The sequence below is a fragment of the Capsicum annuum genome, chromosome 12 (assembly GCF_002878395.1).
Source record: "Capsicum annuum cultivar UCD-10X-F1 chromosome 12, UCD10Xv1.1, whole genome shotgun sequence".
Classification (NCBI taxonomy): domain Eukaryota; kingdom Viridiplantae; phylum Streptophyta; class Magnoliopsida; order Solanales; family Solanaceae; genus Capsicum; species Capsicum annuum.
Window position 1 is genome coordinate 87373205 of NC_061122.1, and position 72089 is coordinate 87445293.

At 35.0% G+C, this 72089-nt stretch overlaps 2 protein-coding genes across 7 annotated transcripts; one reads left to right on the plus strand and one right to left on the minus strand.

The window, feature by feature from the left end:
* The first annotated feature begins 1973 nt into the window (after positions 1-1973).
* On the plus strand, positions 1974-31182 carry LOC107851350 (cation/H(+) antiporter 18). 4 transcript variants are annotated; one of them, XM_016696331.2, is made up of 4 exons: positions 1974-2135; positions 27666-27892; positions 28749-29750; positions 29835-31182. In XM_016696331.2, the coding sequence occupies exons 2-4, from the start codon at positions 27710-27712 to the stop codon at positions 31032-31034; spliced, it is 2385 nt and encodes a 794-aa protein (XP_016551817.2). In that variant the 5' UTR covers positions 1974-2135; positions 27666-27709; the 3' UTR covers positions 31035-31182. The 4 variants fall into 4 exon arrangements, with proteins under 4 accessions (XP_016551817.2, XP_016551818.2, XP_016551815.2 ...); XM_016696332.2 differs by having other exon boundaries at positions 27680-27892; XM_016696329.2 differs by lacking the exon at positions 1974-2135 and adding an exon at positions 25836-26079.
* Positions 31183-34006: 2824 nt separating this feature from the next.
* LOC107850763 lies at positions 34007-46957 on the minus strand. 3 transcript variants are annotated; one of them, XM_016695506.2, is made up of 6 exons: positions 46274-46952; positions 44304-44603; positions 38969-39109; positions 36286-36614; positions 35432-35945; positions 34007-34850 (listed from the first exon to the last, which is right to left on the minus strand). In XM_016695506.2, exons 1-6 carry the CDS (start codon positions 46446-46448, stop codon positions 34396-34398), a joined length of 1914 nt encoding a protein of 637 aa, XP_016550992.1. In that variant the 5' UTR covers positions 46449-46952; the 3' UTR covers positions 34007-34395. The 3 variants fall into 3 exon arrangements, with proteins under 3 accessions (XP_016550992.1, XP_016550991.1, XP_047257840.1); XM_016695505.2 differs by having other exon boundaries at positions 35432-35951; positions 46274-46951; XM_047401884.1 differs by lacking the exon at positions 44304-44603 and having other exon boundaries at positions 35432-35951; positions 46274-46957.
* Between the last annotated feature and the right edge of the window lie 25132 nt (positions 46958-72089).

A 72089-nucleotide genomic window follows, 5' to 3' on the forward strand; every position in this document is an offset into this window, starting at 1 on the left:
AGTGTCACTTAAATTGAAATAGAAGAAAAAGTATTATAAATTTCAGTAATTAAAAACTTAAATTATTCTAAAAATATAAAAGACTATCAATGCTACAAAATTTTGGACAAGAAGAGTATTATAAATTATAATGGCTAATAACTTAAAATAGTAGTAAATTATAATGTCAAAAAATTATATATCTAAAAAATATTTAAATATAATTAATTATCAAAATTTTATTTGTATCATATAAATTAAGACTAAAAAATAATATATATTGGACCCGTGCTAGCACAGCCTTCGATATCTAGTTTAAATAGAAAATGCAATATATTTAAAGAGAGCAATTGTATCTTGGACTTACGTCGCAGCTACTCCCTCCCTCCATTTATTTGTCAAAGTATTGACTTTGACATTTCTTTTAAAACTAGACATTGAAGGGCCGATATAATATATGTTTTTTTTTTATATTAGTTCATGTGACACAAATATAATTTAGATAATTAATTATTAAAGTAATTTTAATTTTTAATTATTGTAATTTATAATGTTTTTTCTCCTATTCCAATTTAAGTGACACTGATATAATTTCGAAAGTTAACCTATGTGACACTAATATAATTTTGATAGTCAATCAAATATTTTATTATGATTTATAATACTTTTTCTTCTATTCCAATTTAAGTGACACTGGTATAATTTCGAAAGTCAACCTATATGGCACTCTATAATTTCGATAATCAATCAATTTTCTATTGTGATTATACTTTTTCTTCTATTCCAATTTAAGTTACACTGATATAATTTCGAAAGTCGGCATATATCATTTTGTGTCCATTTATGAAATATTATTAATTTTCTAATGTGACCATAATAATTAATTAGGGGGCATATAATAAAATCACGATTAAAGAAGTGAAGAAGACATGTCTTAAATGACTTATAACAACTGATTAGAACTGATATAATAAAATTACTATAAAAAATATTTGTGGGAAAAAGCATAAATGAGCCTCATGTAAGACATCAAGTTAATTTAAGAATTTAAATATTAATTTATTATTTTATGTCTATTTTATATTTTTTATTAACTATTATAAAATTTTAATACTTAAATAACCTGTAGTAATTAATTAGGGTTGATATAATAAAATTACGATTGAGGCAACGAAGAAGACATGTCTTAAATGACTTATAACAACTATTTAGAAGTGATATAATAAAATTACTATAAAAATACTTGTGAAAAAAGCATAAATAGGTCTCATATAAGACATCAAGTTAATTTAAAAAATCAAATATTAATTTATTATTTTATGTCTATCCTATATTTTTTATTAAATATTATAAATTTTAATCCTTAAATAATCTATACTAATTAATTAGGGATAATATAGTAAAATTACGATTGAAGCAGCTAAAGCAGGCAGCTTCGACGTGCCTGCTTATCCCCACTTATTATAGATAGTAAATAATAAATAGAATGATAATTATATTACATCACTTTTTGAACTATTATAATTTAATATTTAGGAAATTTATTAAAAATAATTATAAATTAATAATAAAAATAAATTAAAAATTAAGTTAATAATTATCTTCTTAATTTTCTAAAGTAAATAAGAAAAATAGATATCCGCTTTATCTCAATTAATGATTCACTTTCTTTTTTCGGCAGTTTTTTTTTAAAAATATATTTCTATATTAAGTAACAGTATAATTTTAAAATATTATTTTATTTTTAATGAAATGATCTATAGTTACGCAAACATTAATGACTTATTACATATCATAAATTTCAAAAATATTTTTTTCTTTCTTAAACTTTATATCAAATCAAATTATATCATATAAATTGAGAAATAAATAAAAAAATTAAACATTGAACAAGTATAAGTCAACGGTAGGAGTAATTAATAATTTTATTTAGATATAGTATAGTGGGATAAAAATTTAAAACTTGTCTCCAAGTTGGAAGAAATCAGCAATTTTACTTTCACTCAACTAACCCTTCCCATTCTCTCTATTTGTCATCATATACATCTTAAAATTTTCCTCTCCCATGTCCTTCAAAAACCAAATTAAAACCATTCTCATCCATGATTTTTTTTGTTGGGTTTTTCTGAAGCAACCAATTAAACATAGTTCACAAGGTATGATCTTTTTATTTATTTATTTTTGTACACATGCATGTTCCAGTAGTGCTACTTATTACAAAGTTAATAGACTTTTTTTTTCTTTCTTTAATGATCCTGATATTCGGATAAGTTTGTATGTATCTTTACTAATTTCACAGGCAAACTTCTGTACACCTTTAATAATTTTACGGGATACCTTTCACCCTTCCTGAATTTGTCATTATTGATTATTGATCATCTGAATTTTTTTGGAAAAAAGGAGTAAATTTGGAATTTTGAATATACCCTTTTCCTGATATGCATTCTTTTGTATGATTATAACTGGCCGATGTTGTTAGTTGCCCTGGTTGTTCATCTGAATTGTGCATAGATGTTTATATATATTTTTTAAACATTGCACAAGTATAAGTCAACGATAGGAGTAATAATATTTAGAACATAGTAATGGAATAAAAATTTATTTTTTAAAACTTGAACAAGTATAAATAAGTAATGATATTTTTTTTCTTCTTTCATGTCAGTTCACAAAGTAACTATTTTTAAACATTAAAAAGTTAAGTTTTAACTTCAAAATAAGGGGGAGGGGGGGGGGGGGGGGGCGGAGGGAAAAAAAAAAGTGCAAGTTTTTTTTGGTTAAAAGGGTGGGTATTAGATAGATAATATAAAGAGTTTTACAGATGTTCAGCGTATTAGACCCTAAATTAGAATGTAGGTTTACACGACTTGAGTTAACAGAATTACATGCCGCAACTTTCCTAGGGAAAGTAGTTCCTAATATGTCTGCTTCTACATCTTTGTCCACATACATAGAGGAACTAACAAAATTTGCGGCCTGTCCAAAACTTCATTCCTGACTCCTTCTTTAGCGAACAAGTCTGCAACTCTATTCTGTTCCCTGCAAATATGATTAAGTGTTGGAGCTCCCAGCACTTGTATCAGCCACCTGCACTCCAATATAATGTCAGTAAATTGTGGATGGTTTTGCTTGATGCAAATAATGGATTGCAATGAATCAGTGTCAATTTGTAAGGGTGTTAAGTTTCTTTCTGAAGCTAATTTTAACCCTTCTAGAATGGCCATCAATTCAGCTTGTAGGGTAGAGACATGATGATAGGCTTTGGTGAAACCTATGACTTAATCCCCTCTAGAGTTTCGCAAAACCCCCCATCCCTTCCTTACCAGATTGATTTTTGACAGACCCATCAGTATTTAGCTTAAAGGTGCCCGGGTCTGGAGGGTGCCATTTGACATGAATCGTGGTGTTGTTTTTCCTTTTGATGGGGTTGTTATCAATGAGGAGATGATATTCCATGGCAGCAGCAATGGTATTTGCAATGGAGACAATAGAGTTATTGTTGTTGAAACAATTATCATTCCGGTTCAACCATAAGTTCCATAAACAGAAAGGATAATTTGGTCCCAATTAAGCCCTGTTCCCTATGGCTTTTCGGGTGGCTCTCCAATTTTCAGTGGTGATGTCTCTAGAGTCAAAGCTATCAATGGAATTACTGGCTGTGGCAGCCCCAATCTAGAAGTCAATTGCTTTGGGGGCATTTAAAGAAAATACGATTTATGTCTTCTTCTTATGTGTTGCAACTTTTGCATAACTTGTTGATGGGTAGACCTATGTTATGAAGGTAGCATGCAGTAAGGAGCCTATTATGGTGCATTAGCCAAAGGAAGGTCTTTATCTTGTTAGGAGCTTTAACGTACCAAACCCAGTTGAAATATTTACCCATAGGTCCATGCAGCTCTTTGGTATCTTTGATGGAATGATAGGCTAATTTCATGGAGAATCTGCCATCCTTTGTGGCATTCCAGAAGAGGATGTCTTCCTTGATGGTTTGGGTAGGGATGAAACGATTTTGAATTATGGAGGATAGGTCAGTTGGGAGGTCAAAGGAGATGTGACTAGGCTCACATTTGCCATTGTGATAGATGGAGCAAGAGTGTCAACCGGTTGGGCCGGTTCAAACCGGCACCGACCCACTTCTTTTTATCGGTTCCTAGGCTGGTCCGTTACCGGGTCATTCTTAACGGGCCGGTTCGGTCCGGGACCAAATAGTAAAATATGTTGAAATTGATCGGGACAGACCCACTTAGCGTGAATCCAGTTTTGACCGGTCAAAATGTTAAAAAAATAAATTAAAATTCGAATTTACATGTTTTTTCAATATATACTATATATATACACATCTATATACATTTTAAATACGTTAAACAATATACATACAATACATATACACTAAATATATATTACTTTAGAAAACATATACACATGTATACATTAAATATATACTACTTTAGAAAACATATATACATTAAATATATACTACTTTAGAGTCTATAGAAAATATATACACATATATACGTACAATATAATATATATACTACTTAAAATATTACTTGAAATAATAAACATCCAACATACATACACTAAATACATACTACTTTAGAAAACATATACACATGTACACATTAAATATATACTAATTTAGAGTCTATAGAAAATATATACACATATATGCATACCATATAATATATATTACTTAAAATACTACTTGAAGTAATATACATACGACATATATACACTAAATACATACTACTTTTGAAGTAATATACATACGACATATATACACTAAATACATACTACTTTAGAAAACATATACACATGTATACATTAAATATATACTAGTTTAGAGTCTATAGAAAATATACACACATATATACGTACAATATAATATATATAGATACTGCTTAAAATATGCTTGAAATAATATACATACAACATAAATACACTAAATACATACTGCTTTAGAAAACATATACACATGCATACATTAAATATATACTAGTTTAGAGTCTATATAAAATATATGCACATATATACGTACAATATAATATATATACTACTTGAAACAATATACATACTACATATATACACTTTACATACAACTTTAGAAAACATATACACATGTATACATTAAATATATACTAATTTAGAGTTTATAGAAAATATATACACATATATACGTACAATATAATATATATATATACTACTTAAAATACTACTTGAAACAATATACATATAACATATATACACTTTATGTATACAACTTTAGAAAATATATACACATGTATACGTTAAATATATATGACTTTAAAGTATAGAGAAAATATATACACATATATACGTATAATATAATATATATATATACTACTTATTATACTACTTCAAACAATATACATACAACATATATACACTTTATATATACAACTTTAGAAAACATATACACACCCAGTCTCTCCTGACTAGCACCTCTTACCTATCGACACAGTCCTACAATTACTATACTCATACTAACCTTCTACCCTTATCTGCGACCTCTACACCTTCCTATCTAGGGTCATGTCCTCGGTAAGCTGAAGCTGCTCTATGTCATTTCTAATCACTCCCCTTCAGTATTTCTTTGGCCTCCCTCTACTCCTCCTGAAGTCATCCTAGGCTAGCCTTTCACACCTGTGAACTGGGGCATCCGCGCCCCTCCTCACACATGCCCAAACCATCTCAGCCTTCCTTCTCGCATCTTGTCCTCCACCGAAGCGACTCCCACCTTCTCCCGAACAATCTCATTCCTAATTCTATCCTCTCTTGTAAGCCCACACATCCAGTGCAACATTCTCATTTCCGCCGCCTTCAGTTTTTGAATATGGGAGTTCTTGACAGGCTAACACTCCGATCCATATAACATAGCTGGACGGACTGCCACTCTATAGAATTTTTCTTTAAGCCTAAGGGGCACCTTCCTATCACACAACACTTCAGAGGCGAGCCTCTACTTCATCCAACCAGCTCCAATACGATTACAGACATCCTCGTAAATCTCACCATTCCCTTGAATCATAGACCCAAGATACTTAAAACTATCCTTCTTACATATAACTTGGGAATCCAACCTCACCACCACTTCGTCTTCCTGCCTTAATCACTAAACTTGCACTCCAAATACTTCTTCTTGGACCTACTCAACCTGAATCCCTTAGATTCTAGGGTTTGCCTCCATACCTCTAATTTTTTATTCACACCCCCCCCCCCCCCCCCCCCCCCCCCGCATTTCATCAATCAGCACTACACTATCTGCAAATAACATACACCAAGGCACTTCACCTTGAATACTTCGTGTCAACACATCCATCACCAGCGCAAATAGGAACAGACTAAGAGTCGAACCCTGATGCAACCCTTTCTCGACCAAAAAGTGCATTGAGTCTCCTCCCGCCGTTCTCACTCGAGTCTTTCCTCCATCGTACATGTCCTTAATAGCTCTGGTGTACGCCACCGGAACCTTTTTCACCTCCAAGCATCTCCAAAGAACCTCCCTAGGGACTTTGTCATAAGCCTTCTCCAAGTCAATGAACACCATATATAAATCCCTCTTTCTTTCTCTATACTGCTCCACTAATCTCCTCACCAGGTGGATTGCCTCTATCATCGAACGACTAGGCATAAAACCAAACTAATTCTCTAAAATGAACATGATCCTCCTAAATCTCCGCTCAACCACCCTCTCCCAAATCTTCATAGTATGACTCAACAACTTAATACCCCTATAGTTGTTGCAACTTTGAATGTTCCTTTTATTTTTATATAACGGAATCATCGTACTCCATCTCCAAGCCTCAGACATTCTTGCAGTCTTAAAAATATCGTTAAACAAATCATCAACCACCTTAAGCCTGCCCCACCTTCAAACTTCCAAAAATCTACTGGAATCTCGTTGGGCCCCATCGCCCTACCCTTCCTCATCCTACGAATAGCCTACCTGACCTCATCCACCTTAAAACATCTACAGTAACTGAAATCACGGCTCTCCTCCGAATGCTCCAGCTCCCCTAACTCAATGCCTCTCTCCCCTTCCTCATTCAAAAGTCTATGAAAATACTTCTGCCATCTCTTCTTAATATGAACATCCTTCACCAAAACTCAACCATCCTCCTCCTTAATGCACTTCACTTGGTCGAGGTCAAGACCCTTCCGCTCTCTAACCTTAGCAAGCCTATACAACCTCTTTTCCTCGCCTTTCTCCTCTAACCCCGCATACAAGCTCTCAAAAACTACTGTCTTAGCAGCCGTAACTGCTAACTTAGCCTCCTTCTTTGCCACTTTATAAACCTCCCTATTCACCCATTTCTCCTCTTCATCTTTACTCTCAATCAACTTAACATACGCCCCCTTCTTAATCTCCATTTTCTTCTTAACTTCTCTATTCCACCACCAGTCCCCCTATGCCTTCCTGCCCGCCCCCTCGAAACACCCAACACTTCTCTAGCAATCTCCATGATGTAGCTGGCAGCCTTATCCCATCTAACATCCATATCCTTCTTACACTCCCATACCCCCAAGCAGCATAAAGTCAATATGAGTCTTGGCTATCGCGCTTCTGAAAGTAATCAGGTGATCTTCCTTCTTCAGAAAGCTCGAATTCACCACCACCAGCCCAAAAGCCCTCGCAAACTCCAACAGAGCAACTCTCTCTCCATTTCTATCACCAAAACCAAAACCTCCATGCACATCGTCACATATAATATAATATATTTACTACTAAAAATACTACTTGAAACAATATACATACAACATATATACACTTTATATATACAACTTTTGAAAACATCTACACATGTATATGTTAAATATATACTACTTTAGAGTATATAGAAAATATATACACATATATACATACAATGTAATATATATACTACTTAAAATACTATTTGAAACAATATACATACAACATATATACACTTTATGTATACAACTTTAGAAAACATATACATATGTATACGTTAAATATATACTACTTTAGAGTATAGAGAAAATATATACACATATATACGTACAGTATAATATATATACTACTTAAAATACTACTTGAAACAATATACATACAACATATATAAACTTTATATATACAACTTTAGAAAACATATACACGTGTATACGTTAAATATATACTACTTTAGAGTATAGAGAAAATATATACACACATAGCATATATATACATTACATATTATACTACCTTAAAAACATATACACATGTGTATATTAAATATATACTATTTTAGTCAATAGAAAATATATACACATATATGTAGAATATATACTACTTAAAATACCACTTCAAATAATATTCATACAACATATATACACACTATATATATATATATACTACTTTAGAAAACATATACACATGTATACGTTAAATATGTACTACTTTAGATTCTATAAAAAATGTATACACGTATATGTAGAATATATACTACTTCAAATAACACTTGAAAGTTGAAAGATATATACATTACATGTTATAGTACTTTAGAAAATATATGCACATATATACATACAAGATTACAATGTATATAGTATACTACTTAATATAATAATACTTGAAGTTTTGAACATATACTCATTAGATGTTTTCACTATATTTCAACTTAAAAGATATTTATTTTTTTCATTATATGTATAATTAAAAGTATTTAATTCAAACTAGAAATTCAATTTAAATGAAAAAATAATGAAGGAGTGAATGAATGTTGTATTTTATTGATTGCAAAATGATCCAAAACTTATAATTTACATGAATGAAAAATCTACAAATTTTGTATCATTTTTTCCAACTCGTGCATGTTAATATTAACGGGAACTGCCATAGAAAAGTCAAAATCAATTGGGGCAAAACCATCTATTGGACTTGATTGTGTTGAGTTCTCCATTGAAGTCATAATTTCTTCAAGATTCGGTTCGTCTTTTGGCTCCTCCTCTATTCCTTGATTTTTTTGTTCCGCTCTAATGTAATGTCTAAGGCAAACTAGAACATTCATAGCATTGCTTCCCAATGAATGTCGGTTGTCTCCAAGCTGTTGTCGTCCTTGACTAAAAGCGCTCTCCGATGCAACGGTTAACATTGGAACATTCAATATATCTCTAGCTAATCTTGAAAGCACAGAATATTGTCTTTCATTATTCTTCCTCCAATCCAACGTGTTGATTTTGCTCTACGATTCTCTATCTACTGTCGAAGATAATACTTAAGCTCTTTTCGAGAACTTGATATGTGTGTTGAAGTCGCAACCCTGTCCCAAACATTTAAATCAAAAAAGTAATCAGGAAAACTATTATGTGTCTGCCTTTTAGAAGATGATGGCTTCTCGGGAGCTTGAGAGCGATAGTTGGAGTGATGTTTGTCGGTACGACTTCATCAAGTAAATCGGCATAATGGTTATATAATGCTTCCATATAACTGTTCGCATCACTCATAGCCGTAAACAAAGAAGGTTTTCTTCAGGCCCTATCTCTAAAGCATTATAAATAATACTACTAAATTTGGACATGGTATTATATTTCATATATGGATTTAGTATAACACCAATCAAGTAAATTAGGGGAAGCGGATAAAATATTTTTAAAATTTAGCAAACGTAGCACTAACAGCTTCTTCGTAACCTTCTTTATTATTATATTCTTTAAGCAAACAAGAAATGTTGACTAACTAAGTTAAAATACTACAAACAGTAGGATAATAAGCACTAGAAAATTCAACCGTAGCTATATAAATTTTTTTAAAAAACTTAACAAGATCAGCAATTGCAGCCCAATCAAAATCATGTAGCATACACTCAGAAAAAAAACCAGAATATTGATTAAAAGTCATTGTAATAGGAACTTCATAAGCAAGACAAGTTTTTTAAATAAGTATAAGTAGCATTCCATCTAGTATTACATTCTTCAGGCATAAATATCCATCTAAGTCCATTTTGTTCACATTTGATTTTAAAAATTTTCACTCTAGATTTTTGATTATTTTCTTGAATAAAGCCAACAGCAAGCCGAACCTTTTCAATATAAAGCTCAAAATTCAAGTCCATCTCTTACAATTAAATTATATATATGACAAGCACACTTAACATGAAATATTTCAGGTAATGGCGGAATAAGGTTAACTTTTAACTTGTTAATAGAAGTTTTGTTGTTAGATACATTATCAAAGAAATACATAAAATTTTTCTTTAAATACCGTAATAATCTGCAACTTTAGTAATAGATTCAGAAATAAATTTTTCAGTATGTCTACGATCTTCATCATACAAAAAGCTAGAATACATTTTTGCATAAAAAAATTATTATCTATCCAGTGATAAGTAATTGTTAAATAATCATTTTTATTAACAGCACAATCAAGATCAGAAGTTAGAGCAATTCTACATGGAATATTTTTTAATAATGTAGATAAATAATAAATATATTATGCATGGAGTCTAAAAATATCGGCACGACAAGTACTTCTAGGAATACCATTAAACATAGAATTGTAAATTGCTTGAATATAACGAATAAAAGCATTCGAAGAAGCAAAAGTGAAAGACAAACAACTCACAACTATCATTTTTGCTATTTCTTTTCGGTCCTTCATTTTATTATAATTCTTAATTAATTGACCGGTTGTTAGGTTCAATCTAGTTTGTGCTGGCCCACCAACAACCTCACCACCCTGTGCAATACTTAATTCTCTTGCATGCTTTTCCTCTTAAATGTCTCATCAACGAACCCGTACCCCCTTTATTGCCTTCGATTTTATGCGCATATACAAGCTCACAAATATTGAATTGCACCTTAGTTTCTCCTTCTATTTTCAAAAAAAATTTCCATGCAATATTAGTTCTTCTACAAGTTTTTGTAGGGGCACAGGGAGGACGGGGAGGAAGATTAACCGATTCAGATCTAACATTAGTATTTCCTACTCCAGATGTTTCATCAATATTTTCATCATCTACATCTAAATTAATCGCATCTACTTCATCTTATTCTTCTATATCATAATTTTTTTGAGCTTCTACATAATCAATATTGTGAGCACCTATACCTATTTCTTCCTCAAAAGATTGAATAACCGATACCAAAGGCACACGGGTATATCTATTACTTGAACTATCTCTATCAAAATTGTCACCAATTCATTTTTACTACCACTATCACTTTTGGAATAAAATTTTTTAACACTTTTATCGAGGTTTCTTATTTTATCCATATTATAAAATAAATTAAAAAATATTTAAAATATATAAAAATAAGAAAAATAAATATTTAATAATTAATACACTAATTAAAAATTAAAAGTAAGAGATGAAATGATAATACCAAATTTTAAAAGTATCTGAAAGTTGCGACTTTAGAAAACTTCCACTTGATATTTGTAATCGCAAAATTTAAAAATAAAATTAAGCCCTTTAGAAGATAATTAGAATATTTGAGAGAGATTGAGATTTGAGAGAATGAGAGAATTTATTTGTGTGAAAAATGATTTGAGATTGTAGGGTATTTATAGAAATTTTTTTGAATTATTGTGAATGTTGGATGCCATGTGGCAACAAGCGATACCATATGGCATGATATCAATATGGCTAAGTGACAACTAATCCCCCAACCCCTCTATGTAAATTTATAGTATTTAGGCTATACATAGCCTTATATTGAAAGAAGTGATGGTGGAGAGATGATCTTTACTATTTTGCATACAACTTTATATTATTTTTTTTAGGCTTTTGTTACTTTTATATATAAATTTTATATCATGTTATCAGCACGAGTCTCTACCATTCCGAACAAATATAGGTAATAAAGGTAAGTATTTTTTTTTTCTTAAATAATGTCAAATATATCCAAACTCGAATTTGTTGCCTTAGATATATCGGAATAAACTTACATGTCCTAGGCATTGGATGCCGAAATATATTTAGATGCGATGGGTTTGGCAAACACCATCAAAAATGAAAATCAGGCGTCAAATCAAGACAGGGCTAAAGTCATGATATTTCTCCATCATCATCTTGATGAAGGTTTGAAATGAAATACCTCACAATTAAGGATCCACTTATATTATGAAATAATTTAAAAAAAAGATATGACCACCTGAAGATGGTCATCCTTCCACACGCATATTATGAGTAGACTCATTTGAAGTTATAGAACTTTAAAAATATAACTGATTATAATTCTGCGATGTTTAAAATTAAATCGTAATTGAATTTATTTGGAGAAAATATAACTGATCACGACATGTTAGAGAAAACATTCTTTACTTTTCCCGCCTCGAGTATGCTGTTGCAGCAATATTGAGAAATAGGTTTAAGAAATTTTCTGAATTAATTTCTCATCTTCTTGTTGTTGAACAACATAATGATCTTTTAATGAGAAATCATGAAAGTCGACCTCCTGGTACTGTTCCATTTCCTGAAGTGAATGTTGCACATTTTCATCAAACCAAGCGTGAAAAAAGCCCTAACCCCAGTCGTGGCCATGGTCGTGGTCGTGATAGATATTTTAATCAGAGTGATCACCTTGCACTAAACAATGACCCTCAACACCAGCAGTGTAAAAAGAAGGGTGAAGCTCCTGAAGCAACGCCAAGGAAGAACACTGAAAATAATATTATCGATGTTGAGGAAAGGGGCACTAGTTGCGTATCTGTCGTATGCCAAAACATCTGGTAAAACTCTATCAGGGGTCCCTTAACGAAACAGATAATGATATTGAGGCAAACTTTATCTCTGAAGATAATGTTGAGCCCATGAATTTAGATGCCTCAGATTTCTTTACAACCCCTGAAGGATATGTTAATCATCCTGTAGATGATGAATATGAAATAGTTTGATTGTTTTACTTTCCTGTTAAGTTGTATTAGTTTACATTTATGTTAATAGTATCTCACTAATCTTGTAAATAAATAAAGTTTATGTAATACGTTATGTGCTAGTAATACGTTAATGTTTACTTTGTTTATATTTTCATCTTGAAGAATAAATGAATACTCTTGAAGTAGAAAATAAAAAATTTACTCCTAAAGAAGTAAATCTGAAATTAAAGATATGATAAAGAAAATTCTCTACAGCTATATGTATACCTCGATTTGCTTTTGAAGTAGGAAAATATTAATAGAAGTCTTAAGGTATCATAGTTTGATATGCTTAGGGCACGTTGTAATAACTATATTTCATTCTCAAAGAATGAAAAGTTTTGATTAATTGTTAGTTATCCTTCATTCTCAAGGAATGAGAATTTTTAATAAATGTTACAATTACAAATTCATTCCCTGAGGTGAATGTGATATTTAGTAAGATATATAAATGTGCATTTGACTGTGAAAATCACATTCAGAAGGAGTAGAATGAATTATTTTGAAATTTACTCCCGAAGTAGTAGTTTGAAATTTATCTTAAATCTACTCCTAAAATAATAGAACCTTGAAATTTACTTCTGGAGTAGTAAATTTGATATTTACTCCTGAAATAGTAAATATGATATTTACTCTCTAAGTAGTAAGATTGTGCAATAGCAAAATCTTGCAAACTACTCTCGAAGTAGTAGACCTTTTACTCTAGTAAATAACCCATGCCATAATAAATTTGGAGTTTACTAGTTTAAATAATTCTATTTGTTGTGTGAATGATTTTGTCATCCTGAAGATGAGTATATTGAGTTTTAGACATATAAAGAAGAACTAGAAGATTCCTCAAGAACTATTACTTGTTCTCATGATAAGTTAATTGAACCAGCAAATGTTGGGAGCAAATTTCCTAAATTCTGAAAACGTAAAAGGTGAATAAGGGTCCATTCACCCATCATTTGATATGATGCATCCATAAGATGGTTACATGTACATTTATTGTCAACCTGCAGTTTGACATTTATATAGTTGCCTTCTCAATTAAATTGAGTAAAGAGCATACTTTTCAGATAATGTAGTCAGGACAATTGATCTTGATAATTATGGTTATATTCAAGTTGATTTAGCATAGAATACCTCATATAAATAGTTAAATCATTACTTGTGAGAAAAAATACAAAGATAAAAAGTATTGGTCTGAAATATATATTGCCTACAATAACACTTGTATGCATTAGGCCAAAATTATGATCAATTCTTCCCTCTCAATAGGTTTAGGGTCAGGAACCATATATTTTCCATTTAATAGCTTTTTGATGTGCGGTATGTCATTAATAGATATACCATGATTTACAAATATGGATTCTCCAAAGTAGATTGGAGTATATGTTAGTTTTCCTAACATAAGGAGGAGATAATAAGCAACTAAGAAATATGTTGAGAATTATCGTTAGTATGATCCTCATTTAAAAGATAATGCTAGTCAAATGCCAAAAGCATTTGGTGACCCAAAATTAATTTTATATTTAGCTACAGATGCTCTTACTATTTATTCGTGAAGGACAAAGTCTATAGCATGCACGAAGCATGGTAGATCAATCGGTTCCAAATAAAGCAATTCTTGAAAAGTAAATAGAGCAAATGATTATAATAAAGAGGCAATATACTCTTGAAAAACGATGACATAAAGCTTCGTGAAGCCTCAAGAAGAGGATCAGGTACCTAAAAATAATAAGTGATAAGATATCAATAAGTTATGTCATAATGTGAACCAATACAAATGATATCTCATCGATGATATCTTTAGTACACTAGCGCGCAATATTATATAATATTATGAGAATCTGTATTCTACATCTATTTAAGCATGTTGTCGTAGAAATAGTATCAAGTGGAATATGCTTCTTGGTAAGCATAAGGTTTATTTGACCTGCAGTCCTGACACTAGAAGATGTCATGTATTTAATATTGAATGTCTCACTTGATAATGAAATTTATATGAAAATCCCAGAAGGATTAAAGATGCATGAAGCATATAGTTCGAAGCTTCGGAAATTATATTCAATTAGATTACAAAGATCATTATACGATCTAAAATAATCTGGACGTATGCAGTGTAATCGCCTTAGTGAGTACTTGATAAATGAAGGTTACATAGATGATGTCATTTGTCCTTATATTATCATTAAGAAAACGACATCAGTTTTTGTTATACTCGCTGTTTATGTGGATGACATAAATCTCATTGGAACTCCAGAAGAGGTCCAAAAGGCAATTGAATATCTAAAGAAAGAATTTGAAATGAAAGATCTTGGAAAGACAAAGTTTTATCTTGGTCTGTAGATTGAATATTTAGCAGATAGGATCTCCATCCACCAATCTACCTATACTGAGAATGTCTTGAAATAATTTTACACGGACAAAGCATATTCATTAAATAATCTAATGATTGTTCGATCATTTGAAGTGAGTAAAGATTCATTTATACCTCTAAAAGTAGGTGAAGATATTCTTGGTCCTGAAGTACTATATCTCAATGCTATTGGTACACCTATGTATCTTGCTAATAGCGCAAGGCTTCATATAGCTCATTCTGTTAATTTGCTAGCTAGATAAAGTTCTTTTCTTTTATGTAGACATTGAAATAAAGGTAAGTATATATTGCAATATCTAAAGGGACCTATTGATATGAGTTTATTTTATATTAACAAAGATAGTTTATATCTTATTAGTCATGCAGCTGTAGGTTATTTATTTGACACACATAAAACAAGATCTCAAACAGGTTATGTGTTTACATATGGAGGTACTGCAATATCATGGCGATCTACAAAGCAGTTTATTGTTGCTACTTCTTCAAATCATGTTGAGATAATAGCTATTCATGAGCCAAGTAGAGAATACATATGACCGATATCACTGATACATTCCATCAAAGAGAAATGTAGCTTGAAGTTTGATATCAAGATACCCACAGTCATATTTGAAGATAATGCAGCATGCATAACTCAATTAAAAGGAGGCTTTATAAAGGGAGATAAAACAAAGTACATCTCACCAAAGTTCTTCTTCACACATGATCTCCAGAAGAATGACAATATTGATGTACAAAAAAATCCGTTCAAGTAACAATCTAGCAGATTTGTTCACTAAGTCGTTACCAACTTCAACTCTCAAGAAATTGGTACATAAGATTGGAATGTAACGACTGAACTAGTTAAATCGGGGTCTTCACGGGGAGAGTAAGAATACACGTTGCTCTTTTTTTCTTAACCAAGGTTTTTATCCCACTAGATTTTCCCTGGTAAGATTTTTAATGAGGCAACACTCAAATGCGTATTCAAAATTTTTTATTTTACATGGACATCCAAGTGAGAGTGTTGTGAATGTTGGATGCCATGTGGCAACAAGTGATGCCATATGGCATGATATTAATATGGCTAAGTGACAACTAATCCCCCACCCCTTTTATGTAAATTTATATTATTTAGGCTATAAATAGCCTTGTATTGAAAGAAGTGATGGTGGAGAGATGATCTTCACTATTTTGCATACAACTTTCTATTATTTTCCTTACGCTTTTGTTACTTTTATATATAAATTTTATATCATGAGTTAATTTTTTTTAAAAAAAGATAATGAAAAATTGGACAAATGTCCGTTGGGCCAACGACTTATTTGACCATTGGAAATAGCCTAGCAGCAAGCAACAATAATTTTTTTTTAATTTTTTTATTAAATCCGATTCGAGTCGATCCGGGTAACCGATGGGCCTGGTCTAATTTTAATACTAGGTTGGTCCATCTGGCCTATCAATTGAGATGGCCCAGCCTGGGACTGGTGGCCCAGTAACCCGAATACCCACTGGGGTGGATCAGATCGGGTCGGACCATCTACTTGGGCCGAGCTAAATAGGTCAGAACGGGCCAGCTCGACCCAGTTGACAGGTTTAAGATGGAGTTAACCCTAAGTTGGTATTTTCTTTTGTTGAGGGGACCCTGAATTTAAGACCTGATAGTTTCGAAGTTGGGGATCTATCTGTCTTCAAATAATCTAACTCTATTTCCTCTATTAATGGTTCATCTCTAGTTCTTTTGGCAAGTTTTCCAACCATGTTGGATATACTTCCAAATGTGGGAGAAGGCTTTCCTAATATGGTTGCTACCATTAGGTTTGTAGTATTTGTTGTAGAGAAGCTTAGCCCAAGGTTACTGGGTGTTTTGGTACATTCTCCAGGCTAGACTTGCATGGTAAGCTTGGTTTTGGAGCTTACTCTTCTTGATACCTAAGCCACCTTTATCTTTGGGGAGGGTAACAGTGCTCCAACTCAGAAGATAAATTTTTTTCTTTTCAGCTGTGGTACCTCATAAGAAGTTCCTCTGAATTCTATCAATGGCTTTAATTGTTTTACTAAGCAAAGTGATGAATTGCATAGAGTGGGAAGGGATGCTGCTTAGAATTTCTTTAACCAAGGTGGTCCTACAAGCCATGTTGATCATTTTAGTTTTCCACCCTTGTCATCCTACTTTGTATCCCATCAATAATGTATTGAAAGTCAGTATTAGTGAGTTTAGATTAGAACATGGGAAATCCAAGAAATTTACCAAATGTGTTGCAAGCTGGTATACTGAGTAGTCTAGAGCAAGTATTAGCATTATCCAGTTTGCAATTCTAGAGAAGATGACCTTGGACTTAGTAAGGTTAAGTTTTTGTCTAGATCGCTCACAAAAGGTAGTTAAGACCAAATTAATAGTATGACAGTTCTCAGGGGTGGCTCTAGAGAACAGGGTCAGGTCATCTATAAAGAAAAGGTGGAAGAAAGTAGAGCCTCTAGGGGAGACAGAAATGGGGCTCTATTTCTTCTCCAGGACCATTAGATCAATGGTTCTAGACAATCTTTCTATATATAAAATAAAAATGTATGGGGAGAGAAAGTCCCCCTACCTGATTCCCCTGTTGGGGTTGAAGGGTGTGGTTTTTTTCTACCATTGATAAAGATGGAGATAGATGAGGTAGTAATGTAGGACATGATGAGGTTCACCAAGTTGACAGGAAAGCCAAAATAGTCTAGTGAGTTCTTTATGAAAGACCACTCTAGTCTATCAAAAACTTTCTCAAAGTCAATCTTGAGTATCATGTTTCTTTTTTCCCCCTTTATTTTGTGAAAATGGGTTAGGAATTCCTAGAGTACTATAGCATTATCCGACGCCCTCCTATTGGATAAAAAGCTAGCTTGATAGGGAAAATTATAGCAGGAAGAACAAGTTTGATCCTATTCACAATAATTTTGGTGACAAACTTGTAGGAGGTTTTACATAGACTAATGGGTCCATAGTTCCTGATGAAGGTGGCATTTATGCATTTTGGATCAGGCATAAGAGACTTTCATTTTAATTATTAGATTCATAGTATTGGTATCAAAGAATTCTATGCAGAAGGCTATGATTTTCTCCTTAACTATGTTTCAATATTTCTAGTAAAAGATGAGGTGGATGCCATCAAGTCCAGGGACTTTGATGAGCTTGAAAGCCATGATAGCCTTGTGAATTTCCTCAGGGGTTAGGGGGTATTACGATGGGTAATATCTTCCTAGGGGAGTTGGTTTCTGATTGTGTTGAATTGAGAACCTCTCCACTTAGAGGAAGTGTGCTTTGAGGTATGGAGGATAGAGTAGTAGACAGTGGTGTAGTTTTGGATATTCTCAGCTTCAGTGATGAGGTTACCATTAGGGTCTTGGAGACTGAGGATCCTATTTCATTTCCTTCTATTTAGAGTAGAGGTGTTGAAGAATCTAGTGTTTGAGTCTTCTTGTTGGAGCCAAGTAATTCTACATTTTATTTTCCAAAACTCTTCTTCAAACTTAAGGAGGTTATAAGGGTAGGGACTATAAGGGTAGTGGATGGAGGTTTGGATGCCCTTTATCCTTGCAAAGGTTCTTTTCATTTTTTGGAAGATATTTCCAAAAGTGTGAGAGTTCCAATTGGAGGCTTTATCCTTGAGGGATTGATTTGCCTCCACGATATTATTAGGAGAGTCAAAGAAGGATAGGACAATATTGAAGAAGGAGGGATGACCACACCACATGAGTTCCATCCTAAAGGGTTTCCTTTCTATGTTGTTTGGTTGGTTGGTCAGAATGACAATAAGAGGACAGTGGTCAAAGTAGGCCTTGGGTAGATGGTTGACACAAGTGTCAAGGTAGTTGATTATCCAAGAGTCATTTGTCAGGCACCTGTCTAATCTCTCAAGAATATGGTCTTTTCTATTTTTATATCATTTGTTAGTCTAAGTAAACTTTCTACCTTTAAAGCCTAGGTCAACCATGTTGCACTGATTGAGGCATTGCCAAAACAGCTCTGCCCTTTTTGCTATTAATATTGTTACCTCTATATTTCTCCCTGGCTTGGAGGACTTTATTGAAGTCTCCTTCAATAAACCAGTCTCCTTTATAGGTTTAGGAGATTCTAATCAAATTTTCCCAAAGGTTGTTTCTAACACTAAAGTCATTACTGACATAGATAACAGAGAATAACCAAAGTGGGAGGATGAAAGTACCTTCACCATGACATGAATGTCTTGGTTAGAGATGGAAATGTCCTCAACCTTAAAAGTGTTTTCCTTCTGCATAATGACAATTTCCCCTGAAAGGCCTCTAGTTTCAGACTGAATCTGATCATCAAACCCTAGATCCTCAATGAGTTTCTTATGGTCTTTCATCTTGGTCTCTAACAGGACAAGCATGATAAGTTTGTGCATTTGAAAAAAAGAGGTGTAGTGTTTTTTGAAGCTGGAACTATTAGCTCCCCTACTATTCCAAATCAAGAAACTAGTCATGGTGGATTGGTTGGGTTGAGTTCTCTCAGGTTATTTACCCTTTCCTGAGATGTCCTGAAGGATTTTCATCTGTTTTGCTTTCAGAGTGGCAGTTGGAGAGGAAGAAACCACTTGGCTCTTCACTATCAGAAGGCACTTCGTCAGGTTCTCTGGACAATATACTAAAGTAGCTTCTTTGTAGGGCTCTTTGAACTTTTTATGGAAGATGTTTTCTAGAGAGAAGGCCTCTGTGCTTTGTTTCCTAAGGAAGTCCAACATCTTTTGGAGTTCCTAGTTGCATTGTATTAGTGTCTCCAGTGTGCTGTTGTTTTCTCCTTCTAGGTTTTCTCTCCGAGGATAAGGAGGTGACTTGTGAAAGAGGTTCTCTTAGGATGTCCAGGGGATGAAGAATGGACTCGCTACAGTGGAGAGAGTATTGTTGGGGAAAAAAGTTAGATTCTGGAAGGTCTGACTTATGAGAAAGTTATATTCTGCTGAGGAAAGGTGGTTCACATTGCCCATGAGTTGGGCTTGGAGGAGAGATTGCATCCACACCTGGTTCCCTAGTCTTTGGACTGCATGGTCTATGTTGTTCCTGTCAGGTTTGCCAGGTAGTGGGGATCTTGGACCAGTAGCACCACTGGTTGATTGTTGATTGTGGCATTCAAGGTGGAACTCATATCCTGAAGTGTCAGTTCCAACCAAGATTGTGGGATGTGGTCCTGGGGTAGTGGATCTGACACTAGGAATACTGGGATGTTTGTATGAAAGTTTGTGTTTGTGTTGAAACTTTCTATTTTAGGGTATGTTAGCAGCAGTAGGTTCTTTTGGGGCTACTTAAACCTATTTTGTAAGTTCACAGGGGTGTTAGTTGTGGAGGATTTAATTGACGCGACCCTCATAGTATTGTCATTATCTTTCAAGTGATGAATAATAATATCTTTTAATGGGAGAATTTGGATTGAGGAATTAATATTGAAATTGAATTCATTTTGATAGTGGAGAACAGAGTTCTCAGGACTTCCAGGGGTAGTATGTGGGGTCCTTATATTGACAAAGCTTGGGGACGAAGGAGGGGGGGAGGGTTTACCCTGTAGGCGTTAACCTTCCTTAGCTGGCACTAAGAGGTTAACTTTACCTGAGGTTGAGTGAGGCTCGCCATTCTCAGCTTTATAGACAAATTTATTTACCAGGGCCTCATTAGTTAGAATCTTCAAGGAAGGGTTTTTCGATCTTATCTTTCTTTTCTCTTTGCGATTATCGATTTTTGGGGAGGTGCCAGTATTAAGAAACTTACCTGCCGATGCATCGTATGATTTTACCTGAGTTTGGATCTGGATCGCTCTAGTGCTTTTATCGTTAATCTTGGTTGTCTCTTGAAAAATTTCATCATTTTCCATGGTTCCTCTGTGTTATTTTGATTAAGATCTGCCTTCGAGGAGGACACTATGAAGGTGAGGTCTTCCTTTGCATAGATTTTTGAGAAGCAATAGCGTTAGGTATGTCCTAGATGTCCGCAACCTGTGCATAAAGTTCTGTCACCTTCGTATAAAACTTCTTGTAAGTGATTTCCAATTGTGACAGTTTTCTTGACCGGTGCATTTAAAGGGACTTGGATGCAAATCTTCGTGTATTGTCCTCTGAGCGTGGCTAAGGTACATGAATCAATTTTCAGCAAAACCCCCAATCTTTTTCCAATTTTCTCTAGGATCCCTCGATTGTAGAACTCTGTCGGTAGTTGGGGTAAACGAATCCAAATCGCCGTATGGGTTGGAGTGGAGAGTTGTGGCATAAAATTTAGTTCCCATCTTTTAACTGATAAAAATTTGCCAGAGACGAACCATGGTCCCTCTGGGAGAGCTTTATGCATGTTCTTGCTCTTGTTGAATTTTGTGATATAGAAATCGTAACCTAGATCTATGAGTACCAGATTTTTCGAGGGTTTCCATAGCTCTTTCAATTTGGTTCTTAGGTGCTGGTGGTTAATTCGCATTCCTATTAGCTTTACAATAACGGAGTATTGCCAGGGAAGATAGATTCTGGCCTTGTCCTCTGCAGATAGGATGATGGGTTCCTCTCCATTATCAGTTTCGTTTGCCCTAGATTGCAAAAGGTGTGTGTAGGATTGGTTGAGTTCGACTTGTTTGTCCTTCAATATGTCTTTGAAGGATTGTTTGCCTTGTGGGTTTTCCTCCATTATGTCCACCAGACATTTTGGTGGTGGATCTGATAGTTTTGCCGGTGGTTGAAACGTTGGGTTCTGTAATTGATTGGGGTGGTCGGTCATGTCTTAGGGGGTCTTCTAGAGAGAGAAAAAGTAAATTGAAATTTAAAAATTTTTCTTAGTTTATGTCAATAAGTGTAAGTTAACTATAGGAGTAGTATAATACTCCATTTATTTAGATCATAGATTCATAGTAGTGGCCTAGTGGGATAAAACCTTACTCTCACTATTTAATTTTTTTTCTTCTTATTATATATATTGATGGATATCAAGATTATTTATAAAATATATATGAGAAAAACATCAAAATTTATATCTATCTATACTATGTTAAAAGTGTAAGGGTATTATGGGCATTATAAATATTGTTTTAACTTTTTATTCTTCCTTAGAAGTCTCTGTTCTAGACAAAATTATTTTTTCATTATTTTTCTAATATTTACGAGTTAAAAATTAATTAAATATATAGAGTAAAACCTTTCCTTATTAGAAGTAATCAAAATTAATAACAGTTAATATTTTTTTCATTAGTTAGAATTCTAAATCAAGCAATTTGATTTTCAGAAGATTTAAAAATTTTAAAAATAAATATAAAAGTGTTAGAATAAGAAAAATTTAGGAAATAATAAATTTTAAAAGTTTTTAAGTACATAAGAAGTATGTAATGAATGATTTTGTTAAGATTTGACCTTAAAATTAAGGAAAGAATTTAAATATAGACAAATAAAAAAATAATTGTACCACAAATATGATTCAAAATTGAAGTGTCTCTCTTACCCTCTAGCAGCAAAGGAAAAAGGTATTGCGTGATAGATGCAAAAGTGATGATTCATCAACCACTTGGAATTCTGATGGTCATATATATGTGCTTACACTAAATATATGTTTATATTTACATTATTATATTAAAGTATGAAGGATCTTTGAGAAGTGATTTAAACTTTTTGCATTTTATTAAAAATCTCCGCAATAAATAAAAAATATTTAATTTTAAATAATAAAAAATTATACGTGCGAGGCATGTGCAGTTAAACTAATATACATAATTGCAAGTTATAGCAATATTTCTTCGATTGCAATTAACAACAACTTTAAAAGAATGATTTTTTAAAAAGAATAAAAAACCATCCTTAAAAAGAAAGTTTTCTCTCCCCTCCAAATTCTTCTTTCTTTTATTTTCTCCGGTTATACAATTCCACAATTTTCTCTCTTCTTCTATATATAATTCTCTCTCTCTTTTCAATCCATTTTATTCTATACTTTTTTCACATTTCTTAATCAATTTCTTCATCATACAAATTATAGTGACCTTATTTTCTCATTAGGTTTAAAAATCACGATTAATTTTTTTCATAGATATAGAATCTTGATTCAAAGAAATAAGAAATGAGTATATATAAACTGGTATCATCTAAATAGATGTATAACAATTCATAGTTTATATATTTATTTCATACAACTGTGACATTTTGTATGATGTTGGTATATAACATGATTTAAACTTGGTTGGAAAGCTAAATGAAGATATTGGCATATAACATGGTTTAAACTTGATTGGAAAACTAAATGAAATGTAATATACATAAATAGTTTGTGTATGTAATGAGTATAAACATTGTTTTCAAATAAATTCACATAAAAAAACATAAATATTTTTTATTGTAGTTTTAGTACGAATAGATACATTGAGACCCTGATAAGAAATACCTTTTAGTAAATGAGATTGATGTATAAACTGATTTTAATATGATTTGTTAAATCATTTCTCATTAGCAGATTTTGTATCATTTTCATACACTAAACTTTATAAAAATTTATATTATTTTCATAAGCTAAAATCAAAGAGCCCAGTGACGAGATGAAAGTGAAAATAAATAAATTAAGAAAGAGAATATATTAATGAAAGAAATTTTCAATCAATAAAGAAAATAGAGAAGATGCGTTTACTTAAAAAGTAAATTTTAATGTGACTTTTACGGAAAAAGCAAGAAATGTGTATAAAATGAAGATAATTTGTTATTTAGATTTTACTCATCTAATAATTATTAACACGGTAATTGAATGAGTAAGAAAGGATAAATACAAAATTTAGGAGTGATTTAATTAATATATTACAATTAAACAATTTAACCAAAAACGTTTTTAATAACAAATTATAAAAACTACTCAACTCATAATTAAAAAAAAACAATTCAATAAGTACAAAAAATAATGTTACAAGTTGCAATAAATAATCTAATAAATACATTAAATAATTTCACAAATTATATTTACATTAATCAAATAGCATAGACATATGAATAGATTTCAAATTTATAAATTTATTTAGGCTTTCAAAGATTATTAGTTGTAAGGATAAAATCAAAAACTTAATAGTTAATTTTGTCTTGATTTAATAGGTGAACAAATAATTTGAGATACATATTTATAGAAAATTGACCAACTAAAATAAATCGGATGGACTAAACATCAATTAACATAAGGTAATGTGATAAAAGTCATATTAATTATTATTTTCGTAATGAGCGTGTCAAAATCAAATGTGAGAAGTAAAAGTGATTGAAACATAATAGGACCCGTTTGGCCATAGAGTATTCAATATATTCCAGAATATGTTTTCATTTAATTCCAGAATATTTGTTTGACTATAAATAAATCAAATACAACTTCAAGTTATATTTAGAAATTCGAAAACACCTCAAGAGGTGTTATCATTGTTTTTTATTTCACTTTTGCACTTTTTAATTAATTAATTTTTCTTATTTTCATAAAATTCTAAATTGTTTAAATTTATTTTCACTTTTTATATTTTTTAAAAATACATTGCATTCTAAATATTAACTTCAATCTTGTCAAGCCCAACTTCAACTCTATTTTCAACTTCAAAAATTTCAAATAAAGAGCCTGTTTGGAAAGCCACCATGAAAATTGAATTTGGTATAATTAGGTATAATTACACAGTTTGACATGTTTGATTGGCCAAATGATTACTTGGTCAACAGATAATTGAGTGTAATTGATGGGGTAATTACACTCTCTAATTCACAGTGAGAGTTGTGAATTGCTCGTAATTACATGATATAATTATAAGTTAGTTATTTTTTATTATCTTCCTTTTGTTTCTTTTTTTTTTTAATTTATTTTTAATTTATGTTATTTTAAATTATTTTTATTTTTATTATTCTAATATTTAAAAATATATTTTATGTTATATTATTTATATGTCATTTCTCAACTTTCACTTCTTGTGATTCCATACAATTGTTCATATTATCTATTTATTATTTATTTTATAATTTTTTTATTTAACATAATTTTATTAGTATTCTACTTTTTAAACTAAAGTAGAATTCATATTGAACAAATTTATAGACTTATAATTTTTTTTTCTTTTGAATTATATTTATTTACGTTATTTCTAAATTTAATGTAAAGGTATTATGTGAACTTTTTTGTGTTGAATTTTGAACTTATCTTATATTTTCAGTTTCCATTTATTTTTTTTAGTAGTATTGACTTATATTTTACATTGCACGCCTTTAATTTTTTAGTTAGAATTGATAGATTATTTTTTTATCAAATGTTCTAATAATTTTATAATATTATATTAATAATATTAATCTTTTAACAAATATACATTTCATGATGTTCTTAAAAATCATGTAATTTTAGTTTTATAAGTAATTCAATTAGATATACTAATTTGAATAGTATAAATTAATTATTTTTTATAATATATTAGTTAAGAACATATATTTATTAGTTAATATATTCTCAAAAAATAATATTTATTTTAAATATTTTATTTAATATAATTTATGAAGATCCTTATTTATCTAATATAATTTTTAAATTTTTAGATAATTAGCTTTTATTTTAAAAGTTTAATATATGATTGCACTTGTGCAACGTAATTAGTCATTGTAATTAATATAGGCTGATAACTACTATTTTAATAATTCTATCAATTTCAATTGTCTTGGTGGCCTTTCAAACACATCCAAAATAATAGTGTGTTTTTGATTTTCAGCAAATGTACTTGCACTCAACTACACCCCACCCCCACTCCCCAACCCCCGTTTCTCTTCTCTATTTATCACCATATACGTCTTCAAGTCTTCCTCCTGAGTCTCCTCGATTTTTGTGTTGGGTTTTCATTCTTTATCTGACGCAACCAATTCAGCATATAGTTGTTCACAAGGTATGATTGTTTCTTTTTTTTTTTTTTTAGTATGCATGCATATTGTTACTGTACTTTTTAGTGCTACACATTACAAAGTGTCTAGACTATTTTGATTTGTCATAATTCATAATCTGAAATTTTGTGGAAAAAAAGGTGTAAATTTGGGAATCTTGAATCGACCCTTTTCTTGATATGCATTCTTTTATATAATTCTGAGGCTTTCTGCTTAATTAACTGGCTGACGGTGTATGTTACACTGGTTCTTGATCTGAAGGGTGTGGCCAATGATCAACAAAGTGGAATAAGAACTGTGTCGTCTTAGGTTCAAATCCAATAGAAACAAAAGCCAGTAGGTGGTTTCTTCACATCTGTCATAATCTCCGTAGGGTGGCAAGTTGTTCCGGACACCATGGTTATCAAAAATAGAAAATAGACTTCTCTTGCATCCAAGGGTATGGCCTAGTGGTCAGTAACGTGGGTTGAGAACCACGATGTCTTAGGGATGGAAACACTAGATGAGTTTTTCTCATTTGTTCTAGCCTTGAGGTGGACAAAGTTATCTATACTTGTTGCTGGTAGGAGGTGGCGGGTATCCCGTGGAAGGAGGTGGCGGGTATCCCGTGGAATTAGTCAAGGTGCACGAAAGCTAGCCTAAACACAACAATTATTGAGAAAAGAACAAAAAGAAAATAGACTTCTCTTCTAAGTGAAGAAATAATAGTTCAAACTAATGAAATTTCTTAGGGACAACGATGATTGTTTTCTGATGGAAAGGTAAATGAATTCAAAAATTTGTTTACTTTATCTTGGTAGTTTGCAAGGATTACTAGTAACCCTGTGGAGCTATTCCTTTTCTCCATATGCCACACTGCCCTAATCTTTCTGTTTCATTTGCTATAATAATAGTAAAGGGACAGCCCAGTCACTAAAGCTCCCGCTATGAGCAGGGTCGGGGGAAGGGCCGGACGATAAGGGTACCTTGTATGAGTTTTTTGCATTTTTCAAGAGGCTATTTTCACTGGGATAATAATAGTAGTAATAATAATAACAATAAAAGTCAATATGGCTGCCATAAGTGTCATGAACTAATAACTATAGATCCTTTGATCTGCATATTCTTTTTCCGATGAGTGTTATTTTTTGTGCAAAATTATAATCTTTTAAATAGCTTCAATAATTTGTTATTCCGTGACATCCCAATTAGCATAACTTGTTCCATTTTTTGGAGGGATTAGTACTGATTGAATTTGTAGATCCTTTCTCTAATTCTAAAATACGTATATGCAAAATTTTTAGCGATGGTATCCGTGCCAATTTCTGCATATCTCGACTCATTTATACTTACTAACTATTGCAGCCCAAAAGTACATGTGTTAGGTAAAATCTGTCTACCAAGTTTAGGATAGATAGGCTCACATAAGTGTTGTAGGGGTCGAACCTTGGGAGATCTTTTCTCACGCCTTAACTACTCAATCATCCCCTTGGGAACACTGGATCTTCTTTACCTCATCATTCTACAAAAGATTATCCTGTTGGTCATTTTGTTAAGATATGTTTCCTTTGAGTTGAAATTGGAGGTGTAATATAGCCATCTTGTTTTACAGTATTGTTTTTGCAGGACTAGTTTGGAGTGCCATCCAGTAAAACTATGGAACATCCTTGTCCATCTCCGATGAAGGCCACGTCTAATGGCCTTTTTCAAGGGGATAATCCACTGAATTTTGCACTTCCGCTGGCCATTTTACAGATATGTTTAGTTCTTGTTGTCACAAGAGGTCTTGCCTATTTGCTGCGGCCGCTACGACAACCACGTGTAGTTGCTGAGATTATTGTAAGTTGTTTTTCCTTCCATCTTAAAGAAAATTTGGTTCATTGACTGAATTGTGTATCGGAAGACAGTATTTCCTTCTATTGATACCCTATTGTCTTCATTTTGTTACTGGTTTATTCTTTTCCATTTTATTTCTCTCCTAGATGAAAATAAATTGTCATATTTTGTCCTTTTCAATTTTCTTTGTCTCCAAACTTGAGTAACTTACTTGTCCTATTTCTTCTTTTTCTTCCTGCTCCCCTTTCGTAGTGGTTTGGACTCCAAAATGCTGCTGTCAGTGTCCCGTAACTACCAAAGGAAAGCCGATTTGGTTGGACCATCAGTTATAAGTCATCAAAGGGCCCCCTTTATTTATTGTTTTCTTGAATCACATGATTTTCTCGTCGTTACAGTATACTAGATTTCGTTGAACAATTTCTGTGATGATCATTTAGTCTTCCTTTTATTCTTCATCATGACACGTTTGTTAGAAGATCAAAGAACAATTCCACCTTTTCTATTGAATTACAGTACTATTACAAAGTCATGGATGGTGTAGTGTTATAGACAGAAATTTGTGAATGGCTGTATTGCTGCTGCACATGAATCTTCCTCACTGCAAGAAAATTTAGAAGTTAAATGAACTTCATTAAAAAAAGGGGCAGCCCGGTGCACTAAAACTCCCATTTTCATGGGGTCCCGGAAGGGCTGGACCACAAGGCCAGGGTCTATCGTACACAACCTTACCCTGCATTTCTGCAAGAGGCTGTTTTCATGGCTTGAACTTGTGATCTGCTGGTCACATGGAAGCAACTTTACCAGTTACTCCTAGGCTCCCTTCTGTTTAGAAGACTAACGTTCTGTTCCTGATATACAGGGAGGAATACTGCTGGGACCATCAGCCCTTGGTCGAAATAAAGGCTATTTGAATGCAGTATTCCCGCCAAAGAGCATCACTGTCTTAGACACTTTGGCAAACATTGGTCTCCTGTTCTTTTTATTTCTAGCTGGCCTAGAACTAGATGTCAAGTCATTGCGTCAGAGTGGAAACAAAGTCCTTGCCATTGCTTTTGCAGGAATTAGTCTTCCGTTTGCTCTGGGGATTGGCTCTTCATTTACTCTTCGTGGAACCATAAATAAAGGTGTAAATGCTACTTCTTTTCTTGTGTTCATGGGTGTAGCGCTTTCTATAACTGCATTTCCTGTTCTGGCACGGATTTTGGCTGAGCTGAAACTTTTAACTACTAATGTTGGGAGAATGGCCATGTCCGCGGCAGCAATTAATGATGTGGCAGCTTGGATTTTACTTGCTCTTGCCATTGCTTTATCTGGTGATCATTTATCCCCTACTGTGTCACTTTGGGTTTTCCTCTGTGGTTGTGGCTTCATCATTGGCGCCAGTATGATTGTGCCACCAATTTTTAAGTGGATGTCTTGGCATTGCCATGAAGGTGAACCTGTGGATGAGATGTATATATGTGGTACTTTAGCTGCTGTACTTGCAGCTGGATTGGTCACTGATATTATTGGAATTCACGCAATGTTTGGGGCTTTTGTGATTGGAGTTCTAGTTCCAAAGGAGGGGCCATTTGCAGGTGCACTGGTTGAAAAAGTTGAGGACCTTGTATCTGGTCTTTTCCTCCCGTTATACTTCGTCTCAAGTGGTCTAAAAACGAACGTTGCTACAATCCAAGGTTTACAATCATGGGGTTTGCTAGTTCTGGTCATATTTACAGCTTGCTTCGGGAAGATTGTTGGCACTTTTATAGTTTCCCTTCTCTGGAAGATTCCCAAAAATGAGGCTGTTGCTCTTGGATTTCTTATGAACAGTAAGGGACTAGTGGAGCTGATTGTCCTTAATATTGGTAAAGATAGAAAGGTAATGCTCATGTAGAGTCTTATTGTTTTGTGAAATCAGGTAATCTATGTAAGCTTTAAATTATTTATGCTATGTCTCATGCAGGTATTGAATGATCAAACTTTTGCTATCATGGTTCTGATGGCTCTCTTCACGACCTTTATTACCACACCGTTGGTTCTGGCTGTTTACAAGCCAGCAAAAATGCTAAGCAAAAGCGACTATAAGCATAGAAGAATAGAAAGGAAAAGTCCAAATACTCAACTGCGAATACTGTCCTGCTTCCGTAATTCCAGAAATATCCCATCGATCATTAATCTCCTTGAGGCCTCACGTGGGACCGAGAGGGGAGAAAGGCTTTGTGTATATGCAATGCATCTCATGGAGTTCTCGGAGAGACCATCAGCTATCTTAATGGTACACAAGGCTAGAGATAATGGCTTGCCCTTCTGGAATAAGGGTCAGCGGTCATCTAACCACGTTGTTGTGGCGTTCGAGGCTTTCCAACAATTAAGTCAGGTCTCTGTGCGTCCAATGACATCAATCTCATCACTCACTGACATGCATGAAGATATATGCATTACTGCTGAGAGGAAAAAGATAGCAATCATTATTTTACCATACCACAAGAATCTGAGGCTCGACGGCTCATTTGAGTTGACTCGACCTGATTTTCACTTGGTTAACAAAAAGGTTCTTGAACACGCTTCATGTTCAGTAGGTATATTTGTTGATCGTGGACTTGGTGGTACTGCACAGATATCTGCAAGTAACGTTTCCTTTTCGATTACCGTTCTCTTTTTTGGGGGCCATGATGATCGTGAAGCACTTGCTTATGGGGCTCGTATGGCTGAGCACCCAGGAGTCGAGTTAACAGTCATTCGCTTCCGTGATGTGGAGGTAGATACCTCAGAAGGGATAGTAAGCATAGATGCAGAAGGCACCCCTGCTGCAACATTAGTTTCTTCTGATGAGGAATTTCTTGCTGATTTCAGAAGGAGTATAGCAGACGACAGTTCCATTAAATATGAAGAGAAGAACATCCAAAGTGTGTCGGAAACAATTACTATCCTACGTGATTACTGTCGATGCAGTTTGTTTCTGGTTGGTCGAATGCCTAATGGTGTAGTCGCTCTTGCATTGAGCCAGAGGAGTGATTGTCCTGAACTCGGGCCAATCGGGAGCTTGTTGACTTCACCAGATTTCTCCACAACAGCGTCAGTCCTGGTGGTGCAACAGTATTATGATAAGTCATATGCAAAAAGTTCACAGCAGATGGTTGAAGATTTAGTGCCAGAAAAATAGGGGCCCTCCATTGATCTTTGAATTAAACTGACTATTTCATTCTTGACATTTTGCTCTATTCATTTCTTTGAGTCTAATTATTACATTTTAATAAGAATTCAATGTATGAAGAAGACTTGACTATTTTATTGGTTGCTGTTTTTCTTAATAGTAAGTGGAGATTCCAAGTCGATTGTCCCCTTTCACCCCAAGAATTCAAGGATTAAACATTTGATTAAGGAGTTTAATTCTTGAAAAAAATTTCCCACATCAACTAGCTATGGTTACAAGAAGACAGTGCCATCCATATAAAATTGCTTGATGGTTCAAATATAAATTCTTTACACAAACATATAGGCATGGTACATTGCTCTCATCTTGTTGGTTGGGGAAATTGGCGTAATCCATGTAAAGGCAAAAGGCATAACATAACCGAAAATTCGGGCAATATTTTTACGGAACCAAGAAAAAAAGTGATGCACAAGTCTTGTTTTATCTCTGTTTCCAATTCCAAGTGTGACACCATTACCTTGTGATATATGGACAAGTTACAACGAAAACAACATACCGGTGAAATTTGATTAGTAAAGTTTGAGCAAAGTAGTTATATGCAGATTTTATTCTACTCAAGTTGTGTGAAATTTGAACAAGTTTTAAAATGGTCACTACTCTCTACTATATGTGTAGACTAGTTCAATGAGAAACTTTATTTTGTGTTTCATTTAACTGACGCAAGTTATCTAACACTTCTATTTATTATGCAAATCGATGATCCAAATGTTACAGTTTCGAATCTACAGAAGATCCACCAATTTATAAAACAAAAAGAAACATTATGCCATATTTTTTCCATTATGGACTTTTTGTAATCTTGCAACATGCAGCACTTGAAAAGCAACAAGCGTTTATAGTCCAACGGTTAGGATAAGCTAACACACGGATTTTTAATTATTTTTAGAACTCTTTTAAGTGATTTACGGTCATTTCGCCTTTTCTTTTATGTTGTTATTCGGCGTGTTTTTAGAACTCTTTTAAGTGATTTACGGTCATTTCGCCTTTTCTTTTATGTTGTTATTAGGGGTGTGCATCGGTCCGTTCGGTTCGATTTTATATATTATCGATTTTTAGTTTTTAAATATGCTAAACCAATAGTCAAACTAATAAGATATTTTTATCGGCTTTTAGTCCTTAACGGTTCGATTTTCAATTTAACCGATAAGAAAATACTTATAAAATAGAAATAGTAGTAAATAACATGAAAAAAATCGACTCCTAGTTGCAACCAAAAATCTTACATGATGTATTTTAATTTACAAGAATCGTCAGTTTGGACTAAATGTTATTAGGAGAAATTAAGAGTTTGTATACTGAAATAATAAGTTTGTTAATTTGTAGAAATTAAAGAGAAATATATAATAAGTCATATATATATATGTTCTTATTGGGTTATCGGTTAAACCGATAATCCTTAACCGATAACCCAATAAGAAAAAAATTGAACTGAACCAATAACCCAATAACTTTTTTTATAAAATCATTAAAAAGCCGTTAACCCAATAACCCAATAAAAATAAATTAATAACATTTTTATCGGTTTGATTTATCGGTTGGTTCAGTTTTTGCACACCCCTAATTGTTATTTTTATTCTTGGATGATTTCAGAGTATTTCTTTGTACCACCCATGAACACTAATAAGTCATGTAGCGTCTTTCTAGTTTCTACAATGTAACTTGAAATTTTCATAGAAACTCATAAATTTCAAATTTTGAATCTACATGTATCAACAACCCTCGGTACTACAAAATTGCATTTGTTTAACATCCGGATGCCTTTTCTTTTATGTTGTTATTTCTATTCTTGGATGATTTCAGAGTATTTCTTAGTACCACTCCTTGAACACTAATAAGTCATGTAGCGTCTTTCTAGTTTCTACAATTTAACTTGAAGTTTTCGTAGAAACTCATAAATTTCAAATTTTGAATTTGCATATATCAAGAATCCTCGTTACTACAAAATTGCATTTGTTTAACATCCGGAGATGTCATGAAGCTCTGCACCGGGGTCATTGCCTGCACGTCAGTGGATGGTTTACAATGACAGTAGCATTGCAGGTCCGAACCTCGCTTGTGAGATCACACTAGGTATGTTTTTAGATATTTATACACTGAAACTGTTGCAAAAAAGTAATGAATGCAGTGGTGTTCTATACCAACAGAGTTAAAATCCTGAAAGTACATCTTCAAGGCTCATTACAAGCAGCAGGCTGATGTAGCCTGTAGGAACAGAATAAATCATTTAAAAATACATAGTTGAATCTGGAAGTTTGCTGCCGCTCAAATACAACGACCATTAGAAGGTAAAACTAACGGTTTGTTTGCTATGAGGGATGAGAGATGAATGTTGAAAAAGATTACTACAACGTATTCTTGAATATGCCCATATCTATCATTGTTTCAATTGATTTGATTCTTTCAGTAATTTTTGAATATGCCCATATCTATCGCTTTTTCTTCACTGGTTTGATTAAAAAATAAAGTTACGCAAACTATAAGACATAAGAGTTATTCGAATTGATCAGAACAAACAGCAAATAAATGAAATTAGATGCTATGTCAATCCCATATAGAAAAGTGATACTCACATATATCGAGATAATATTGCAGATAGATCTATAGATCCATACCAAATGCAGCCTCTATCTTTATTATATTCCATGGACTAGTCCCAAGATAAGACACGGTTATTTTACCCAGCATTTGCTTAGGAGTATTAGTTTGCCTTCGAATTATTTATCCCACCATTTACACTATAAAGGGATATCCAATCCATTGTTGTCCCGTCCCATGTACTAACCAACCCTAAGGTGCAGCCTGCAGCAGATTGATTGAAGTCCCTTGGGCAAACCATTGCCAGTATCAACCATTACAAAAACAGAACAAAAGAGAAAGGAGATGCAAAAGAGGAAGCTATGAGAATCTACAGCACGCACAACTTCGAGTATGAAAATGTTCCTGAGCGTCATCATAAACATTACATAATGAATACATTTGCACACGCAAGGAATGTCCGGAATACCAGAGGTTACATAGAGAATCTCTACTATTTTGCCTCATTAATGATGTACACTGAGGCAATGCCGAAAGCGTCTCTGATGCATCATCTGGCATCCATATTACAGATAATGGAACAAGCACAACGATCCACCGCCTAAACCCTAAACCCAACCCAGCATAAGATTACAACAATCATTTCTTCCATGTGACAGGCTATACAAATCCTACCATATTTTGCATGTCTAACAGCAGTTAGAAGGAATAGACAGATGCAACAGTAAGGGTTCTTGTCTGATCCACTACATAATGAGCTCAGTCCAACATTCTGTCATCTCCTTGGCTCCACTCCATTGGCAGCTACCTTCCTGAGCTTTTGGTCACTACTACTACAAGCCTTATCGATCACCCTTGCATATGGGGACATCATACATGGTTTATTTACAGAGCTGTTACTGAAACCTTCCGACTCCCTAAAAGATTTAACAGGAGTTGATCTTATTGATTCGGCTGAATAAGGTATTGGTCCTTTCCTATCAGGTTTTCTGAAGTTGACCGAAAGACGCAGCTTCTTCGATGGAAGTATCCCATCAGCAATTTCAACCAGATTATTTGATTCCATCACTGGTTTTGGTGCTATAAATTGATTTTCAGATTTTTCAGTCAACTTGCATGCTCTTGTACCCTTCTGAGAAGGTTTCTTCAGCAATTTGGTTGTTACTTCAGTGTTCTGCTTCAACGAATGTGCAGCAATCTTGCATAGTGTCTCAGCAGCAACCAATATCCCTGGTGATTCAGTTGCTAACATCAGTTAAATTATGAGCTTTGCAAGGATAAAAATGTCCAGCACAACACACATGAAATATAGTTTTGTCAAAGATCCAACAATTCTTGGAAGCTAAATGGAGAATGTGCATCAAACCATGTACTGTTCTGTAGTGTATATTTCTTGCTATCTACAGTACCGTTTGTTCAAAATACAATACTCTTCCAACATGATGCTCGGCAACCTAAATAAACTAGGAACAATAGAGCAACTTAAAGAATGTAACATGATGGATACTCCATAGAAACTCAAAAGTACAGATTGATAATATGAAGTCTCTGTCCACAATAGTGGCAGATAAACAATAAATCATTCTAGGAAGTAGTGATGGATCGATTTCAAAATAAAATAACTCTTTGGTTTCCACATGTAAGCACAACCTTAGGGAAATACAAAAACATTTGACCAATCAGAAAGCAAGAGAACATGCAACACCGGAAATTGACACTGTTTATCCCTAGTGGAATGCTGAAATCAGTAAACCAAATAATTCATTCAAAAAATAAGGCAATTCCTGTACTCAAGCCCCTAAAAAATTTACCTGGTGGAACTTCTGAAGTGTTGCTGGCTGCAACTGATGATGAAATCCTTTCACATGTAGCAAAGCCATCACGGTTTGATGAAGCATTTTCTTTTTTTGAAGGCCCAGACACTTGAACTCCTTTTGAAACTAGTTTGTGATTATCAGTGAGTGATTGCAATTCCACAAGGAAACTAGTAGAACCTTTCAGAGGAGTCGAAGTGTTCTCCACTCTTACCCATCTACCTTGGCAAATCATCTTACTTGTAGATAATTTCGCTGAATCGGGAACAGGTTTAGGATGCCCAGAACAATTATGCGACCAAGGAAAAGGAGGCAAGCCATTTCGCTGAGATGGTGGCTTGCTTAGACGAAGATCACCGCTATTTCTTGAAGATGCAGTCTTGACTGTGTCCATAAGTAAAAAATCCAAATCCTTGGATGGAGTGAGTGCAAGGCGCTCCAACACATCCTTTGGTGTATATGATGGAGAATGACACATTGTAGCAACTGTTTGAACCTTGCCACTGTACTCCTGTACCTTTGAGAAGAAAAAAGAAAAAATAACATAGATTATGAGCTTTTTGCAGATACTGACATTATCTTATTTTACCTCGTGAACCTAAAGACACTACCCCGTATTATATGGAATTAGTATTCGAAGAGTAGGTTTTTTCTTTGGCTTCAATTTTCTTGAATATTATATTGGTTGCAATTTATTGCGCGTTGTACTTTTGAAGTTTCTAATATGTAAATTTCACTCAACAATTCCTTTTAGGACAAAGAGAGTAACCTTTTTGGACACGACATGGACTTGCTTGACCAAGTCGACTGTTGAGATTCAGTTTCAGTGAAAAATAACCTTAAACACTCACCTGATCAGAAGAAGACAGATTATCCGTCCTGGTCTCTCCCTTGTCTCCATCAATTTGACTTGCTGAAGATGAGCTGGTATAAGAATTGACGCAAGAGAGCTTGCTATCAACATTAGAACAATTCTGCATCTGTGCAGACTTTTGCAGTCGAAGAATGGAGTTGGTATCTTTAACCAACTGCATGAGCTTGTCATTAGAATTTGAAGCTTTGTGTCTCTTATCTTCAGGAAGAGGTGCACACTTATAACTGCCATCAAGTAGTTCCCTCAAAGGCAGATCATCTACATCTTTTATGACATCCATGACATCAGATTTCAAGCCATACATTCCTGAATAAGATATCCCTTGTCATTTTCTCAGAACATTTATGGTATCACACATCGGTAACCGCTTAGTGTCAAGTATAACAGAGGAATGTATTGACCAAGCAAATAAGTTCCAGGGTAAAGCAAAAGCTAGAGAAACAACATACTTTATGAATATATATGTGGAAATCAAGAAATAAATATCAGGGTACAATAACTATTAGTGTGGACATACTTTTTATGAGTAACTATACTGAATGCAGGTCAATTCTATGGACATGTACAGATGGATTGCTATGTCTTACCCAGATAATTCTGAGTCCAAAAGCTGCATAGTATCACACGATGTGCAAGTGTGAAAGTGCAATCTTTCAGTTGGCTAGGTAGTCACAGTATCTTCTATAAAATTACATCTGGTACAAGCAAATTGCGGTGACTTGAGACTTCTTGCAGGTTTTGGCTGAGATATTTCGTCACAGAAATGACTATGCTAAATTAGCAGTTGATTCAAATTAAAGTTATAACTTTGGCCTTCACTTTTTTCAGGCAAAGAAGTAATTTAATCTTCATTGACATGGTGATTTCCATGCACTGATCATACCAGTTGTATTTAAGCTCTATACATTTCCTTAAGAAAAACATGGCAAACACATGCATCTGCAAAAAGTATTTATTACGATTTAGTTGAGAAAGATTATCAAGTAAATTTGCATCAAATGTATGTTTTACATCTTTTGGTACTTAATCATGAAGAATGACAAAAGAACCAACCATATCCTGACTCAGTCAATAGCACGGTGAGAACTTCATGAAAATCAGTAGTCCAATGAAAATACTATTCATCTGGTTGACAACTAGAAAGTGAAATTTCACGGAGGACACTCCAGCATTTGAATTGGAGGATTTACAGTTGATGGAAAGAATTGATCGCGCACTGATTTGGGATAAATTGTGTTACATGGCAAAGCTCTTAATTTTACAGATTCACACAAGCACTCAGAAACAAAAAGCATGGTTTCTATACAATTTACCATGTCTGAAATATGAATTCGAGACCTTAGTTAACGGTGAAGAAAGAAATTTAACAATTGTAGTTAACAGTGTATTTCAATTGTTAAGCATCCTAAAGGGAAAGAAAAGTGCACCATCAAGTGATACTAGCATAAGACCTTGGAAAATGGAAGGATGAAAAATTTGATTTTTATTTTCATAGTTAAGTACTGGGATTATGTAGGTTCTATTTTATTTTTATTTGTTTGAAAAAGGTAACAACTTTGTATTACAAACCAGTTACTTGGGAGGTACTGGAAAACCCCATTTACAAAAAAAAAAAGTGTAAAAGAGAAACAACAAAAAAACAAAATGAAACAGGATACAACCCTAACATGAATAAAGACATCTAGGATTGTCTCTACGTCTACAGGATATAACTTTGTACACCTAAAAGAAAATAGCAAAACATACTTGAGCTTGATTTTCTGTATGGTGCTACTTCTATTCTCAAAATATCTAATATGCCTTTCTTTCAAATGGTCCACCAAATACAGGCTGCATCCTCCAGTTTCTTCTGCTCTTAGTCCCAATCCCAGCCTCCTCCCAGCTAAAAGGAGTGTCAACAATCTTACTAGGCATTGTCCAACGGATTCCCCTGAGATTGAGAAAAATCTTCCATAGCTAGCCTTTGACCTTACAATGAAAAAAATAAGTGTCTTGCAGTTTCAGCTTCAGTCCCACATAAGACAACAGTTTGAGGCTAAGGAAAGGCCTCTCTTCATCAAGTTCTCGTGTGTTAGCACCGATTCCTTAGCTAACAACCAAGTAGAGCAAGCAACCTTATGAGGTAACTTTATTTTCCAGATAAGTTCCAAGGACAGATAAAGGTCTGTGGCTCTGTGGTACTCATAAGTTTTATCCCCTGAGTTCACCTTATACTGCTTCTTGGTGTGTCCAGTCCACCACAAATAATCCTCACATTCTTGCAACCCTTGAAAAGTTTCGAGATGGTTATTAAGTTCCGTTAGTCTAGATATTTCCCAGTCATTCATTAGTCTCCTTAGTCTCCTGAAAGTTAGCTCCCAACCTTGAGGTGACCACATCTCAGCCACCGTCTTATTTTGGTGTTGATTCAGAAGACATAAGTCTTGCAAACTACTACTACCCAGCCACTTGTTCACCTTATGGAGATCTATCAGAGCTTGGTGGCCTTTTTTAAAGAGGCACTCTATTGTTGAATTTTATTATAATGGGAACAAAGCACTTCATTGGGATGTTTAAAAAGAACAACAAAGCACTTTAGTCGTAAATCTAGCACTAAAAGACTAAACAAGGATGCTGACTTTGTTTTGATAAGTGTTTGGAAGAGATGGAGCAATACATACCAAGAAAGTTTCTTCCTCCAGCAGCTGAACCGAAGCCAACCAAGCTCTTTATAGAGAAATTACTTTTGGTAACTTTGCCATTTCTTTTATCACTTCGCTTGCCACTAGAATTCTGCCTTTGCTTAAGCATCTGAGTCCTCTCTGACAAAAGATGAACAGATTACAAAAACAGATCATGTCACCAGCACAATTGAAATAGAACTTAAAAACAGAGCTATGCAATTAAGAAACATACCTCAGGGCAGATAATTCAAAGATGCTTATAAAAATAGGATGGTTCAAATATATATTTCTACCACATAAAAGAATAGGAACAAAATGAATGAAAGCTGAAAAGAAATTATTCACCCACCCTTTCAAACGCAGCATGCAAATATAAGTACATATTAAATGTTATACAGAAAATTAAAGCAGACTCCTCATCAGCTTAATCTTATTAGTAGAAGATTCCAACTGCCTGCCGCATATTTGACATTGTAAGTGCTAAGTGGTACCTATATTCCGAGAGTTTACTCTTATCAACTTGTAATGGAGGGAGCAATTTCAACAAGTTCAGACAGGAGGCTCCTCCAATGAGATTAAAGGAATTGGGTTGGCATATATCCTTCAAAATACTTCGTAGATCTTTTCTTTTATCCTTTTGATAACCGAGAAATCTCCAATAATCGGTTGGCGCACGGTTCAACACTCGGTAAATAATGTCTCTGTCTCTCTACCTTTATCATTAATACCATCACTCTTTTAATATCTATCTTTTAGTATCTTATTAAATAAAAGGAAGAGAGAAAATTGCTTAATTAGCACTATACTTTGTCCAAAGTTTCATTGGGTTGGTTGTGACATTTTCAAGTTTCAACAGGTTTAGCAAAGCAGACAATCATTTGAACCATATTTCTAAGCACCATGAAGCATTTAAACAACCCATACTTCAATTACATTTTAAGCTTCTTTAAACAAGCAATGCAGTTTCTATTTGGGTGGTTCAACCATATTCCCATAAGCCAGATAAATACAATGAGCAACATATCGCAGCCGATTGATCAGCAATGTGCTTCCTATGAAGGCCAGAAGTGAGTCAGCAGAGAACAGAACAACCACAGATCTAGCTGGAAACAAAAAACAAAAAACAAAAAACTTGAACGGGATGCAAGATAAAAAGATTATCTTCAACTTAGTCTAAATTGGCAGCAGCATATATAGCAACTTAACACATTTGCACATCCGTTATCTGCAATAGAAGCTGCTCCCAAAGCAAAACGCAATGGAAATTAGATTGCAGGGTGGATTCTTCATTCAACCTTAACAGGTTTCCATGTCTGATGTTTCTAAGTTAATATATTTGGAAAGTCTATCATGGTGCATCAAGACTCTAGATTCTATCCACACAGGATTTATTAGCATCTGTTGAGATGATCCAACATGTGACTTCAAAACCACCTTATCCACGCAGCTTTCAAGCTAAGGAGAATGAGGGGCATGTAACTTTAACAAAATTTCATCATTTGAGCTGCTGTAAACTCCGGACTACTAATTATGAGCTGTCTATAATACTCATATTTTAGATGCAAGTGATACTAATCTCTTGGTGACACTTCTACATCAAAAAAGAAAGTGAAAAGGATATGTTGTCTTGCTTTCCTTACAACAAGTATGATCCATTCATCCAAGGTAGAGGAAGGTTAAACTAAGTTACATATCTCACTGTTAAACTTTTTGTACATCAGTGTCCTTAAAGATAAGTTTTTGACACACTTAAGCCTAAAACTAGATGTAAAGCAAGTTGGGCAAGTATATTTGCTTAGGCAGCACCTCAGTTTAAGAACCAAAACGTTAAAAGTGTGTGCCTCAAAACCCATGAGCTCCATCTCCAAGACAATACTAAAGAATAAATATGGTAGGCAAAGCGATAAATTCATTGTAAGAATATTTTATGGGAGAGTATGTTAACATAAAATAAAAAATTAAACTATATCTTCACAAATCAAACATTAAAAGGTTTTTGAACTTGACTGCCATGAAAGTACTATATATTTCACTTAGCTGCAGTTTTTCAATTCCTCTTTTCAATGTGCATACAGCATTTCTTGGTGTTCATTATTACTTTTGATTCTACTACATAAATATGTCTAACTTTTCACGCTTATGTTCACTTAATGGTTTTCTCGCTATAGAATATTGAGTTCAATGCCTTATCTGAATTCAGTGGAAGCAATGATAAATAAATACAAATAGAAACGGAAAGGGAGGAAATACCAAAAAAAAAGAAAAAAAAAAAAAAGAAAAACAAGAGAAGATAAAAGTCCTACAAAGTTGAACACAAATCACTACCCCTTTTTGTTATTTCCCAAACTGAATTTTGGTTGTGATTAGGATGGATTTCCTTAAAAACCTCTGCCTTCTTTAAAATATCCCGAGCAGTTCCTATTAGGTTGAGTCCATTTCTCAAGGAATATAAAATAGCAAGAACATCTAATAAATTTTGATTCTTTATCAGATCAAAAATCCACTTTCTGAAGATCCTCTCCTTCACTTCGGGATCGAAGATCAATTGCAAAAACACAAGTAATTACGCTATGCGCTTAAGATCCCAGCTTATTGGCATTCTTTACATTTTTGTTATTTCCTTGGACAATCCAACTTCCTGCTATATAGAACCAACACAAGCATTGGGTACCTCCACCTGACTAGGCTTAGATTTATGGAAAGAAATCACCATTTTTCTTTGAATGGTTTTGAACCCATGTATCCCCAAACTTATTCCAACTTCATTGACCAGTATGCCACATCCTTCTGTTTGCAACAGTACTCTAGATATATCATAATAAATTTGCGAGTTTGCAACCCATTTGTTTTTTAGACAACTAAGACAAACATCTAGTTATAGTCAGAAGAACAACTCAAATAGCCGCCCATATAAGTTAGAAACTCAGAATAGGCGTATTTTATTTTGAAAACCCCATTATAACCAACTTCTCCATGTTGTTTACTTTTTATTAGCCTAGTCTACATAGTTTTAGTAATTGTAGGATTTTGACTCTATTCACGTATTTGTAGGGATAAGGTTAGGTATAACTCTTATATATATTTATATTCTTTTAAAAAGATAAATTAAATGGTTATAGGTCTATATTTAGTGTATAATTAATGTATAAAGGCACACGTATAGATTATACATAGATTATGTAGTGATTATTCATCAATTATATGCTATATATCTATCTATAATGTTTACACGTAACATCAATACAATAATTATACATGGGCCTGTTTGGCTAGGTGAGATGAAATCATGAGATGAAGTTGAAGTTTTGTTTAGACATGCAGTTTGAACTTTTTATGTAGTATGTTTTTTCATAAACATAAAATCTCATAAGTTGTGAAAACTACTAAAATTGCTTCAATTCTTTATACAATCTTACCAATAAGTAAAAATTTACAACAAAGTATAATACACTATCACAAAGTCATTCTAAAAAAATACAACATTTATTGAACAAACTTAATTGTAAGTTCACTAGAAAAAAGTAAAATGAACATGAGTTGTAGTGTACTACCCTTTAATATCCTTCCTCCCATATAGGAAGCACAATCTCCTTACTTTGAGCTTGCATTTCTCAATCAAATGACCAAGAAGAAGAGCCAACATTGTTACTTTAATATAAGTCTCCCACATAGAACAGACAATCTCCTTAATTGTTCTACGCAATAAGTGTTGAAGTTATGTTAGCAACTAAGAAATTGATTTTTCAATTAGTGTCAAAAGTGATCAGTCTTGTCCCCTCAAAATTTAACTATGAAAATTTTTTTTATTAAGCATTGGTTTGAATGAATGTAGTAGTAAATTTGGTTCATGAATAAATTTGGTCAAAAATAACGTATTTGGTGAATAACAAATGGTAAAGTAGGAGTGGGCTTGAAGTAATAATAAATTTTATGCTGGTTGAATAATGGTTCAATGAAGTTGGGTTAGCCACCATGAGGTTTCAGGTTCAATTCCCAACAGAGACGAATACTAGGTGATTTCTTCTTATCTGTTCTACCATGGACCCTTGGTGGATAGAGTTACCTGGTATCTGTTGTCGGTGGGAAGTGACAGTCCGCGGAATTAGTTGAGGTGCGTGCAAGCTGGCCTCGACACCACGGTCATCCAGGAAAAATATATGAACTATAAATTTTATTTACATATGAAATAAATGCTGGTAGATAAAAATGGTGGGATTTTTTTTCACAAAATATAAACTTCTGGGTAAATTTTTGTATTCAAAAAATTCCAAATCATAATATGAAATCCCAAATCAAGCTTTGGGAGAATTTGGGATTTCATCTCATGATATGCGATCATGAGATAAAATCAGCATTAGATCACATAGCCAAACACTGATTTCATTTCATGATTTCAAATCACGAGATGAAATTGTATGTCCAAACGCCTTCATGTAACTATTTAATTAAAAACACTATTTAATTTAACTTATTTAAGGAGAAATAAATATAACTAAGATTTGTGCCTATCCTAAACCGGCTATCCCTACAAATATGTGGATCGAATCAAAATAAAAAATAAACATCATGTGGAAGTTGGTTATAATGCGGTTATCAAAATAAAGAACCGCTATTAAGTTCAAAACTTATTCGGGCGGCTATATGAGTTAATTTTTCAAACAAGAAGTCAAAAGTTGACTTTTTTTCTACACTATAGTCATGTTGGAGTAGGTTGCCACCAATGCTTTTGAAGATATTCGATGCACAGCGAAGTGTATGATTTTTGTAAGGAACTATGTTTTGGGGAGCCTATAAAGGAAATGAGGCAATCATGAGGGCAGCATCCATATGCTTTTTTCTCAAACTAATACCAAATTAAACAGAAAGAAGTGCACTTCTTGAGAGGGAAACTTTTGGAATCTTATTTTCTAAAAAAATACCATGATTTCTTTAAAGTTTTCTTGCATAACTAACACAAGGCATCATAGAACTGTTGTGATGTTCAGAAACAATTATTAAACCATGAGCTCAACTTGTTCATGCCACTGTAATCTTGAAAAAGCATTCTTAAGGAAAAATGGAAAAGAAAAAAGGCAAGGAGTGATGACTCTATCCAAATAGGTGCGCACAGAAAACACCGGACACGCGATTTATGTTGCAGGCTTTTGACCCATAGGCGTTTCAGGTAAGTACAATAATGGAGTAAACTTTGACCAAAAGATAGAATCCACAAGAAGACAAACCTAGATACATGAACCCATAGGCATTTCCAGTGTCATCTGTGAATGCATATCATAACAAAAGAGAAAACTGGATACTATGTTGAAGAACATACATACATAATTGGTATTACCTCCATTTTTGCAATTTGTAGAATTTGTTGAAAGCTCAGTAGAAATGCCTTTTCCATCTTCACCGACTTTGTTTTCAGAAATATCCATCTGCATTATCCTTGACCTCTTAGAATTAGAAGTACTATTTCTCCCCACTTTCCCAAATTTCCGATGTGACTGTGCAGCCTCTAGCCCAAGAGTCAATGGAAGAATAGAACTTGTCTTCCCGAAACTCTGGTCTTCTGAAGCATCCTGGAGATGGTGTCTGGATTGATGACCAGCAAATTCATTCTGGGGCATCTTACTCCAAAAGGCTATCTCTGAGGTTTTAACAACACAAATTGCATCTCACATAACCATATTAGGAATTGCGAGTTAAACAGGATGCAACACTAGCAGAATAACTTCACATGTTTCCAGGTCTGGACATTGCTTTACTGTTGCAAAAGAAATACCAAAACAAAACAGATACACACATTTCTGCTTCCTGCCTCAATGGTTTCCAAGAATTAGAAACAAGGGAAAACAGTTCTAACGCCACATATGACATCTTTTTACTAGAAAATCACCCTTCCCATGAGTAAGTTCAAACTGTCATGTGATGAACTACATAATTGACCCCTTAATAACTTCCACAACCGTGTAGACTATGTTAGTTCATAATCTTTTTATTGACGGTATCCAGACTATTTTTTGGGATACTTGACAGTATCCAGCTATTAACAGTTAATAATATCATTCAGATCATGAAAGATCAATATATACCAAATTATTTTCCCATAAAGATTGGGTATATCGACTGTAAAATCATCTAAAGAAACTTCAATACCTTAACTTTAGGCCAACAGTTTTTAGCTGTCTCGGTTAGTAGGTAGCAGTGTGTAGTCTTCTTGTCCGTTTATATTAGTAGTTGTAGTATTACTCCTGTAGTTTCTTGTCCTTCAATTTCTGTCACTACATGTTGATTCTTGTGCCTCGATTATTGTATTGTTTTATTGCAGTTTCTGTTCTGTAAGTAGTTGTTTTTTGTTATTAGCTGTTGTTTATTGTACTTCCCGTTACTTCTTTTGTGCGACTGCTTTGGACTGTTTTTCTTGAGCCAAGGGTCTGCATACACACTACCCTCCCAGACCTCACATTGTGGGATTACATTACAATGTGTATGTTGTTGTTCTTGGTTAGTTCAAGACAATATGCGAAGGTGATAATATCTATCTGTCATACCCAGAAAATCTTACATTAAGCTAAACCTCCCTAAACTGTACATGAGGACTAAAGCTAACTTTCATCACAAAATGGCAAAATATAAAATTATCAGTTCCTACTAGTAAAGTGGAAAATAGCCATATTAAACCCAAAAGAGTATTTTTCTTTTTTTTTATTCTGACAAATGTAGTGTCTAAGCTAGCTCCATCGGTACCATGTAACTCTATCCGCCAAGGCAAAGAAAGATAGAAAGAAATCAACTACTCCTCGGACTCATTTTTATGTGGCATAGTTTGACTTAGCAGGGTGTTTGAAAAACACGAAAAACTTTTGAAACTTGCAGTATAAAATAATTGTTTGATATTTGCGTGACTGCAAATCAAATCATTTCATTAAGGATTAAACAGGAATTTTAAAATTAGATTTTTTTTTTTGGGTAGAAAAATTAAATTGTTTCTAATTATGATGAGGTGACATTCTTTTTGGGACGGACTAAAAAGGAAAAGGTGTGGACGAACTAAAAAGGAAAAGGTGCCACATAAAATGGAACAAAGGGAATACTAATATTTTTGTCTCGGCTGGGATTTGAACATGAGACCTCTTTTGAGCCCATTTCATAGACCACTAGGCCACACCCTCAAGCCTCGGGTGCCAAAAGAGTGTTAATTTTTTTTTTAACACTATCCCACGGTAAATAGCGGATAAATAATGTAAAAATCTCTTAATAAAGACACAGGCATATACATCAAATCCGGACAAATTATGTAAAAAATTTAACGGCTACCTTTTCGTCTAACTGAACCACTGATCCTTTCAATAGAAGGCGCAATCACAATATTCGATCTCTCCACTTTACGACCACCAACACCGCCATCGCCACCACCAGCGCTGAAACTTTCTGATCCCATAAGCTTACTCACATCCACCTCAACCAAAACAGGTCCTTTCAAAGCTTCCATTACCTCACTATACCCACACCAAACAAAACCCTCACATAGAATCCTTTCAACTTCATCATTTTCCGTTGAAAATAGCTTCAAATTCGACAAATTTTTGCCATGAAAGAGTAAAATAGAGCTGAAAAAGGATTCAAATTCAACAAAGTCCGGCCCGAAAGACAGTAAACTAGAGCTGAAAAAGGGTTCAACAAATTTCTGCCCGAAAGAGAGCAAACTAGAGCTGAAAGGGGGTTCGAATTCAACGAAATCCGGCCCGTAAGACAGTTAAATAGAGCTGAAAAGGGTTCAAATTCAACAAATTTCGGCCCGAAAAGACAAAATAGAGCTGCAAAGATTACAAATTCGATGAATTTCGGCCGAAAACGGTAAAATAGAGCTAAAGAAGTGTTGGAATTCGACGAATAATGAGTTGATTTCGAAGAGAAATGGGAGATAATTAATGTTGCGGCTGAAGAGAAAAGGGGAGTAATCTAGGGCAAGAAAAAATTGGAAGGGAGAAGAATGAGAGCTATTTATACTTTTCGGGAAAATGGGTAAAGTAGAAAATTGAGGGGAATTTGCCGTCGGTGGGGATATTCGGGTGTGGTTGTCATCAGCGTAACACGTTGTATAATACTGTCAACGTGGCATTATCCACTCTTGAAAATACCTCTCGGTATATTTTTATTTATCCACTATTCTTTCCTAGATGGTGTGTAGATGGTGTGTATCTATCCAATTCAACTAATTTTACGGGATACGTGTCATTACTTGTACAATACTTCAAACATAAATTTTATTTTGACTTATTAATTTTAATATATCATGAAAAGAAAAAAAAATCATATTTTACCTTAATATTAATTACTAATATATTTTTTAATCATTTTCCAAGTTAATACTAATGGACGTGTCATTTAAAAGATTTTCCAAATCATTACTTGCTATTTTCTAAGTTAACAAGATTTTCAGTTTTCCTTATCACTTTTAATATCAATTAATAATATGATAAAATAATCGTATCAATTATTATTTTCGTAATGCACGTCTCATGAATGGAATGAGTAGCTGGATTTGGAAGATCAGAATGAGAGTCTCATTTGGTATGATGTATTTATTACAAATTCTACTATATATGTATTCGTTAGTTCCTCCGTTTAAAAACGAATGACCTACTTTGACATAAAGTTTGAAAAAATAAAGAAGACTTTTGAATCTTGTGGTTTTAAATTAAAGTTATATCAAATGTACCAAAATATACTTTAATCTTGTGGTCTTAAACGTGTCATGTGGAAAGTTGAAATTAAAGTATTACCAAAAAAGGAAAGGGGTCATTCTTTTTTAAACGAACTAAAAAGGAAAATAAGTCATTCATTTTTAAACGGAGGGAGTATATGTTATACAATATTATAGAACGTATAATTAATACTCCCTCTGTCCCATTGTATGTGTCATCATTTGATCGGATATGGAGTTTAAGAAATAAGAAAAGATTTGGTAATGTTTATCAAATTGTCTTTTATTAAAAAAATGTGCTACTATCTTTTTTTTTCAATTAAGTGGAACCAATAAGGATAAAAATGAAATTGTATCTTTAAATAGTTAATAAATAAGGAAAGATGACATTCTTTTTGAAACACAACAAAAAGAAAATAATGATACATAAAATAAAACGGAGAAAGTATATAGCTAATTATGGTAATAATAATATAAGCGCGGTTAAAATATGGATAAGGATGATTAAAGATAGTAGAATTGTCATTAATATATCAAATCAAATACTTAATTCATTTCTTTCAGCTGTCATAATTTATTTTTTTAAGAATCAAATCACATAAATTTTGATCAACATTTTAAAATGTAGGTTTTATCATATTGATATGAAAAAATTATAATTTATAATATTTTTGATAATTTTAAATATTTTAATTTAATTTAACTTAGAAAGTCAAACTGACTCTCGAAAAGCGAAACATGACAACAAAGGAATTGAGATAGTATTGAATAAAAAATAATCTCGGTATAACTAATCATAACATGCTAATATACCCTAAATTATTTATTATCTGTGATCATTTAATTCCTTAGTGTATCTTTCATCCACGGATAAGCATGATTAAAGAAAGAATTGTCATTAATACATCAAATCAAATACTTAATATATGTTTATTTTTAGCTGTCATAATTTTCCTTTTAAGAATCAAACTATATAAACTTTGATCAGTATTTTAAAATGTAAGTTTTCATCATATTGAAATGAGAAAAATTATAATTTTGATATAATTTTTAAATATCTAAATTTTAATTTTAAAATATTAAATTAATCTAATTGAATTTAACTTAGAAAGTTAGTCAAATAACTCTCGGAAAGTGAATCAAGACAACTAAAGCGGTCATAGCATTTCCAATCCATCTATTCAGGATCATTCTTAAACATCCTACCAAACCTCTAACCTTAAGAGGTCACTAATAGCTAGTTAGACTATGTATTTTTATATATTCGTCGCATTCTTTTTATATCCGTGGTCATTTAATTTCTTAATGTATCTTTCATTTCTCATTAATAATAGGTACAAGGTAATTCTCACATCATTTTTTATAAAATTCTAAATAGATTCCCTCAACTTATACATATATTAGTTAAGTTTAGTTTTTAAATTGTAAATCAGACATCATATTAATTTTCTACATGAATATTTCACCTTCTAATCAGCTATGAATAATTCACCTTCTAATCAGCTACGAAATATGATATACTTATGCATATAAATACATGTATAACTCACCTCCAAACCATTTTAAGGGTCTTTTGGTATGGAAGATGGGATGAATAAAATTATCTCATGAATCTAAATATCTCAAGGGATTAGCTCTTCTACCATTTATATGGGATAACTCATCATTAATTTAGTATAAATTGTGGAATAATAATTTTAAGACTATTTAAAATCTCTAATCAAATATAAAATAAGACAATTCTACATTTTATCCTAGCATTATCATATCTCTTGTCCTTGTACCAAGCGATCCCTAAAGATGTATTTATGAAACGGTCGCGTCTTATTATTGAAAATGAGTGCTTCTCAAAAGTGCTCTCTTTTTTTCCGACGTTTCTCTTTTTAGTAACTCTCTTTTGAGCATCGCTTCTCGAATGCCAATGACCGGCAGTTAAGTCCGGTGTCGAGGATCTCTCTCTAACAATAGGTAAGGTACTCTTCTCTCTACTCTTCACTCAAATCTATTCAAATCCTTCCTCGCTATCTGCTCATTTTCTCTATCTCTGCTCTCTTATCCACCTGGTCACTACGTATCCGTTGGTACCCCATATTTTTTAACGAGACACAAACCAGTTCTACTGCTGAAATCGATGGTCTGGAGAAGAGTAAGAAGCATTAGTTTGTGTCAAGATTTAACGAATGAATAGGTAAATCAAATCCAGATTTTCAAAAGCCTTCCGGTAAAGCTCCAGCGATAATATTCTCGCATCAGGTTTTGCCAACAGCTTGCACCGTACATTTTTTGGCAAACGGTACACGCTCCGGCGACCAATATATTTTTCAGTGATCAAGTTCAAGAACGACATCAGTAGTAGGTAAAGGTGACGACAACAAAATTTCGTTGACCAATTTCTCTACCAACTTGTCAGAATCCGACGAATCAATCAAGAAAGCGTCCTCATTTCATCTTCTCACAGGATCATGGCACTCATTTCATCTCTTCTAGTTTATTTACTCTAGGTTCGTGACTATTTGAAAGTGGATACATCCTGTCTTTTTTGATATCTATTTCCTAGTCCTTTTTCTCTTAGTTTCTTATCTAATTATCTTTACTGTTCTTGAGGGATTACTGGTTTTTATTTCTCTTTTACTTAGTAGGAGTTAGTTTAGACTAGTGTTTCTATTTACTATGGTATGTGTTGGTATTTTCTGCTGGTGTTGGTGTTACTTTCTAAAGCTGACTAGAGTTCTTGTGGATAGTATAAGTATTGTTATTGATTGTTGTTTATCAAAACTTGCGTCATAGTCTATTGGTTTGTGGCTCTTGGTATACATGGTTCATTTTTTATTTTTCTCTATAGATTTCTCTCATTATTACCATTATGTCTTTTTAGCCTTACCTATTTGTTTTTTTTAGCTATACCTATTTGCTCGCCTTTTTTTCTCTTCTCCTATTGAGTAGTGGTTGTGGTGGTCGTGTAACACCCCGAATTTTGGTCCCTAAAGATTTCTTAATTTTTGAGCTTACTGTCCTTACTACGACTCACCCTATGAGCCATAGAGTGTCATTGTGGGTCTTAGGGACCCAATCATAGCCTGGCCAACATTGCCTGGAGTTTCTGTCTTGACTACGACTTGGACCCTACAATTTGTAGGGTGTGAATCATAGGAAAACCAGTGTACTATCCTAAGTTTCTATTGTGATTGCGACTAGAATGTTACGAGTCGTAATGTCTAAGTACGAGTTGTTTGGCTCATAACCAGACCATTATGGGGTGAAACTAGACATTTCCAGACTACGACTGGACTAAACGAGTCATAGAGTGACCCTATGAGTCGTGAGGTCACTCATAGCGACTAGGCATCGGTTTTTAGTCTCTTAATTAAGGACATACTGGTAATTTGTCTACTACCCCACTTAGCCCCCACGACTTAAAACCCTCTTTAAGACTTCATTAACATATTATTCATAATCAAAACACTCTCTTAACCAACTAATATTTTGTAAAAAACATATATTCAAAATAGTTATTCATGTCATTTTGATATTGGTTTTGGAACATAGGTTGTGGATTTTGAATGTTTGTGTTTGAATAATGTTTCCCATGGTTTACATATAATTATTCATGCTTTATTTATGGATTTTGAACTTGTGGGGTACATAGGCATGGTGAATAAACTAAGAGATTGTGATTTTCCTAAATTTTGTGAATATTTACAATTGAATTGGTAATAACCCCAACCCAGATTTTATGGAATTTGTTTTGAGTATGAGTATAATTGCATTGAAATACTTTCGAAAAAATTGCATGATATAAAGGGGTATTTGAAACATAATGGTATGATTTAATGAACAAAGGGAGTCGGTGTTCCCCCATCTTATATTAATAAACAAAGGGAGTTGTTTTGCCCAAGTTAATGGAAATTGTAATGGCATGATGTTGTTATCTTGCAAGTATAGTTTGTATGACGATACCAATAGCGTATGCCTAAATATGTATTATGGTTCAATGAATGAGAATGTGTGATAAATGTTTTAATGAGGCTTAAAAGAGGGCTGTATATCCAGGCAGTGAAAGTGGAGGTCCCGAGGGACCAATATTGGAAACCGTGTTTTCCAGCGGCAGGGTTTGAAATAGCCTCGGGTATGAGTCCCCTCGCCTGTGACCAGGTGGTTCGAGTCCACCTTATTTTTATGATTGGGATGTTTGAGCCCCTCATATTACATTACATTACATGATCGGGTACTTAAGTTACCTTAGTATATAATTGGGAGGTTCGAATCCCCTGTGCATACATATGAGATTATTCTCCAATTCGTGCGGCTACGTACACTGGAGCTCGACTAGAGGGTGAGAGCTGGGGCCCATATATCTTGTGAGTACTATTATATGACGATTAAGATACACAATTTAGGCTAAAGTTTTAAAGGGCATGTTAAGCCTTGTTCCCCACCCCAACAGGTTATATATGTATATATGTATGCACATATGTATGTGAACATATACATTGAGTTAAACTATATTTTGAATTATCATTACCTTATCCTTATCCCTGAGTTATATGCTAGTGCTCAACCCACTAACCATCTTCGAATGTTATATCTCAATGCGATGCAGGCACCAGAGATACTTCTATTTTTGCTATACAGTGTTAGGTGGATTGGTTCGGTTTGTCAGTTGTTTGTGGTGAAGTGGTGAGCTTTCACTCTCCAAAAGACTTGATCATTCCATTGGTTCCCTTTTAAAAACTAGAATTGAAGAGTTCATATAACATTATCGTTGTCGTTATCATTGTCATTGCCAGTGTCGGGGGCATGTCTCGATACTTTATTGATTTCAGTTTTGTTATAAAGCTTTGTGGATTATTACGGACTTGGGTGGTGGTAGTTTGTTTTGGTTGGTTAACGGTTATCGGTCATACATATATTTTAAATTCTTTGAGCTTATCTTACACTATCTTGTTATATGTTTGAAATCCAGTCACTGTTGTGGTATTGTTTTCTATTTGGTTATAAGCAGGGGGTGGTCTCCGATCCTTATTGGACTTAAGATGCCTATCATGGCTAGACCCTGGTTCGGGTCATGACAAAGATGGTATTAGAGCCTAGGTTTGATGTCATTGGGTTTCCACGAAGCCGTATCAAATAGAGTCTCTTTTATAGGTGTGCAACATGCCACACTTATAAGGAAGAGGCTATAAAATATTTAGAAATATTTCTCTTTCTTGTTATTCTATTTTAGGCTATAGAGTCTAAGATCCTAAAATCTCCTCTAATTTCCATATGTTTGCTTTTAAGATCATGCCTCCCAGAAGATCTGATGCTCATGGAAACTCTTTTGTCCCATCTAAGGATAATGTCAACAGAGCTTGTACTACTTTTGGAGTTCAAACCTGATCTAGAGTTCCAACTCCTAATTATACTACCCCACATGGAGTTCCACCGGTTACCTCTAACCCTCCTCGAGCACCTTAAGCTAATGTGTCAAATATGGAGTTTCTCCAGTCGATCCATTTGCTTGCCCAGTTGGTGGCCTCTCAGACTGAGCATGTTGCTTCTGTTGCTCCACCTTCTGAGGTCACTAGAGTTGGCCAATTTATGAGGTTGAGTTGTTCGACTTTCACTGGTTCAAAGATTGAGGAGGATCCTCAAAGTTTCATTGATGAGATTGAGAAGATTTTTTGTGTGATGCATGCTACTGATATAGAGGATGTGGAGTTCATTACTTATCAGTTGAAGGATGTAGCTGATCAGTGGTATGAGGAGTGGGACCAGTCTAGGGGTGATGATGTTGAGTCCACTTTGTGGGATGACTTCTCTAGTACTTTTCTTGATTGCTTCTTTCCCCAGGAGTTGAGGAAGGCGAAGGCTAAGGAATTCGTAAATTTTAAGCAAGGTAGGATAACAGTAAAAGAGTATGCCTTCAAGTTTCATCAGCTGTCGCGTTATGCTCCTAAGTTAATGTCTAGCATGAGGGATAGAATAAGAAAATTTGCTTTAGGATTGACCCGTGTTTTGATTTTAGAGAGCAAGGCCGCCTTGTTGAATAAGGATATAGACATATCTAGACTTGTGTTGTATATACATATAATGCCCCGAGTTTGTACTCCATATGCTACACGGTGCTCATAATCCCAAAGAACCACAAGCTAACCCATGACTGGTACCTGCTGCAATAGCTGTGTAATAAATACTGTAATAATTATGGAAATAGGCAGAAACATATGCCATAAGGTTCAAATCTATAAATAAATCTGAATGCGGTATCAAAATACCAAAACTGAATATAAGTACTGAAAAAATGGAAAAAAACTATTTGAAAATACTCTAGTCTGAAAAGCCTCTAAACTATCTGAACTGTGAAGTTGATGGGACAAGTCCCCAAATAACTCCGACTACTGAAAATAAACTGAACTACTGAAATACATAATCACGTCCTCGATCTATAAGGACTTACCACTAACTCTGTATATTGAGAGTCTGAACTGCTAAGGGTGCTCGGGAGCCTGTGCATCTGAACCTATGATATAAGACATCATAGCGCAAAAGAAAAGCATACATCAGTACTTTGAATATACTGGTATGCTCAGTAAGGTAGGCTGAAATGCATGGATTCATATGCATGAACAATGCTAGCTGAATATCATGAGTATGACTGAATGAGAGTACATGCATGAATATGTAAACTGTACTGAGATCATAATAACACCGAATACTGGATTACTGGTAACTGAATGACTGTATCTGACAGTCTTGATTCTGTGGAACTATACTGAGTCCTGTACTGAGCTGAGTGACTATGTCTGACAGTCCTGAATCTGTGAAATTGAACTGAGTTCCACACTGGGATTGAATCTGAAACTGAGACTGTGAGAAGTAATCATCTAATCGACATGCACCCTGTCTAACTGATTTGGGGTTCTACCTGTAACCCCAGTTAGAAGGGTGTCAATACTATACCACGGGTAAGGACAAGTGCTGAGTTACCCTCATCTGGCAGGTACTCTGAACGAGAATGGTGGTACTTTCAACTGGCAGGTAGATCACCTCATCAACCCTCAATTGGCAAGTTGATGTCTCAACCTACGTTGGCTACGTAGTTCTGGAATGCAAGGAATACTTCTAAGGATTTCACCCTCTACTGGCAGGTGAGTCCCCATCCTTAGACTCACTCGGTGGTGAATTCTACTCCCAACTGAATAGACACTGGACTGAATTCTAAACTATACTAGGCTAGACTGAACTATTACTGATCGTACTGTATAACTGAACTGAACTAATTTTACTGAACTAAGCAGACTTATTCTAAGTTCACTGAGTTTTCCTATATTTTGTAATTGACTGAATTCTAATGATCGAGACATAACTGACCATGGGTCTAGACAAGCAGCTAAATTATCGGGTATTAAATACCCCAGGACTCGATAGCATAAACTTAAAAGACATGGCATAATCTTGAGACATGGTAATTAACTACTTAGTCATAATTCATTCATTTGGGCATTTAAGCAAACACTTGCATGACATGAACTTACATACATGCTAACATGATATAATTTCACTATTCAACTCACATGGACAATTCATCAAACACTTGTAGGGCATAATATATACACATAATACTAAAACAACATGTAGGCATCGTGATTCAATTCTACTTACATAATTCCAAGAGTTTCAACATGAATTCACATGATAAAGCACATATATCAATTAACTCTACATGAATCTTAATAAATTATGAATACACTTTAATTCAAATCATGAAATTACATGAACTTTAAAAGAGTTTCTTGGACTCCAAGGGTGGAAGGAACCCTTGGATGAACACTTTACACCTTAGTTGATGAATTTTTGTAAGTTAATGGTGAGTTCTTGAGTTCTTGAGTTCTTGATTTGAAATTTGAATACCTAGGGTTCTGTTCTTGAGCAAATTGGAGAATGAATGAGTATATTTTCTCTCCAAAGGGCTTAATTTCGTGTTTTTGGAGGATGAAGGACGTGGGTAAAAGACCTAAATATCCCCAAGAACGCGGTCTTTTAATGACTGAAAAACTGTGTTACCCGACGCACAGGCCAATGCGTTGCATCATTGGCATCGATGCAATAGCCAAAGCACCGTGTCGAGTCCATGTCAGTTCACTAGAATTTGCACTGAAGCTGGGGAAAAACTATCTTATCGACCCGATGGTCGATGCGACAAGTCGAGATCGCGTCGACCTACTATTTTGGGCACTCAAACATGGTCTAAACAAGGTCCAAAAATTTTGAAACTTGTTTGGGAACATCTATTGACATTCCTGATCATGGATTAACTCAAATATCGATATTTAATGGATGTAAAAGTCGCGAAATAAGATTGCCAACTTTTGAAGGCTAAAATAACACTAAGTCTGAATTCTTATTTAAAATATTCTGAGTCTGGGACCCCTTGTCAACCTAAAGGACTGATTTAAGCTAAGAATTTTGTAGGGGTCTTACATTATCTCCCTCTTGGAAACATTCATCCTCGAATAAGACTGCTACAACTAAGAATACTGAGAAACTGGACTTACACACTGGGCATGCACAACTGAAGCATGGTTTTATGACTGAGATCACTGATACACTGAATTATCATACTGAATATGCATATCTAATGCATGAATACATAACTGAGCTGACTCATGAACATATGACTGAACATGCAATGGTAACTGATACCAAGTTTGTAACTGAAATCTGAATATAAAACTGAATAAACTTAAGGAAAACTATTACCTTGAGCTTAATCTGAGTTTGTGGACAAGAAGTGAGGATACTTGGTTTGCATATCTATTTCTTCTTCCCAAGTAGTTCCCTCAACGGATTGATTCCGCCAAAGAACTTTAACTAGAGGGACTTCTTTGTTCCTCAGTCTGTAAATTTGATAATCAAGGATTTTGATTGGAATCTCTTCATAAGAGAGGCTGTTCTGAACATCTATACCCTCTATGGGGATTATGATTGATGGGTTACCTATGCATTTCTTTAGCAAGGAGACATAAAACACTGGATGGACTAAAGATAGATCTGAAGAAAACTCAAGCTCGTAAGCTTCCTTTCCAAAATGGCTGAGAATTTGGTAAGGATTGACATATCGAGGACTGAGTGTCCCCTTCTTGCCAAATCACTTCTCTTCTTTCATAGGAGAGATCTTCAAATACACATAGTCACCAATCTTGAACTTGAGATTTTTTCTACGCACATCTGCGTATGATTTCTGTCGGCTCTGAGCTATTTTAAGTCTTTCCCTGATCAACTGGACTTTCTCTAAGGTATCAAATACCAAGTCAGGCCCTACCACTACAACCTCACCCACTTCAAACCAACCAATGGGAGATCTACACCTCCTCCCATAAAGTGCCTCAAATGGAGCCATCTGAATACTGGAATGATAGTTGTTATTGTATGCAAACTCAATCAAAGGCAAGTGGTTATTCCAACTACGTTAAAAGTCTATCGCACATGCTCGCAGCATATCCTCTAAAGTCTGAATGGTCCTTTCTGCTTGACCATCTGTCTGAGGATGAAAAGCTATACTGAGGTAAACCTGGGTACCAAGACCCTTTTGGAATGCTTTCCAGAAATGAGAGGTGAACTGGGTACCTCTATCTAAGATGATGGAAAATGGGACACCGTGCAATCTGACCAAATCCCTGATATAGAGTTTGGCATAATCCTCAACTGAGTAAGAGGTACGGATTGGTAAGAAATGAGTTGATTTGGTCATCCTGTCTACAATGACCCAAACTGAATCATGTTGACGATGAGTATGAGGCAAACCCGTCACAAAGTCTATGTTAACTTCTTCCTATTTCCAGGTGGGAATGCTGAATTCCTGCATGGACCCACTAGGCTTCTTCTGATGCTCAATCTTAGCCTGCTGGCATGTTGAGTACTTAGCCATAAACTCTGCAATATCTCTCTTCATCCCACTCCACCAATAGATCTCCATCAAATCATGGTACATCTTAGTGGCCCCTGGATGAATAGAGTATTTCACACCATGCACTTCTGCAAGAATTCATTGCCTCAAGTCATCTACGCATGGCACATATAGTCGACCCTGACAACGCAAAACACTGTCTCCCCCTTGGGAGAAAACCTCTACCTTCTGATCTCTGACTGATTCTTTCAACTTGACCAGACTGAGATCTCTATCCTGCTTTTCCTTCAGTTTAGAAACTAGGGATGATTCTAAACTACTCTGCACCCATACACTACTTTCTACTGAATTGACTAAGTGGACACCTACTTGGGCTAGCTAATGACTTCCTGAGCTAACTTCTTCTTACTATCTTCAACATGAGTAATACTACCCATAGACATTCTACTGAGAGCGTCAACCACTACATTGGCCTGCCTGGATGACATAGGACACTCATGTCATAGTCTTTCAATAACTCCAACCACCTTTTCTGATGGAGGTTTAGGTCTTTCTGAGAGAATACATATTGCAGGCTCTTATGGTCAGTGAACACATCAACATGCACACCATATAAGTAGTACCTCTAAATCTTTAAGGCAAACACTGCTGCTGCTAACTCAAATTCATGAGTAGGATAATTCTTCTCATGGGGTTTAATCTACATAGAGGCATAGGCTGTGACCTTACCTCTCTGTATCAGAACACACCCAAGACAACTCTAGAGGCATCACAATACACAACAAAGTCGTCTCAACCATCTGGTAAACTTAAAACTGGAGCTATAGTGAGTCGAGTCTTCAACTCATGAAAACTCTTCTCAAAAGAATCTGACCACTGGAATTTGACTTTTTTCTGAGTCAATCTGGACATAGGGGATGCAATAGATGAAAATCCCTCAATGAACCATTGTTAATAGCCGACCAAACCTAAGAAACTTCTAATATTTGATGGAGAGATAGGCTTGGGCCAGTTTCTCACAGCTTCAGTCTTTTAGGGATCAACTCTAATGCCATCACCAGAAATTATATGACCTAGAAAAGCTACTAACCTTAGCCAAAATTCACACTTACTAAATTTGGTGAATAATTGATTATTTTTGAGAGTCTGTAATATTATTTTGAGATGGCCTGCATGATCATGTTCACTGCGGGAGTAGAAGAGAATATCATCTATGAAGACTGTGACAAATGTGTCCAAGTACTGCTTGAACACACGGTTCATCAAGTCTATAAAAGCTGCTAGGGCATTGGTAAGACCAAAGGATATGACTAAGAATTTGAAGTGACTATATGAAGTTTTGAAAGCTATTTTTCTGATGTCACACTCCTTGACTCTGAGCTGATGATAGCTGATCTGAGGTCTATCTTGGAGAAATATATGGCACCCTAAAGTTAGTCAAACAAGTCATTGATTCTGGGGAGTGGATACTTGTTCTTGATAGTGACTTTATTTAACCGATGATAATTAATACACATTCTGAGGGAACCATTTTTCTTACGCACGAATAAAATTAGTACGCCCTACGGGGACATACTGGGTCTGATGAATCCTTTATCTATAAGATCCTTTGACTGTTCCTTTAATTCTCTGAGTTCTATTGGAGCCATTCTGTATGGAAGAATAGATATGGGCTAAGTATCTAGGAGAAGATCAATTCCAAAATTAATTTCCCTTTTGGGAGAAACTCCAGGGAGGTCTTCGGGAAATACATTTGGGAATTCATATACTACTGACACTGACTCAAGAGTAGGGGTTTCTGGACTAGAGTCCTGGAATTGAAGGAGATGGTAGACACATCCCTTAGATATCATTTTTCTAGCCCGAACATAAGAAACAAGATAACCCCTAAGTGCTGAAGTACTACCTCTCTATTCTAGGATGGGTTCATTCTGAAAATAAAACTGGACAATTCTATTTCTACAGTCGACTGAGGCATAGCAGGAATGAAGCCAATCCATGCCGAGAATGACATAAAAATTAGTCATCTCTAATTTGACTAAGTTTGCTGAAGTGATTTTCTGAGATATCATAACTGGACAGTTCCTGTATACCCGTCGAGCTATGATAGATTTACCCACTGGGTAGAGACTAAGAAAGGATCTGCTAGGATTTTGGGACTAACCCCGAATTTGATAGCTATATAGGGAGTAACAAAGGACAAAAAAACTCCTGGATCTAGCAAAGCATAAACATGAAAATGGAAAACTTGTAACATACAAGTTACCACATCAGGAGAACTCTCCTGATCCTATCGATACTGAAGAGCATAGAGCCTATTTGGGCGTTGCCCACTGGTGGTACTGTAAGCGGCGCCCTGCTGATTTGGGCAACCGAAATGAGCTGGGAGACAGTTATTCTGACCCTGAGAACCTGACTGGGGACAATCTCTGACTCTGTGGCTGGCTTGCCACACCCAAAACACATATCGCTACCCACTCTACAATACCCTGGCAGTTTTTGCCATACTTCTGGAAAAAAAGATTAGTTTGGTCACCGTTAACACTGCCTTGGGGTTTAGGACTGGTTCTATATCCCTATTGCCGTCTCTAAATTTTGACACGAGAGCACTGGCTAAGGACGGAGCTAGGAATGAAGATTTTGGGCGAAACTGAGAACGATTCTGATCCTCTAACTTAGGCTGAGCAAAGTTAAAACTTCTTATTTTTGCTCTCTTTCTCTCCCTCTCCTTCTTTTTATTCTTAGCCTCCTCTAACTACTATGTATAGATCATGAGCCTGGATGTGTCCATCTCCTTAGTAAGCATTGCGGTCCTACACTTCTTGACCACACTGCTAGATACCCCCGACACAAACTTACTCATTCGAGATCTGCTATCTACCACCACGTAAGGAGCATATCTAGATAATTGAGTAAAATTGAGAGAATACTCTTTCACTATCATATTTCCCTGCGCCAGATTAATAAATTCTAGAACCTTTGCTTCCCTTAACTCCAGTGGAAAGAACCTATCTAGAATAGCAGTGGCAAACTCCTCCCATGTTATGGTCCCTGAATTTATAACCCTCTCTACCTTCCACTATTTAAACCATGAGTGAGCCATATCCTGCAACTGATATGTGGCCAACTCATCGCTCTCAGCAGCAGTCACCCCTATAACATCAGTAACCTTCTACACCTGATCAAGAAATTCTTGAGGGTTCTCATTTGACTTAGGCTCGATAAACGATGGGAAGGGTCATTCGGGTGAATTCTTGAATCTTGGAAGTAGTAGTATTGGCCATTGGGTTGTCTAGAACAACTGTTGAGCATTCATTCTAGGCTACAACAAAATGAGGTAGAGTGGTGAAGGCTACTCTGAACTCAATGTGGGAGACGTATTCGTCCAGTGGATCTAGCTGGATAGGCTGGGGTTCTGGCTGATCTTATATTCCTCTTGCCTTAGTCCTCTTTAGGGCATATTTTTATAAATGAAAGAGAAAAAATTAGACTACGAGTTTACCTGGAGCTCATGCTCACTCACACGACATGAATACTAAAAGAAGGCAAACTTTTCCTAAAATATCTCATAGCCTATTGTCTAGAAGTGTGGCATGAAACACACCCATGCAAAAGACTCTACTAGATGTGTCTTTTAGACTTCCTAGGACACTGTTGAACCTTAGGCACTGATACCAAGTTTGTAACGCCCCAAGTATGTACCCCAGATACTACACGATGCTCATAATCCCGAAGGACCACAAGCTAACCCATGACTGGTACCTACTGTAATAATTATGTAATAAATACTATAATAATTGTGGAAATAGGTTAAAACATATGCCATAAGGTTTAAATCTTCAACTAAATCTGAATGCGATATCAAAATACCAAAATTGAATCTATGTATTGAAAAAATGAACAACTATCTGAAAATACTCTAGTTTGAAAAGTCTGTAAACTGTCTGAACTGTGGAGTTGATAGGACAAGTCTCCAACTAACTCTGACTACTAAAAATGAACTGAACTACTGAAATACATAATAACATCCTTGATCTATAAGGAGTCACCACTAACTCTGTATGTTGAGAGTCTGAACTGCTAAGGGTGCTCAGGAGCCTATGCATCTGAACCTATGATATAAGACATTATAACACAAAAGAAAAGAATGCGTTGGTACTTTGAATATACTAGTCTGCTCAGTAAGGTAGGCTGAAATGCATGGATTCATATGCATGAACAATACTAGCTGAATATCATGAGTATGACTGAATGAGAGTACATGCATAAATATATAAACTGTACTGAGATCATAATAATATTGAATACTGGATTACTGGTAATTGAATGATTGTATCTGATAGTCTTAATTCTGTGGAACTATACTGAGTCCTGTATTGAGCTGAATGACTGTGTCTGACATTCCTGAATCTGTGGAACTGAACTGAGTTCTATACTGATACTGAATCTAAAATTAAGACTGTGGGAAGTAATCATCTAACTGACATGACCCTCCTCTAACTTATTTAGGGTCCAACCTGTAAACCCAGTTGGAAGGGTTTTAATACTGTGCCACGGGTAAGGATAAGTGCTGAGTCACCCTCAACTGGTAGGTAAATCACTCCATCAACCCTCAACTGGTAGGTTGATGTCTCAACCTACGCTGGCTAAGTTGTTTTGGAATACAAGGATTGCTTTTAAGGGTTTTACCCTTTATTGGCAGGTGAGTCCCTATCCTTGGGCTCACTCGGTGCTGAATTTTACTCCCAACTGAATAGACACTGGATTGAATTCTAAAATTTACTAGGCTAGACTGAACTGTTACTGATCGTACTAACTGAACTAAACTGATTTTACTAAATTGAGCTTGACTGATTCTAGGTTCACTGAGTTTTCCTACGTTCTATAACGGATTAGATTCTACTAATCGAGACATAACTGACTATGGCTCTAGACAAACAACTAAATTATCGGGTATTATATACCCCTAGGACTTGATAACATAAACTTAAAAGACATGGCATAATCTTGAGACATGTTAATTAACTACTTAGTCATCATTCATTCATTTGGTCATTTAAGCAAGCACTTGCATGATATGAACTTGCATACATGCTAACATGATGTATTTTCACTATTTAACTCACATGGATAATTCATTAAACACTTGTGGGGCATAATATATGTACATAATACTAAAACAACATGTAGGCATCGTAATTTAATTCCACTTACATAATTCCAAGAGTTTCAACATGAATTCACATGATAAAGCACACATATCAATTAACTCTACATGAATCTTGCAATAATTCATGAATATACTTTAATTTAAATAATGGAGATCATGAAATCACTCTACATGAACTTTAAAAGAGTTTCTTAGACTCCAAGGGTAGAAGGAACCCTTGGATGAACAATTTATATACCTTAGTTGATGAATTTCTTAAAGTTAATGGTGAGTTCTTGAGTTCTTGATTTGAAAATTAAACATCCAAGGTTCTGTTCTTGAGCAAATTGGAGAATTAATGAGTATATTTGCTCTCCAAATGGCTTAATTTCATGTTTTTGAGGGTTGAAGGACGTGGAAAAAAGATCCAAATACCCCCAAGGACGCGATCTTTAATGACTGAAAAACTATGTTACCCGATGCACACGCACCTCATCGTTAGCATCAACGTGATAGCCAACGCGCCACGTTGAGTCCACATCGGTTCACTGGAATTTGCACTGTAATTGGGGAAAGTCTATCTTATCGATGCGATGGTTGATGCAGCGCATTGAGATCGCATCGATGCACTATTTTGGGCACTCAAACATGGTCTAAATGATGTCTGAAAAACTCCGAGAACACCTATTGAACTTTCTAATCATGAATTAACTCAACCATCTATATTTAATGGACGTAAAGGTCAGGAAATAAGATTGCCAACTTTTGAATGCTAAAATATCACTAAGTCTGAATACTTAGCTAAAATATTCTATGTCTGGGATCCCTTGTCAAGCCTAAAGGACTAATTTAAGCTACGAATTTTGTGGGGTATTACAACAAGTAGAAGAGGAAAAGAAGAAGCAAGCAAAGATGAGTGAAAGACAAAACAAGAAGTTTCGGTATTTGGACCAGGGTGGAGGTCAGCAACAAAGTGGCAGAGATGATGAAAAATGGTCTAAGAAAAAGTGGGGTAATTTTGGTTCCTATTCTACGGCTAGTGCTCTGCATCCTAAGATGTTCGGTGATCGCCATTTTTAAAGCAACAGTACTGGAGCTCAGTCAACCCCATCTTATTTCCTTTGTCATTTATATGGGCAGGTGCATCATGGATTTTTTGTGGAAGGAAGGAATAAGTGCTTAAGTATGGTCAGTTGGTCAACCTATTTCAGGATTATCCATCAGTTAGTATATTTACTGGGGCTAATAAAGTTCTAGTTTCCACATCTTTTGCTCTTGCACTAAAGGGTTCTACTTCTGGCTTTAGTACTAGTAAAAAATGCTTTTATGCTCTTGCCACTCATCAAGAATCTAAAGTTTCTCCCAATGTCATCACTGGTACGTTACAACTCTTTTCCCATGATATGTGTTAGCTATTTGATCTGGGGTCTACCCTTTTTTATATGAAACCTTATATGGATATTTATTTTGGTTTTGGTCCTGATCCTATTTTTGTGTCTACTTTGATGGGTGACTGTATTGTGGCTAGGAGAGTCTATAAGGGTTATGTAGTATCTATCCATAGTAGAGAGACGTTATTGGATCTGATAGAGTTGGACATGTCATACATTGATGTGGTTTTGGGGATGTATTAGTTGCACTCGTGCTATGTATCTCTTGATCGTAGAACCCAAAGGGTCTGTTTCCAATTCCCAAATAGACTGGTGATTGAGTAAGAAGGTAGTTCTCTAGTGCCTAAGAAAAGATTTATTTCGTATCTTAGAGCCTGGAGGTTGATCTCCAAGGGGTGTCTATACCATTTAGTTCATGTTAAATATTCCCGGTGGTTTGTACGTTTCCTGAAGTATTCCGAAATGATCTTTCTGGTGTTCGTCCCAATAGGGAGATTGATTTTCGGATTGATCTTCTTTCGGACACTCGTCCTATCTCTTTCCCTCCCTATAGAATGGCTCCGGCTAAGTTGAAAGAACTTAAAGAGTAATTTAAAGATATTTTGGATAAGGATTTTATTCATCCTAGCATTTTCCCGTAGGGTGATCCTATGCTTTTTGTACATAAGAAGGATGGGTCCCTTCGGATATGTATAGATTATCGCCAGTTGAATGAGATGGCGATGAAGAATAAGTATCCTTTTCCTAAGATTGATGACCTATTTGATTAGCTTCAGAGTACTAAGTACTTCTCTAAGATTGATCTCTGGTCGGGTTATTATCAGCTGAAGATTAGGGAGGTAGATATCCCTACGACTTATTTTTACCTGATATAGCCATTATGAGTTTTTGGTCATATCTTTTGGTTTGACTAATGCCTCGATGACATTTATGGATCTTATAAATTGGGTATTTCATCATTTTTTGGACTTGTTCATCATCGTGTTTAGTGATGACATCTTGTTTATTCTAAGTCTGAGGTGGATTATGTCGATCACCTACATATAGTTTTACAGACCCTTAAGGATCAATATTTGTATGCTAAATTCTCTAAGTCTGAGTTCTCGTTGAATAATGTGACCTTTATGGGTCATATTATGTCTATTGAGGGGATCATGGTGGATCTACAAAAAGTTGAGGTAGTTAAGAAGTGGCCTAGAACCATAACTATAACCGATATTTGAAGCTTCTTGGTTTAGCCAGTTATTATAAAAGGTTTGTGGAGAGTTTCTCTTCTATTTCTTCCCTATTAACTAAGTTGACTCAGAAAAAAAGTGAAGTTCCTATTTTTTGATGCTTGTGAGGGTAGTTTTGAGAAGTTAAAAAATAAGTTGATGTTGGTTCCAATTTTGACCCTACTTTAAGATACCGAGGGTTTTATGGTTTACTATGATGCGTCCTGTGTGGGATTGGGCTATGTGTTGATGCAGCATGGTAAGGTTGTGGCCTATGATTCTAGACAGTTGAAAGTTCATGGGAAAAATTACCCGACACACGACTTAAAACTATTGGCTGTGGTCTTTGCTTTGAATATTTGGCGCCATTATTTGTATGGGGTTTATGTTGACATCTATTCAGACCATAAAAGTTTGCAATATGTATTCACCCAGAAGGAGTTAAATCTCTGGCAGATGAGGTAGCTTGAGCTGCTCAAGGACTACGATATGAGTCTTCACTATTATCCAAGCAATGTTAACATGGTTGTTGATGCTCTTAGAAGGTTATCTGTGAAGAGCTTATCTCATATGGAGGAGGGTAAATGAGAATTGGTGAAAGATATTCACTAGTTGGCTAATTTTGGATTTTGTCTCTTAGACTTTAAGGATAGTGGTGTGATGGTGCGAGAGGTGGTGAAGTCATCTGTTTGTACCATGGTGAAATAGAAGTAGGTTTTGATCCTACCTTAATGCGGATTAAAGGTGACATGGGCCAGCATAAAGTAATGGTTTTTGATATTGGTAGTGATGGTATATTGATGTACTAAGTAGGTTATGCATTTTTGACATTGATGGGCTATGAGAGAGGATCTTGGTTGAGGTTCACGAGTTAAGGTACACCGTTCATCCCGAATCGATAAAGATGTACCATATTTTGAAAGAGATATATTGGTGGAATATCATGAAGCAGGATGTGACAAATTTTTTGGTCAAGTATATGGTTGGTCAACAAGTGAAGGTGGAGCACTTAAGACCTGGTGAGTTGTCTCAAGAGATTGAGTTTCCAAAATAGAAGTGGGAAGTGATTAATATGTATTTTATTACTGGTCTTTCACGGTCTCGCCATCAGTTTGATTCGATTTGGATCATCATAGACAGGATGATTAGGTCCTCCTATTTCTTACCTGTGAGAACTAATTACTCTACTGAGGATCATGCAAAGTTGTTCATTCTGGAAATCATAAAGTTGCAAGGTGTACCCGTTTCTATTATATTTGATCGCAGTACTCAGTTCTCCTTACATTTTTTGCATTTCTTTTAGAGAGGTTTGGGAACTAAGGTTAACCTTAGCATTGCTTTCCACTCTCAGATGGATGGACAAGCGGAGAGGACTTTCAGATATTGGAGAATATGCTCATATCCTGTGTGATTAATTCTGGTGATAGTTTGGTTGATTATTTTCCCCTCATTGAGTTTGCATATAATAATAGCTACCACTCTAGCATTGGGATGGCTCCGTTTGAGGCTTTGTATGGTAGGAGATGTCATTCTCTTATTAAGTGGTTTGACGTTGGTGAGGTTGGATTGTTTGGTTCTGATTAGGTTCATCAGGCTATGAAGAAGGTGAATCTTAAGACAACCTAAAGTCCCCAAAAGTCCTATACATATTTAAGGTGAAGAAAGCTACAATTTAAAGTTGGCGATTGGGTTTTCTTGAAGGTGTTTCCCATGAAGGGAGTGGTACAGTTTGAAAAGAAGGGAAAGCTCAGTCCCCATTATGTAGTCCCTTATTTGATTTTGAAGGGAGTGGGAAATGTGCCTTATGAATTGGAATTGCTTTTAATTTTGGGTTCTATTCACCCAGTCTTTCATGTTCTAATGTTGAGAAAGTGCATGGGTGATCCTTCCTTGGTGGTTCCGTTGAAAAACATGGGTGTTTCAGATTTTTTGTCTTATGAGAAGGTCCCGATGGAGATCTTAAATTGGCAAGTACGTTGGTTGTGGACTAAGAATGTGGCTTTGATAAAGGTTCTATGGAGAAACCATAAGGTTGGAGAGGCTACTTGGAAAGTTGAAAAGGACGTGAAGTCCAAGTATCCATTCTTGTCCCCCCTTCCAAATAATCATGCTTAAGGTTTGTATTATCCTTAACATCTTTATTTCTGACTTTGTTAAAGGAAATTGTGATTTTCTTGATATCTTTGTTTTCTTTTTTTGTTAAAGTTAAAAGTGGAAGTATTTTTATGTTAAATCAAGCTAAGAGATACCTTGCCTCATCATTCAGGGATGAATTATCATAATGGGGGGAGGGGGAGAATATAATACCCCAGATCTTGGTCCCTAAAAATTTCTTGATCTTTGAGCTTACTGTCCTCACTACGACTCACCCTATGAGTCGTAGGGTGTCATTATGGCTCTTAGGGACCTAATCGTAGCTTGGATAATATATTGGCCTGGAGTTTTTGTCTTGAATTTGACTTGGTCCCTACGAGTTGTAGGGTCTCTTAACGAGTCGTATGGTGTGAATCATAGGGAAATCAATGTACTATCCTAAGTTCCAGTTGTGACTGCGACTAGAATGTTACGAGTCATAATGTTTGAGTTTGAGTTATTTGGTATGACTAATTACTTGACTAATGTAGGGTGACCTTAGACACTATCCAAACTACGACTAGATTAAATGTGTCATAAGGTGACCCTATGAGTCATGAGGTCATCTGTTACAATTGGGCATCAGTTTTCAGTCTTTTATTTAAGGGCATCCTGGTAATTCGCTCCTACCCCACTTAGTCCCCACGACTTAAAACCTTCTTTAGGACTTCATTAGCATACTATTCACAACAAAACACTCTTTCAAACTCTCTAAATTCTCCCAAGCAAGATACTTAGGGTTTCCAAGAAGTTGATCAATTAGATCTCCCAAGGGTAAATCCTCTCCATAACTCTTGATATTTCAGTCATATTACTATTGCCCAACTAATATTTTTTTGAAGCATGTATTATAAATTGTTATTCATGTGGTTTTGATGTTGGTTTTGGAACATGGGTTGTAGGTTTTGAATGTTTGAATAATGTTTCCCATGGTTTACATAAAATTGTTCATGTTTTATTTATGGTTTTGAACTTGTGGGGTACATGGGCATGGTCAATAAACTTGGAAATTGTGATTTCCCTAAATTTTGTGAATATCTACAACTGAATTGGTAATAACCCAACCCAAATTTTGTGGAAGTTATTTTGAGTATAAGTATAACTGTATTGAACTACTTTCAGAACAATTGCATAATATAAAGGGGTATTTGAAACACAATGGTATGATTTATTAAACAAAGGGAGTCGGTGTTCCCTCGCTTTGTATTAATGAACAAAAGGAATTATTTTTCCCAAGTTAATGTAAATTGTAATGGTATGATGTTGTTACTTTGCAAGTGTAGTTGATATAACGATACCAACACTGTATGCTTAAATGTGTATTATGCTTCAATGAATAGAATGTGATAAATATTTTAATGGGGCTTAAAAGAGGGTCGTATAGCCAGGCCATGAAAGTGGAGGTCCCGAGGGACCAATACTGGGAACTGTATTTGTTGGTGGGGGTCGCAATGGCCTGGGGTTTGAGTCCCCTCACTTATGACCAGGTGGTTCGAGTCCACCTTATTATTATGATTGGGAAGTTAGAGTCCCCCATATTACATTACATGATCAAGTGCTTAAGTCACCTTAGTATAGTATTGGGAGGTTTGAGTTCCCCATGCATATATATAGGATTATTCTTTGGTTCGTGCGGCTACACATTCTAGGGATCGACTAGGGGGGATATCTGGGGCCCATATAGCCCCTGGGTACTATTATATAACATTTAAGATACGTAATCCAAGCTAAAGTTTTAAAGTGCATGTTAAGCCTTGTTCCCTACCTAGTATGTTATATAAGTATATATATATGCACACATGTATGTGAATATGTACATTGAGTTGAACTGGGGTTTGACATGTCATTACTTTATCCTTATCTCTGAGTTACATGTTAGTTCTCAAACTACTAACCGTCTCTGGACACTGTATTCCCACACAATGTAGGCACCGGAGATACTTCTACTTTTCCTGTGTAGTATTAGGTGCATCGACTTAATTCGTCGGTCATTTGCAGTGTAGTGGTGAGCTTTCATTTTCTAGAAAACTTAATCATTCCATTGATTCTCTTTCATAAACTAGAATTGAAGAGTCCACATTAACATTATCATTGTCATTGTCATTGTTAGAGTTGGGGGCATGTCCCGACACTTTGTTAATTTTTGTTTTGTTAGAAGGCTTTATGGATTTCTGTGGATTTGGGTGGTGGCGTTGGTTGTTTTTGTTAGTTAATGGTTATTGGTTGTTGACATATCTTAAATTCTTTGAGCTTATTTTTTGCTATTTGTTTATATGTTCGAAATTCATTCACTGCTGGGGGTGTTGTGTTCTGTTTGGTTAGGAGCAGGGGTGGTCTCTGGTCCTTATTGGACTTGAGATGCCCGCCACAGCCAAATCCTAGTTTGGGTCGTGACACATTGATTGTAGACTAGGGTCATGTCATAGGCTTAGGTTAGGTTTGAGGTTTGTACTAGGGTTTAGCGTGAGGGTGGGGTTTGGGTTTGGGTATGGCGATGGGTTAGGGTTGAATCTAGGATCAAGTTTTGGGTTGGGGCGAGGGGTAGTAAGGTTTGGTGGGGTAAGAGAGCTTCTAGGTTGAGAGTTTGGTCTTAAAACATCGAGACTCTTCAAGGCATGTCCATAGAGCTCGTAAAGATTGTTAGGAAGATGAGGATTAGTGGCGCTTATGTCTAGGAAACCAAATGGATAAGATCTAAGGTAAAGGATGTGGATGGGTATAAGTTATGGTACTCGAGTAGAGTGAGGCATAAGAATGAGGTAGGTAACTTAGTAGATGAAGATCTTAGGGGTCAGATGGTTGAGGTTAAGCGGGTTGATGATAGGTTGATGTCAATTAAGTTGGTCATTGGAGGGTCTACTTTGAGCATTGTTAGTGCCTATGCTCCACAAGTAAGGTTGGATGAGGAGGAGAAGAAGAACTTTTGCGAGGTTTTAGATGAGGTGGCAATAGGTATTTCGAGCACTGAGATGCTTTTGGTTGGAGAGGTTTTCAATGGGCATATTGGGTCTTTATTGAGAGGTTATGATGATGTGTATATCGGTATCGATTTTGGGGAATAGAATGAAGGAGGATCTTCTCTTTTGGATTTTGCTAGGGCGTTTAGGTTGTAGGTGGCAAATTTGAGCTTTATGAAGAGGGAGAAAATTAATTTTGACTTTAGATTATTATCTTTGATCATATTCTTATCTTTGAAATAATAATATCATTCAAATAATAAAAAAGAGAAATATTCGAACTTGAATCTTTTGTTTTCTAATTTAAATAATGTAAAAATAAAATGTAAGTAGACGAGGAGGTGGATGTAGCCAAATGGATCAATGCAGTGGATTGTGAATCCACCATGCATGTAGTTCAATGGCCAAGACCCAAATAAACCTTTTGCTTCTTAGAAAGGGTGATAGAGCGATTTGTAAAGACTATAAAGTCATACCTAGCGAGAATGTTTTGACTCACATAGGCTGTTGGTGATGGACATAGTAATCAAAAAGGGCAGAAAGAAGAGGAGTGTGGAGGACCGGCCTAGGATTAAGTTGGGTAGCATGACTTTGGCTAGTTCTTTTGAAATAGAGGAGAATTTGATGACTATAGGGGCTTGGGAGAGTATATAAGATGTGGATTATATGTGGGAGACGACTGCTAGTTGCATTAGGAAGACTCATAGCGTGGTGTTGGGTGTTTTAAGAGGTCGTTCTGGCAAGCACCAGGGGAGGTAGGGTAGGGGGTCTGGTGGTGAAATAAAGAAGTTAAGAGGAAGGTGGAGGACAATAAGGTGGCCTATGCTAAGTTTGTGTAGAGCAAGGATGATGAGGAGAGGCAGACGAATAATAGGAGTATAAGTTAGCTAGAAGAAAGGTTAAGTTAGCAACTACGGTGGCTAAGACAACAACTTTTGAGAGCTTATATGTGGCTTTAGAGAAGAAAGACGGGGATAAAAAGTTGTACAGTCTTACCAAGGCTAGGGGGCGGAGGGCACGTGACCTTGACCAAGTGAAATGCATCAAGCGAGAGGATGATACAGTGTTAGTTGAGGATGCCCTCATTAGAAAGAGCTGGCAGTCCTATTTCCAAAGAACTTTTGAACAGCTAGAGTGATGAAATTTTCATGCTTGCGGACTTAGAGAACTCAGAGATGTGTTTCAATTATGGTTACTATAGGTGTATCAAGGTTGAGAAGTTCAAAAGGGCTATTCGTAAGACGCATAGGGCCAGGGCGACTGGGCCAGATGAGATTATGGTAAATTTTTGGAAGAGCACTGATGGGGTAGGTTTGGAGTGGCTGAATAGGTTACTTAACATTATTTTTAGGCCGTGAAGATATCTAAAGCTTGGATAGGGAGTACGATGATTCCATTATATAAGAACAAGGGGGACATTCAGAGTTGTAACAACTATAGGGGTATCAAGTTGTTGAGTCGTATTATGACGGTTTGGGAAAGGGTGGTAAAGTTGAGTCTGAGGAGGATCATGACTGCTTTTGAAAGTCAGTTAGGTTTTATGCCAGGTTGTTTGGCTACTAAGGCTATTTACCTCGCGAGGAGATTAGTGGAGCAGTTTCGAGAGAGGAAAAAGGACTTGCATATAGTGTTTATTGATCTTGAGAAGGCATACATTAAAGTCTACATAAAGATTATGTGGAGGTGCTTGGCG

Bases quoted from the DNA above. Each gene is read 5' to 3' on its own strand.
- LOC107851350 (XM_016696331.2), top strand. From the start codon at position 27,710: ATGGAACATCCTTGTCCATCTCCGATGAAGGCCACGTCTAATGGCCTT. The intron at 27,893-28,748 runs GTAAGTTGTTTT...CCTGATATACAG, and splicing joins GTGTAGTTGCTGAGATTATT to GGAGGAATACTGCTGGGACC. The intron at 29,751-29,834 runs GTAATGCTCATG...TGTCTCATGCAG, and splicing joins ATATTGGTAAAGATAGAAAG to GTATTGAATGATCAAACTTT.
- LOC107850763 (XM_016695505.2), bottom strand. From the start codon at position 46,448: ATGGAAGCTTTGAAAGGACCTGTTTTGGTTGAGGTGGATGTGAGTAAG. The intron at 39,110-44,303 runs GTAATACCAATT...ATCTTTTGTCAG, and splicing joins TACAAATTGCAAAAATGGAG to AGAGGACTCAGATGCTTAAG. The intron at 34,851-35,431 runs GTAAATTTTTTA...CTGAATCACCAG, and splicing joins CACTTCAGAAGTTCCACCAG to GGATATTGGTTGCTGCTGAG.